The 60,948-nt window shown below is 42.9% G+C and overlaps 1 protein-coding gene and 2 pseudogenes across 1 annotated transcript; 1 reads left to right on the top strand and 2 right to left on the bottom strand.

Moving 5' to 3' along the window:
* Window positions 1-446: 446 nt before the first annotated feature.
* On the bottom strand, window positions 447-17,636 carry LOC102414041 (zinc finger protein 154). Its single transcript, XM_045163402.1, has 4 exons — window positions 17,336-17,636; window positions 15,900-16,026; window positions 11,980-14,767; window positions 447-1,210 (listed from the first exon to the last, which is right to left on the bottom strand). Exons 1-3 carry the CDS (start codon window positions 17,366-17,368, stop codon window positions 13,443-13,445), a joined length of 1,485 nt encoding a protein of 494 aa, XP_045019337.1. The 5' UTR covers window positions 17,369-17,636; the 3' UTR covers window positions 447-1,210; window positions 11,980-13,442.
* Window positions 17,637-29,019: 11,383 nt separating this feature from the next.
* On the top strand, window positions 29,020-29,595 carry LOC112580465 (annotated as a pseudogene).
* A 19,050-nt stretch (window positions 29,596-48,645) lies between these two features.
* On the bottom strand, window positions 48,646-55,222 carry LOC123465135 (annotated as a pseudogene).
* Between the last annotated feature and the right edge of the window lie 5,726 nt (window positions 55,223-60,948).

Here is a 60,948-nt window from a genome sequence, read left to right as displayed (position 1 = left end):
GCTGAGCCCGTGCACAGTCTTACCAATTATTACATAATCTAAATTACTGTGAATGTCGGAAGGTCAAGTTTCAGTGATTATGACAAAATATAAGTAGTGGACTTGACCTAGTCTGAAGGCTCAAGAAAAGATACCTTGAGAAAAACTATATATTGAGTGTTGGGCAGAGTATTCCAGTGAGAGAGAAAAGCTGGTATTGGGAAGCTGAGTGAACATTCAGGAAAGATAGAGGGGCTGGGACAGAATGAAGGATGCTTCATGTTCAGATACCGAACTAAGGAAATAGAATAATTTGTGGAAATAATAACTTAGTTGACCCATAAATTCAATGTATGTAATTTATAAATCTGAAATCATTAGAAACTAAATCTTAAGTCTTATTAAACTACAATACTGTGATTACATACTTTTAAACATGGTGATAAAATCAGCAAAAGGTAATTCCATTTGTCAAATAAAATTATTAAATCAATTTAATTTGTTCAGAAAGTCAATATAATGAGAAACTTTAAAAATACATAATTTGTAAACATCTACATACATAAACAAATGTTTAAAGACTCTTGAAAGCAAATTTTGTTGAGTTTCCTGCTTCTTCTTATCTGGTAACCTGAAAGTCAAGGCCGTTATTCAAAATCACATTCTAACAATTTTTCCTTCAAAAATATCTTTCACTAAGAATTTATGTAGCAATATAAAGAGCCTGCCCAAAAAACACTGTAAACTGTAAGTCAATAAAGGATAAATAAAAAAATAAAGAGCCTAATCTTCATAAAGCATTAGAAGATTAATGGTAAAAATAAATAAATAAAAATTTTTTTAAGATTAATGGTTATCTTTCTTTCATCCTATGTTAGGACACTCCCCCCCCCACCCCCCCACCCCAGATATCATCAACACATCCTTTTCAAAAGTTTTCTTTTCTTTTCAACTGAGTTTTTTTAACCTACAAATGTATTTCAAGTGAGGTCTAGCAGACTTTTTCAAATCATAGTTTGCATCTCTTGGGCCAGTTAAAAGATGAGAGTGACTGCATGTGCGCAGGAGAAGAACGATCTAACAGACTTCTTTTCCCACCTGGAAGCTGAGAAGTCTGACGATGCCAGAGATTTGAACGACCAGACTGAACATCCATTCTCTAAGAATGTGTCTCCTCCACAAGAAACTGCAAATTCAAGACACACTGAAGTACTTCAGCCAACTCAGAACACTGTAGAGGAAAGCAAAAGAGTGGATGAGAGGGATACAAACAGGACAAAGATAGACTCCCTAGTGAGGAAGTTTTACACTTGTAACATCGTGGTTCCCTAAGTGAGCCCTGCAATACTTTCATTTTCAGGACAAAAAAAAAATAAAAATCTGATTACCCCATGGCCCTCTCTCTACACTTTGGTATGAATAGGCTTCCAAATACCACATAGACTCTCAGGGCTTTTCTTAGGCAGATCCATCAGTGGCTAGAATGTCAAATATACTCCATGTTTCTGGGTGTGTAAAAAACAAATATAAGGAGCTTAATTCTCCCTGTAGAAAATGTGGGGATTCTCCCTGCCTTTTGTCAGAGCATTTAGCTTAGAGCTAAATCTAAGCACTTCCTCCTGTCTTTAAAAGGGATCACTTTGAAGACTAGATGGGACTTTTGTCAGTTGGGCTTTTTTGTTTTCCATTTTTATGAGTTTCTTAAGAAACTAGGAACCATTTCTTTAAAATGCAAACATCTTGAGAGCCAGTTTTTTGAAATGTAAACATCAAGGGAGCCAGCTAGCTTGCCTCTCTCCAGGTTTCTGTGGGAGGGTAAGAGACTAACTTTGGTGGGTGCCTCGCTCCAATATGAAAAAAAAAAAAAAAATCCTGTCACAGGGATAAAAGTAGTTTGTCTTTCCTCTAGATAAAGCCAATAAGCGAAGGTGGCAGGTGGTCACCCCGATCACCAGGTACAGTTAGGATAAACTGTGAGCCGCAAACAATGCTGTCAACGTAAAAACACTGAGGCAAAACTCAGACGAAGCATTTATTTGGGATCAAAGAATTGCAGTTCAAGGTACACCAGATTTGCATTGCAACCTAACTCAAATAGGTTTCATTAGAAGCAAGTGAAAGTCAGAAGTTTTTAAAGGCAAAAAGGGGGACGTCTACATAATTCAAAGTATTTTGATTGGCGTTGGCAGCAGAAAGCTAGTCTTGGCTAAACGTGTTTGGTCGCTAAATATCACTAAGCAAAAGTCTGTTCCTGGAGCAAGGTACTTTTGCAGAGCTCTTGAAACTACTTGTGGTTTGACCCTGTCCAAAAGTTCACAGTTCACGGGGTGAGGACATGCATAAGAATCAATTCTTTAATGGTCCCTAGGCTCCACTTAAAAACTCACTGACATAAGCAACTCACTTTATTTCATCTTTCATGGTGCCGTCAAGTCCTCTTACTTGTTATACCTATCTTGAAAACAAGTATATAATGGATTCTATGTGCTTGTGTACATAAGAGAGTGAGGGGATTTTTTTTTCCCCCTGTCTTTGCAATTTCTTAGAGTTTGCTTGTGATGTACATCACACTCTGGTTTAATACTGATCCAATAATATGGTATAATGAGAAATTTATTTGGTTTTTGCTAACAGATCCTGGCAGAGGTCCTAAAACCCTTGGAATTTCCTGATAGATAGGATTACCTTTTGTCACTAATATGAGGCTCCCTTAACTTAAATTGAAGAAAGTGGGGAAAACCACTAGACCATTCAGGTATGACCTAAATCAAATCCCTTATGATTATACAGTGGAAGTGAGAAATAGATTTAAGGGCCTAGATCTGATAGATAGAGGGCCTGATGAACTATGGACTGAGGTTCGTGACATTGTACAGGAGACAGGGATCAAGACCATCCCCATGGAAAAGAAATGCAAAAAAGCAAAATGGCTGTCTGGGGAGGCCTTACAAATAGCTGTGAAAAGAAGAGAAGCGAAAAGCAAAGGAGAAAAGGAAAGATATAAGCATCTGAATGCAGAGTTCCAAAAAATAGCAAGAAGAGATAAGAAAGTCTTTTTCAGTGATCAACGCAAAGAAATAGAGGGAAACAACAGAATGGGAAAGACTAGAGATCTCTTCAAGAAAATTAGAGATACTAAGGGAACATTTCATGCAAAGATGGGCTCGATAAAAGACAGAAATGGTATGGACCTAACAGAAGCAGAAGATATTAAGAAGAGATGGCAAGAATACACAGAACTGTACAAAAAAGATCTTCACAACCCAGATAATCACGATGGTGTGACCACTGACCTAGAGCCAGACATCCTGGAATGTGAAGTCAAGTGGGCCTTAGACAGCATCACTACGAACAAAGCTAGTGGAGGTGATGGAATTACAGTTGAGCTATTTCAAATCCTGAAAGATGATGCTGTGAAAGTGCTGCACTCAATATGCCAGCAAATTTGGAAAACTCAGCAGTGGCCACAGGACTGGAAAAGGTCAGTTTTCATTCCAATCCGAAAGAAAGGCAATACCAAAGAATGCTCAAACTGCTGCACAATTGCTCTCATTTCACACGCTAGTAAAGTAATGCTCAAAATTCTCCAAGCCAGGCTTCAGCAATATGTGAACCGTGAACTTCCAGATATTCAAGCTGGTTTTAGAAAAGGCAGAGGAACCAGAGACCAAATTGCCAACATCCACTGGATCATGGAAAAAGCAAGAGAGTTCCAGAAAAACATTTATTTTTGCTTTATTGACTATGCCAAAGCCTTTGACTGTGGGGATCACAATAAACTGTGGAAAATTCTGAAAGAGATGGGAATACCAGACCACCTGACCTGCCTCTTGAGAAATCTGTATGCAGGTCAGGAAGCACCAGTTCGAACTGGACATGGAACAACAGACTGGTTCCAAATAGGAAAAGGAGTACGTCAAGGTTGTATATTGTCACCCTGCTTATTTAACTTATATGCAGAGTACATCATGAGAAACGCTGGACTGGAAGAAGCACAAGCTAGAATCAAGATTGCCGGGAGAAATATCAATAACGTCAGATATGCAGATGACACCACCCTTATGGCAGAAAGTGAAGAGGAACTCAAAAGCCTCTTGATGAAAGTGAAAGTGGAGAGTGAAAAAGTTGGCTTAAAGCTCAACATTCAGAAAACGAAGATCATGGCATCTGGCCCCATCACTTCATGGGAAATATATGGGGAAACAGTGGAAAGTGTCAGACTTTATTTTGGGGGCTCCAAAATCACTGCAGATGGTGACTGCAACCATGAAATTAAAAGATGCTCACTCCTTGGAAAAACAGTTATGACCAACCTAGATAGCATATTCAAAAGCAGAGACATTACTTTGCCAACAAATGTTCATCTAGTCAAGGCTATGGTTTTTCCTGTGGTCATGTATGGATGTGAGAGTTGGACTGTGAAGAAGGCTGAGCGCCGAAGAATTGATGCTTTTGAACTGTGGTGTTGGAGAAGACTCTTGAGAGTCCCTTGGACTGCAAGGAGATCCAACCAGTCCATTCTGAAGGAGATCAGCCCTGGGATTTCTTTGGAAGGAATGATGCTAAAGCTCAAACTCCAGTACTCTGGCCACCTCATGCGAAGAGTTGACTCACTGGATAAGACTGATGCTGGGAGGGATTGGGGGCAGGAGGAGAAGGGGATGACAGAGGATGAGATGGCTGGATGACATCACTGACTCGATGGACGTGAGTCTGGGTGAACTCTGGGAGTTGGTGATGGACAGGGAGGCCTGGAGAGCTGCGATTCATGAGGTCGCAAAGAGTTGGTCATGACTGAGCGACTGAACCGAACTGAACTTTGAGCACAAGTGAATTAAAGCTTCAAGAGGTGATTTAGGGTAGGGCTCCTGCATAGCCCCACCCACTGACCTCCAGGAAGGGAGTGTGAGGAGACCCTCATCTCTGGATGAAAACTCTGTACACATGCCTGAACAAGATTTAAGGAGTTTCCAAGTCTGTAAACATGCTGGGCCCAGCGTGGACAGGAGGACTGAAGTGCCTATGCTCCAGACCCTTCTAGACTTCACCTTCATCTGCCTTTTAAAATTAAGTACATGCTTCCCTGAATTGTGAGCCCCTCTAACAAAATAACACCCCAGAAGAGGGACATGGAAAGCTCAGATTTATAACCAGTCGATGATGCTGGGAAAGACTGAAGGCAGGAGGAGAAGGGTACGTCAGAGGATGAGATGATTGGATGGCATCACAGACTCGATGGACTTGAGTTTGAGCATGCTCCGGAAGTTGGTGATGGGCAGGGAAGCCTGGCGTGCTGCAGTCCATGGGGTCGAAAAGAGTCAGACATGACTGAGTGACCGAACTGAAGTTGGGGCAGTCTCCTGGGACTGAGCCCTTAACCTGTGTGATCTAATGCTATCTCCAGGGAGATAATGTCAGAATTACTTACTTGGTGAGATTAGAAAGACACACATTGCAAATACTAACCAAAGTGTTTTCTGTCCCTAATGCCAATATGGACAGGATCTTTGGAATGGAAGATTTTGTTTTTATTTTTCCAACAGCCACCATCAAAATCTGTTTACTAGGAGGAAAGCTCAATCACTCACTGGTATCTGGAGTACAGGAAATATGAGGTAAGGAAGGGTGACCACTTAAACATCAGACATTCAATAAGTCACATCTAGCATATGATAAACAACTCAGCGACTTCAACAAAAATAAGAAAAAAAGGTAGGTGGAAGACTTATGAGACAGCTACTGAAAGACATAAGGATCCATTCTCGATCCTAACTGCAATTAATCTGATTTAGGAAAACACACACATACTTTTGAGATAACTGAGAAAACTGAGCAGCACCCCACTCCAGTACTCTTGCCTGGAAAATCCCATGGAGGAGGAGCCTGGTAGGCTGCAGTCCATGGATCGCTAAGAGTCTGACACAACTGAGTGACTTCACTTTCACGCATTGGAGAAGGAAATGGCAACCCACTCCAGTGTTCTTGCCTGGAGAATCCCAGGGATGGGGGAGCCTGGTGGGCTGCTGTCTATGGGGTCTCACCGAGTCGGACACAACTCAAGTGACTTAGCAGAGCAGCAGCAGTAATATATTTATTTTAAAATATTTTTTGTTATGGCCATTGGGTTTATAAATAGCCCTCACATTTTAAAAATGAATTCTCAAGAAGTTATGTATTAAATGGTGTAATGTCTGAGATCATATGTTAAACAATCCACCAGTGTACATGAAGATGGATGAAACAAGAATGTTCATTGAATGACAAATAACGGAAGACTGGGGAAGTGTTTGGTTTCATAATAGTCTTTTCCATTTTTGTATATATTTGAAAATAACAAAAAACAGAATGTGTCTTTGTTCTGGCTGTCATACCAAAATATCACTGACTGGCTGGTTTATAAACAACAGATAATTATTTCTCACAGCACTGGAGGCTGGAAATCAGAGATCAGGATGCTCAGCATGGTCAGGGTAGGGTTCACTTCACGGCTGTTGATTTCTTAATCTATCCCCCACAAGGTGGAAGGGGTTAGGGATCTCTCTGGAGCCTCTTATGAGGCACTAATCCATTCACAAGGGGTCCATTCTCATGATGTAAGCACCTCCAAAAAGCCCAACCTCCTAATACCATCACCTTTGTGGGTTAGGATTTCAACAAGTAAATGTGAAGGGAGCACATTCAGATTGTAGCAGTGTTGTTGTAACAGAAATTTAATATGTTCAACCACCAAAAACAGATAGGAAAAAAGGGGGGGGGGAGGGAACCTCTGGTTTCTGGTCAAGCATATAACAAGCTGGATTTCTCCACTCCATCCTAACAAGCAAGAGGCTAAATAGACTGAAAGAAAAAACAATTCTTCTCAGATTTCTAAGTGTGGTCACAGGGCAAGCCACTGTCTCCAAATTGGAGGACTGACAGGGAAACAGAATCATGACTCACTGAATCAGAAACCAACAAGCTGAAACCACCGTGTGAACCAATGCCAGGGTAGGGAAACTGGAACTGTAATTGACAAATTCCTGGAGGCTCAGAGGGGACAAGTCTGAGAAACAAAAACTCAGGGGAACCAAATCATAGGGAAAAAACCCACACTTCTATTGACATTTTTATCTCCGAGAATGATCTTGGCCAGAAGAGAGTTAAAGGAACGATATTCAACTAGTTCAAAGCATTTCATTTTTTACACAAAGTGTGCTCCAGGAGAAACTTTTAAAGCAGAGCCTTAGGTTTTATCAGAGCCTAAGTGACCTGGGAGAAGGAAAATGCCCAACTCCAGACACCTTGGTCCACGTAATGCAGAAAGGCAAATACACTGAAACCTATGTGTCAATTTAATTATTTTTTTAACTTAAAACTTTAAACCACAAACAAAACTTCCTATGTTTGGGAACTTTTAAGAAATCATTCCTAAAAAAAAAAAAAAAAAAAATAGAAATCATTCCTAAGGATTCCATAGGTTAATGAGGAAGTTATAATGCAAAAAGAAATACTGATAACTAATCATAGGACTACAGAACACTTCCCCTCTCCCCACACCTTAAAAATCACCTGTTGATTGTAGTTCCATTTACTGAGTACATGATAGCTATTAATAAAAAAGTGTAAGGCATAAGGAATTTTTTTTTTTCAAAGTTTGAAGAGAAAAAAGAAAAGTCTGAACAGAGCAAGTATCAGAATCAGACTCAAGACAAGTCAGACATGTGGAATTATGAGACCAGGAATTTAAAACAATTAATATGTTTAGCACTCTTCTGGATAAAGTAGACAAATAACTGAGATGGAAATTCTACCACAGAACCAAGAAAAAATGATAAAGATAAAAAATTCTGTAACAAAAGTAAATGCTTTCAATAAGCTTATTTGTAGACTGGACATAGTGAAGAAAAGATTCTGACTTGAGGGTATCTCAATAGAAACCACCAAAACTGGGGGTGGGACAAAACAGAATACTCAACTGTAGGACAACTACAAAAGCTGTAAATTATGGGTAATAGGAATAGGAAAAGATAAAGCAACAGAGAAAACTGAATTAGTAATTAATAACTTTCCTAAAACAGAATACAACATACTAAAATGGGTTCACTGGTGTATTCCTGCAAATGTTTAAGGAAGAAATTATACAAATTCTCTACAATCTCTTTCAGAGGACAGAAACAGAAGGGATAATTCCTAACTCATTCTCAGAGACTAGTATTACCATAATACCCAAACAAAAGATACCAGAAGAGAATTTCAGACCAATATCATTCATGAGCATTGATGCAAAAATTCTTCACAATGAGTACCATTACACATCTATTAAAATCCAAACTCTACAGACACTGAAACACCAAATGCTGGTGAGGATGTGGAACAACAGGAACTCATTCATTCACTGCTGGTAAGAACAGTATGGCCACCTTGGAAGACACATTGGCAGTTTCTTAGAAAACAAACATACTCTTACCAGCAATAGGGCTCCTCGGTATCTACCCGAAGGAGTCTAAAACTTATGTTCACACAAAAACCTGTACACAATTGTTTACATTAGCTTTATTCATAATTGCCAAAACCTGGACGCAACCAAGATGTCTCCTTCAATAGTGTTTGGATAAATGGTGGTATATCCAGACAATGGAACATCATTCAGTTTTAAAAAGAAACACACTATCAAGCCATGATGGAGGAATCTTTTTCATTTGTTTTACGGAGGAAACTTAAAATGCACATTAGTAAGTGAAAACAGTCATCTGAAAAAGCCGTATACTGTGTGATTCCAACTATACGGCATTCTGGGAAAGGCTAAACTATGCAGATGTAAAATAAGATCACTGGTTCCCAGGCAATGTGGGGAGGGATGAATACACAGAATAGAGGAATTTTAGGGCAGTGAAACCACTCTATGTGATCCTATAGTGATGCACTGGTTGTTGTTTAGAAACTAAGTTGTGTCCAATCCTTTGCAACCCCACACCCTGCCAAGCGCCTCTGTTCATGGGATTTCCCAGGCGAGAATACTGACTAGAGTGGCTTGCCATTTCCTCCTCTAGGGGATCTTCCCAACCCATGGAATGAATCCACGTCTCCTGTATTGGCAGGCAGATTCTTTACTACTGAGCCACCAATTATAAATTTATTCAAACTCAAATTATAAATTTGTTCAAATATATTCAAACTCAGAATATACATCACACACAGTAAACCCTCATGTGAACTATACAAACACTGGGTGACAAAAATGAATCAGTGTAGGTTCATCAGTTGTAACAGAAGGGCCACTGGTGGGAACGTTGATAATGGAGGTGATGCATGCGCAGCGGCAGGACACTGTCCTCTTAATTTTGTTACGAACCTAAAACTGCTCTAAAAAATAAAAACTTCAAATAAAAGTTAAAACTGTGATATGAAAAAACACAAAACATTGGACCAAGGGGTTACTAAGCCTGGGTTTAATTCCAAGTCTGCTACTAACTAGCTCTCCAAGTCACGCACTTCCCCTTTCTGGGCCCTAATTTACTTATCTGCTGAAGAAGGAAAGTGGGAATCGTGATATCTAAGGCTTTTTCCTGTTCTAATTTTCTATGTTAATGTTATTTTTTCTATTTTAAAGTTACAAATGACCTCGAAATCTATGTAGGATTTTGTGTATCAGTTCAGTTGCTCAGTCGTGTCCGACTCTTTGCGACCCCATGAATCGCAGCACACCAGGCTTCCCTGTCCATCACCAACTCCCGGAGTTCACTCAGACTCACGTCCATCGAGTCAGTGATGCCATCCAGGCATCTCATCCTCTGTCGTCCCCTTCTCCTCCTGCCCCCAATCCCTCCCAGCATCAGGGTCTTTTCCAATGAGGCAACTCTTCCCATCAGGTGGCCAAAGTACTGGAGTTTCAGCTTTAGCATCATTCCTTCCAAAGAACACCAGATAAAATAAAACGGAATAATATGGCCACATAAACACGAAAAATGACAGCTATGAAAATAAAAACAAGATTAGGAAGTGACGGGTTTGCTTATGTTTAAAATATCCATTTTGACATTTACATTCATAGTTTCAAAACTCAGTTTCCTCCTGGCCTTTTACATTTATCCTCACCACACAAAATTAACAGCACATACTCTACCCTTTGTAATGGCTGCTTTCAAATATATCCAAAAATAGAAGACTACTGGGAAGTAATGTCTGTCATTATTTATCCTACACTACACAGCTTGCAGGATCGTAGTTCCCCAACCAGGGATCAAACCCAAGCCCTATGCAGTGGAAGCGTGGAGTCCTAACCAATGGATTGCCAGGGGATTCCCTATTTATCCTTTTATGGTTCTTATTTTATCTATCCCCATGCAGTTAGTGGTTTATTTATAATCACAGACACCATGTCATTTCACACATAACCTCTTTAGGAGGTGTTTCTAAAACGTAAAGATCCTTATATAATTCCATTAATTTTGTTGCATAAAATCAAAATATTTAAAATTATAAGTGCTAAATTGTGTAATTACCATACTGCAATCATTACTTAATGTAGACTGCAGTCTGGATACAAAATTTATCTTAGGCAACAAGTAGGTGTGTCTTGCAAGTTTTTTAACCTCTATGTACCACTCACCTTTAAAAAAAAAAATGCTGAGAACTTTGGCTGTAAACTGTTGTATTCAGGGTAAACTGATTAGTTCAGTTACTCTTAGTGGGCAGTGGGTAGGGTAAGTTCTCCTAGAGTAGAAGTATCTACTGGAATTTCCTTGGAGGCTTTCTTTTGGCCAGGCCATGCAGCTTGCGGGAATCTTAGTTCCCCAAACAGGATTGAACACATACCCCCAGCAGTGGAAGTGCCGAGTCTTAGCCACTGGATGGCCAGGGAAATCCCCCACTTACCATTTTCTTTTAATCATATTATTCACTTGCCATTTGTTTGTTAGAATTTGCCATGATCCAGATTTGGCTTATTGAGTCTTTTGAACTGTTTAACATGTTGACCCTTCTTCTGTATCTCCTATACACCAACTATGCTCAACATCATGAAATATAAGGGAAATGAAACTAAAACCAAAGTGCTCTAATGCTATATACATTTACTCAAAGAGTCAAATTTTTAAAAGCAAATCATATTCACTTTAGCAAGGATATGAGAGAATTGGAACTCACACAGCAGGTAGGAATACAAAAGGCAGCAATCATTTTAAAAGACAGTTTGGTGTTTCTGGAAAAGTTATATATTCACCTACACTCTGATTCAGGTATTGCATTTTGAGGTATCAGCATGAGAAAAAGGAAATGATTCAATATGAAGAACTGTATCCAACTTCTATATGGCTTTTATTTGTAACAGCCAAAACTTGAAATAATTAAAATATCCATAAACAGATGAATAAATAAATTGTGGCATAGTGATAGAACATAATTCTCAATAATATAAAAAGAACTACTCATATAAGCACCACTGATGAACTGCAAAAATAAACATGTCATATAAAGGTATCCAAAGGGGGGAAAAAAAAGACTAAACACTTTATGACTTCAATCATATAAAATTCTAGAAAATGCAAACTAATCTCTTATAATGAAAAACAAATTAATGGCTGCTTGGAGGACAAAGAGATTCAAGGTAAGTATGGGGTGACAGAACTATCATGATTGTTTGATGGTTTCATGGATTTACATAAATGTAAAAAATCATCAAATTGTATAGTTTAAATAGGAACAGGATTTCCTCATTTAGAACATCAGGTTTGGCAACCATACTGACTCAATGGACAGGTTCAGTACTTGCCTCAGTGGCAGCAAAAACAGGTGAGCAATTTTTGAGGTGGAAACTTCACTCAACATGGATACTGGATGGGTCACAAATCTCACAGAGCTGACTAAGGAGCTCTCTCCTCTCTATCCTTGTTCTGTCTGCACAACAATGGCCTTAGATGAACAGCCCAGAAAGGCCAGAGGAATCCACAAAACCTTTTTTTTCCTTGACAAGGCCCTAAGTTATACAGATAAAAAGTTTCAAAAGTTCTGAGAATTCCATACCTGCTTATCCTCCAAAGCCATAGTGATTAAACATTTTGAGTGACCTTTTGAAAGGGGCACATTCTAATCAGTATGCTGCAGTCTCCTCCACTATTAATCCAGTGTTTATATAATCTTAAAATCACTGCTGTTACTCTACAGAATTCAGGACATCAAGGCACAGGGCTCCACTGCAGGACCTGGGGAACAGATTTCCCTCAACAGTGCTGAGCAAGATGCAACATCACCTGTGAACAAGAGAACACGTTTATGTTGCTCTCAGAAGCACTGAGAGTAGTCACAGCAACCAGAAACTGCCCCCTCCTCAGTTTGAACTCTGAACCTGAAAAATATCATGGCATACAATTTATAAATTAGGACCACAAAGGTGGTCCTTGAAGGTGGTCCTTTTCCTTGAAGGCTTTGAGCAGCAATGCAACCTAGGCCACAATTGGAGAGGCATATTCTGCCATCATACTGTCTCCACTGAGGCACACAATTTGGGATCCTCACCAGAGTATTTCATCTCTTCAGGCTAGCAAACCCAATTAACAACAAACCACCCCATACAGTGAAGGAACTCCTAAGATAAATGATGGCTTAAACAGTAAGACCTTTACTATTCTACAAACAAGAGCAAGGGGAAACTGACTGTTTCCTGGGTTGATGTCTTAGAAGCTAGAAAATCCCATCACTGGAGTCTCATGAGACCAGTAATATCCCTGAAAAGTGTAGTCCATCTTTTCAAATCACCAGCAGAGTCCTTTAGGCCAAAAGTGGGTAAGGTCCATGCTTTAATTCATGAAGGAGGGCAAAAAACTGGGGAAGACTTAAGTGCTCAAGCTGCTCATGAATCATCCCATAAATGGGTCAGAACTGGGGTTTCCTTCCCTGAACACACTAGGCTGGGTGAATGTGGCACACGATAGAAATCCGCCTGGCAGTTAGGGGTGATATGATTTCTGCTACAGAACTGCAGTGACATCAATCTGGCAAGGGTTCTGGAGAGGTTAAAAAGTGCAACACAGTTCCCACATACCTGAAGTTAAGTGGATGTTTGGATGAATGAGGTTTAAACAGGCAAATGGCATCTTCATAAGGGATTTCCTCCAGTGTTGTCGCACTCAACAAAGAAATCATATATACCTGCACACTGAAGATAGTGCTCCCATTTGAAATTGTGGTATTCAGTGAAATACGTTCTTCAGCTGAAGGCTTTCTCACATTCGCTGAACTTGTAAGGCCGTTCTCCACTGAATTCTCTGGAGTATACTGAAGCTAGACTTCAGCTACACGATTTTCCATGTCTGCCATACTCAAAAGGCGTTCATCCAATGTGACATTATGCTGTTTTAGGAGCCTAAAGATTAATTTCCCACATACAAATACACACAAAGCATGTCTCTGATGTAAACATTCCAGTGGTCGCTGAAGCTGGCCCTATGGGTAAACGATTTCCCAAATTCACTGCACTTGTCAGGCCTTTAACAAGTGTGAACTCTTCGGTGTTTAATAAGGCTAGAGCTATGGCTAAAAGATTTCCCACATTCACTACACTCATAAGGCCTTTCTCCAGTATGAATTCTCCTGTGTTTAATGAGGCTGGAGTTTTGAGTAAAAGATTTCCCACACTCGCTACACTCATAAGGCCTTGATCCCGTGTGAACTCTCTGGTGTTTTAAGAGACTGGAGCTGTAAGTAAAGAATTTCCCACATTCATTGCACTCATAAGGCCTTTCTCCAGTGTGAACTCTCCGATGCTGCAGAAGTGCAGAGCTTTGGCTAAAAGATTTCCCACATTCACTGCACTTGTAAGGCCTTTCTCCACTATGAACTCTACGGTGTTCAATGAGGCTGGAGTTTTGGGTAAAGGACTTTCCACATTCATTGCACTCATAGGGCCTTGATCCAGAGTGAACTCTCTGGTGTTTTATGAGACTGGAGTGGTATGTAAAGAATTTTCCACATTCACTGCACTCATAAGGCCTTTCTCCAGTGTGAACACTCCGGTGTTGAAGGAGTGCAGAGCTTTCGCTAAAGGATTTCCCACATTCACTACACTCATACGGCCTTTCTCCAGTATGAATTCTCCGATGTTTAATAAGGTTGGATTTGTTGCTAAATAATTTTCCGCATTCATCACACTCATGAGGTCTTGCTCCAGTGTGAACTCTCCGATGCTGAATGAGGCTAGAGCTCTGTCTAAAGGATTTCCCACATTCCCCACACTCATAAGGCTTTTCTCCTGTGTGAACTCTCCAATGGTCATTGAGGCTGTAGCTTTTGCTAAAAGATTTCCCACATTCATTACATGTGTAGCATTTTTCTCTAGTGAGGACTCTCTGATGCTGAGAAAGTATATGTCTGCAATTGAAGTCTTCAGTGCATTCTCCAGGGCTGTAATGAGTTTTCCCCCTGTGAAAGGCCGCTCCACACTCAGTTCTCCTGTTTGACTTATCCCTGGTCTGTGTGGACTCTCCACAAGAAAGTGACTTCCCCAACACAAAAAGTCTGTAGTTGGTCATAAATGAGGCTTTGCCCATCTTGCTTCTGAGGTATTTCTCTCCAATGTGCTGCTTGCGGTGCTGATATTTTACACTGAAATACAAGGGTTTCTCCCATGCCCCAATGTCATACAGTTTCTGCCTCTGATGCTCAGTCAAGTGCAAAATGTCTCCCAAGTCCAGGTCACAAAAATGGGCCTTCTGGGAGAACATGCCTGCCTTGGGAATCCTGACCTGTGACATTCCATGTACAGAAATGTTCTGTTCAGAAGGTGCCTCTTCATCCTCTGCTCCATGCCAACAACCTGAAAGCAAGTAATGCTGGTGAAGTGCACACTGACTTAGGTGGGAGGGGGTAGCCGCTACACAAGTTCAGTGTAATAAACCCAAGAACCTGTCCATGCGATTGTTTGCAGGAACAAAGAGTTGGTTCTGGTTGAGGATGGGGCTGCTTAGAACTACTGGGCTATCAAGATCAGAGAATGGGAGAGGCCTTATGAGGTGAAGGGCACAACCATGTGGTGGACACAAAGCAGAGACACAGGGTCTGCAATTCATTCCTCAACAACAAACTTTCAAAAGGAACTTGTCTGCTGGTGACACATGAACACTGTATAAAAAGGCTGTGTCACACACACATTCAAAAGAATAAAAATTAAATAATTGTAAAAAAGCTGTGTCAAGACCCAAGAAAATACAACTGTATCAGTACACCTGGTGTTGCAGGACTGTTTAAGAATGTGTGCACACCTCATGAAACAATACACAGAGGCCAATGTGGAAAGCAATGCAGATGCAGTGGTGAGAAAAACAGGTGAGAGAGGAGTCCAGAAATGTGAGGTTAACCACAGGTTGGCAGTAAGAGTATAAGAGACAAAACAAATGATGAATCAGCAAAGTGTCAAGAAAGGGGAAGAAGGAAAGACACAAATGAAGTGCGGCCACTGGAATCAAAATTGTAGTCAAACACAATGGGTTTCTGCTGCAGTTTGAATACAGCACTGTCATCATGTCCCTTATGTGCTACGATGCAGGGCCAGGCTCCATCTGAGCCATCCTGCTTGATTCATATACACCCTGCGAAATTCTGTGGGCTCTCCAACCTGATTGCACTCTCTCAGCAATCAAATACATGGCAGTCTGATGACACAATAACCAAAGAAATTCAAAATCTATGATAAACCATAATGGAAAAGAATAATGAAAATAATTAAAATAATAATAATAATAAGAGTGCAAGTCGACAGGAAGGCTAGTGTTGGGTATGCTAAAGGAAGGAGAGCATAGTGTGCAAATCTCAGCCCAACCAACCTTAGCACCAACTCAGGGAACTGGGGAAAGGAGCAGTGTCCATCATAAACACGTCAGGATAGAATGCTCCTGGAAGAAAAAGGGCAGAGGCAGTTCAAGGAACAGAGATGAGTTTGACAGTCATACCCAAGGAGATTATAAGTGCCAAGTTCTCCAGCATCACATTGTGGTACAGGCATCTCTGAGCATCATCAAGGAGACTCCATTCCTCCCAGGAGAAGTACACAGCCACATCCTCAAAGGTCACACTGCCCTGGCAAGATGGGGACAGATGAAATCATAAATAGCCCCCTTCTCAACGACAACTATCCACTCCCCCCCCCACACACACATCCACCCACCCCATGCCCATCTTCTTCCCAAACTCTCCAACTCAGAGAAGAAACCAGGCCCTGGCACTACTAATGCCACTGTCTTCAAATGGTCCCACTTATCACTGGAACCAGTCATCTATAGGAAGATGTGGGTAGGTGGGTATCAAAGTTGTGGACCTGGCATAGAGGGATCCACACACTTGTGCCAGGATATTCCACTTATGTGGCCAAGGTCACATAAGTCTCAATTCCAGGACCCTGGTGTCATCAAGGATATTCCCTTTTCAGGTATGCATTATCTGTGAGACTGGATCAAACAGCGACATGCCTACAATCACCACCTCCTCAATGTCCCACACTCCAGACTTCTAGACTTGTGTATTTAGCTGCTCAATTAATGCCACCACCTAATGCTCTCAGAAACATCTCAGAAGTTTCTAATATCTCTGGAGAATATTATTATTGCCAACCTCCTCATCTGGGGAAGTCAATGGGAGTTAATAGAGCTCCCAATTCCACACCTGCTCAAAACAAAACAACGAGAGGAATATACCTGAATCCTGTTTTACTCCCTCATGGTTCACATCAGAAAATATAACGTGGGACTTCCCTGGTGGTCCAGAGGCTAAGACTCCAAGCTCCCAAAGCAGTGGACCTGGGGTAAGAGTTTGCATGCTGCGACTAAAGATTCCTCATGCCACAACTAAAATCCTGCACACACAATGAAGACTGAAGACCTTTCACACCTGTTTATGATGGCTGTCAAAAACAAAAATGCCTTCATATAACCCTGGCCGTGGGGTTTCTCCAGGGCTTCCAGATCCCAAACTGGGAACAAGGCAGCGATAGATCTCAAGAAACCACAATCCAGAGAACATGTGGCCGGTGGTCAGGGCCAGTGAAGAAATGGGACACCCTCCCAACAGCACTTCGCGTGCTGGCTCCAAAAAGTGCCTCTGTAGCCGCAGGAAATGTGGAAAACGCCAACTCTTGAGGGATGTGTCTATGGCGGGGTTCGATGGGCTCAAGCCTCCCGATACCCGTGCCTGGCCCTGAAGGCTGGGACGCTGGTACCCATTCAATCTCGGTGCCGCAGCGCTCGGTTCGGCCCTTTAACAGGTGCCTGTCACCCTCTCCCACGCGCCATCACGCTATCAGAAACAGGGTCCCACCCACGACCGCCTCACAGTCCTAAACCCTGGGTTTTTAATGTCTGGTGGGGTCAGGGCTCGGAGAACCAGCGTTTACCTTAAGTGGGTTCTTCGGGGCTGCCGCTGCCATCGGACTCTGGGGGCGGAGCGGGGCCAGGAGAGGAGAGAGCACACGGGCGAGGCGGTCCCGATCCGAGGCCTGGGATGGGGCACCCCGGGCGGCGGCGTCGAGCCTGAGACTTGCCTCTGTGCAGCGGGGACAGAAGCTCTTTCTCGGACTTCCTAAATTCCGTCACCTCAGGATTGGCCCAGAATTCCCGAACCTTTCACACCGGGTAAACAAAACAGCGAACAGCTAACATGGCCCCGAGCGGAGGAAGCAGGAAGTTCCTCCCTCACGTTACGCGGCCTCCTCGTTCTAAGCTCTCATTGGGTAACACAGTTGCCGCTCGACTCTGAACATTCTGGGTAATGTAGTCCCCACGGATCCACAGAGAACTGGGTCTGGGCTGCTTGCGAGGTTGGCCAGGAGGGGAGTTTGGAAAGTGGCACATCCAGGTGAGCTTCGCCCCCTGTTTAAAGGGATCATGACCGCATTTCTGCCAAGTGTTCTCTGCAGCTGGTCACCCCAGTGTTTGGAGACGTGTTTCAGACTCGGTGAAGCTCAGCATGCTCCCAGAGGCCAAATACTATTTTTGATCTCAACCACCACCCCCTCCCCTCCGTCATAGATGGAGAAACAATGGAAACAGTGCCTGACTTTATTTTTCTGGGCTCAAAATCACTGCAGATGGTGATTGCAGCCATGAAATTAAAAGACGCTTACTCCGTGGAAGGAAAGTTATGACCAACCTAGACAGCATATTAAAAAGCAGAGATATTACTTTGCCAACAAGGTCCGTCTAGTCAAGGCTATGGTTTTTCCAGTGGTCACGTATGGATGTGAGAGTTGGACTATAAAGAAAGCTGAGCACCAAAGAATGGATGTTTTTGAACTGTGGGGTTGGAGAAGACTCTTGAGAGTCCCTTGGACTGCAAGGAGATCTAACCAGTCCATCCGAAAGGAGATCAGTCCTGGGTGTTCATTGGAAGGACTGATGTTGAAGCTGAAACTGCAATACTTTGGCCACCTGATGCGAGGAGCTGACTCATTTGAAAAGACCTTGATGCTGGGAAAGATTGAGGGCAGGAGGAGTAGGGGATGACAGAGGTTGAGATGGCTGGATGGCATCATCGACTACATGGACATGGGTTTGGGTGGACTCTGGGAGTTGGTGATGGACAGGGAGGCCTGGCGTGCTGCGATTCATGGGCTTGCAAAGAGTTGGACATGACTGAGCAACTGTACTGAACTGAACCCCCATCAAGGCTACAGATAAAAATAAAAAGATTATTTGTAGAGTCTTTCAGACATAAAACATGTCCACTGTTCAGTTCAGTTCAGTTCAGTTCAGTCACCCAGGCCTGTCCGACTCTTTGCAACCCCATGAATCGCAGCACGCCTGGCCTCCCTGTCCATCACCAACTCCCGGAGTTCACTCAAACGCATGTCCATCGAGTCGGTGATGCCATCCAGCCATCTCATCCTCTGTCGTCCCCTTCTCCTCCTGCCCCCAATCCCTCCCAGCATCAGTCTTTTCCAATGAGTCAACTCTTTGCATGAGGTGGCCAAAGTACTGGAGTTTCAGCTTTAGCATCATTCCTTCCAAAGAAATCCCAGGCTGATCTCCTTCAGAATGGACTGGTTGGATCTCCTTGCAGTCCAAGGGACTCTCAAGAGTCTTCTCCAACACCACAGTTCAAAAGCATCAATTCTTCGGTGCTCAGCTTTCTTCACAGTCCAATTCTTACATCCATACATGACCACTGGAAAAACCATAGCCTTGACTAGACGGACCTTGTTGGCAAAGTAATATCTCTGCTTTTTAATATGCTGTCTAGGTTGGTCATAACTTTCCTTCCACGGAGTAAGCGTCTTTTAATTTCATGGCTGCAATCACCATCTGCAGTTAGCAGGAGCTAATAACCTTTATCTTATTTCAATTCAAATACATTGACCCCAAAGCATAAAGTCAGTTTTCAGTTTTCCAGTCTATGTACATTTGGTGAGGGACAAAATACTGCAGACTACCTTCTGTTCTGTCATGGGAAGAGAAGTGGGCGACAGAGGATGAGATGATTGGATGGCATCACCGACTCATGAGTTTGAGCAAACGCTGGGAAATAGTGAAGGAAAAGGAAGCCTGGCGTGCTGCAGTTCATGGGGTCGCGAAGAGTCAGGCAGGACTTAGTGACTGAAAAACAACAGCAACAAAGTTCAGATTACAGAGGTAAAACTATTAGGGGGTCAGACAGGGGATGGTGGAAACTGTGCACTAGGGTTTTTGTATGAGTGCCTGGTTTTGGGCTTTACAAACACACTGAGGCAGGTAAGTGGCCTCGAAAGGAATGTGTTGCGGGCAGGATAGTGTGGCAGGTGGCCAAGCTTCCAAGGGGAGAATAGGCATTAGATGGATGTGTGAATGCAGAACCAAAAGGTTATTGAAGCAAGATATCACGCAGAATGGGGCTGGTGCTTGTTCACCATTTCAAGCACTTACCAGGATTCTGTGAGGACTTGGGATCTGGGGTGCTTTTTTCAGCCTGGAGACTAAAGTCTAGGGCAAACCTGGTTATTTATGAGAGTCATGAGACCTGGAGTGTTCCATTAAATGGGATTGACTTTTCAATGTGGGTAGGGTGAACAGAAGAAAGTTGTGATGGCTGGGAGTGCAGCCCAAGAGTGGAGAGGGCCACGTGTGTCTGAGACCAGATGTGTTCTGAATGGCCAAGTCTGAGGCAAGGAACTGCCCCGCGTAGTGAGGACTCCATAGAAAGACTTGGGGCTGCTGCAGCTCAGGGAGTCATGAGAAGTCCCTGGAACCACTCAATCATGTCTGAATTGGCAAAGCGTACTCAGGATGTTTTTGCCAGGTTGTGATATAAGGCCTAAAATTAAGGCTGGTATTACAGTGCTGTGTGGTGAAACCATGAGGACCTCAACGGCCTGAGTGCTGGTTCTCCTCACTCTGCTCTTGCACACAAGGTCTCCTAACTCAACAGTCTTCTTTCTCACAGGGATTAAGTGGAGTTCCTGCTCATCCCCTCTCAGGCAGTTTCAATTCCCTGCCTGCCCTGGAGATATTCAGGTAAGCCAACAGCACCCTCCCATGGAATCAGGAGATATCCCTTCCTACCAACATTAAAGAAGCTGATCTCACAAACACTACTTGTTCACTCTTCTGAGAGCGCAACTCTGATGTGGCCCTGTGTGTGTGTGTGTGTGTGTGGTTTCCTCCACACTTGTTCATCACCAGAGAGTTCTCGCCAGAGAAAGATATCACATGTGCAGTGAATGTGGGAGATCATTTAGCCAAAGCTCAAGCCTCATTAGACACTGGTGAAAAAGTGTTAAGGGTACAACTAACGTGGATGACCTTTTAGCCAAAGCTACAGCCTCAGTAACCACTGGAAAGTTCACACTGGAGAAAGACCTTATGAGTGTGGGGAATATGAGAAATTGTTTATAAAGATCCAACCTCATGAAACACCAGAGTTCACACTGGAGAAAAAGCCTTTTAAGTGCAGTGAATGTGGGAAATCTTTTAGCCAAAACAGCAGCCTTGTTCTATATCTGAAAACTATACCGGAAAAAGGCCTTACATATGAGGGAATTGTTTAGTCAAAGATCTAACCTCCTGAAACACCAGAGGATTTACACTGGAGAAAGGCATTATGAATGCAGTGAATGTGGAAAATCCTTTAGGGGAAGCATCAATGACTGTAAGAGTTCACACTGGAGAAAGACTTAAGTGTGACCAGTGTGAGAAATCCTTCAGCCAAAGCTCTAACCTCACTTGACACCAGAGAGTTCACATTGGATTGGACCTTATGAGTGTGTTAAATGTGAGGAAGCCATAAGCCAAAGGACTTACCTGCTTGCTTACAAAACTCACACAGGAGAATCAACTCAGATGTGCAGAAAATGTCGTATTTCCTCCTTCAGTAAAACAACACTCAAGGACATGCCTCTTGAAGGCATCATCTGCCTGAACCGAACCTCCTACATCAACATAAAATTCAGGGATGTGGGAGGTGCATAGCACACCTTAACCAACCCAGCCCTTTTTTTTTTTTTTTTTTTTGGCCACACCATGAGGCCAGTGGGATCTCAGTTCCCCAACCAGGGATCGAATACCTTCCCCCTGCTGTGGAAGTGTGGGGTCTAACTGCTGGACCCCCAGGGAAGTCCCAGTTAACCTACCCAGTGCCCTTGCCAGGTTTCTGTGGTATCAGCTCTGTAGAGATACAGAAGCCACTGTATCTCTACCACCTAGCAGGTGCCCAGACTGTGCATCATTCACCCACCCCAGTGTGTTGGGAACAGGAAATCACAGTGTTCCCCCATTCCCTTGGGGACTTCCTGAGAGGCTGGAATACCCTCTTTTCTGATTAGTTTGGACAGGGACTTGACACAGCTGTGATCCAAAGGACTCCATCTGAGTTCTGCTGGTGACCTGAAAAGATGGAGTACCTTTGGGGGGTGAGGGTGGGGGGGCAGATATTGTTGGTTTCACATGACTTTCATGTTGGAATATCCAGCCTCCAAAGCACTGACCCAGGAGCAGCCTGCCTCCAAAGTTCTGGTTTTCTGTTATAACAAAGGCCTTATGGTTTCAGTCACCTTTAATCTTGAGTGTTCTATTCACTTTATGGGCTAGTTTGAAAACAAGTAGATTCTGCCCAAATACAAGAAGTAGATTCCATGGGATGCTGACCCTTGTGTACCTCATGGGGGTGGTGGGAGGTGGAATGGTAGCAGTTCTCATGGCAGTTTGGGCCTGCTTTGCCTTGCTTTGAGCCAGAATGCTAGAATTTTTTGTGACAGAGTATATCCTAAGGAGGGAGAGTGTGACAACCTCAAGTACTTCTGGAAAAAGCATGAATTCTCTCTTCTTCACAGGAGATACTGCTCAGCAGTGGTGAGGGAAGTCTGTTCCCTGGGTCCTAGAGGGGAGCCATGTGCCCTGATGGCCACAATTCTGTATATCTGGGAGTGTGTGTCGCTGGTTGAAAGACTACAGGGGGAATGATAGTCGTTCCAGGAGCAGAGAGCATGGGAGACTACAGCAGATTGGTTGGAATGCTCGTCTTTTAAAGGGGCATCCACAGTGCTCCAGGGGCCATGGCTGTGAAGGATGAGCAGCTGTACAAATTCTCAGGACCTTCAGAACTGTGTGTCTTGTGTAGCTGAGGGCCTCATCAGAAAATATCTAATGGTCTTAGGGATTCCTGTAGCTTCTCTGGGCTGTACACCCTAAGGCCATTGCTGCTCAGACAGGAAAACAAGAAGTTGATGGAAGATCTCTTAGTCCAATGATGTGGGTTTTGTGACCCAGCCTGCATTCCTTCCTACTGACTCAATTGTAAATAGTCTTCACTGATCACCAATGTTTGCTACTATTGAGGCAAGGTGCTGATCTCAGGGCACTACAAGGGATATGGTGGTGTCAACAGAGGTTTGCTAGCTTTATTTTTCCAAAACGGTAAGAATTCTTGTTTGTTAAAGCTTTTTAGGTATAGTTAATAAACAATTGTGTCCATATTTGAACTGTACCATTTGATAAATTTTGACATTCATATAAACCTATGAAACCATCAAACAATCATGATAATTAACTTATGAATTACACAATATTTACCTCATGTCTTTTAATAATCTCTGTCTGCCCTCCCCGGCCTTCCAGGCAAACATTGATTTACTTTATAATAAAATATTCTGCATTTTCTATAACTTCTTATGAATGGAATTATATAAAATGGTTACTCTTTTTTCCCCTTGGTGTCCTCCTCATGCAGTGTGTTTATTTTGAGATTCATCAATGGTTCTGATGTGGGTAGTTCATTTTTTATGTTGTTGAGGAGTATGATGTTCTTTGCATATACCACTATTTGTTTATTCTTTCATTTGTTTTCTGGATATATGAATAGTTTCTGGTTTTTGGCTCTATCAAACAAAATTGCTATGGACATCTCAGTACAATTCTTCAATATGGATATATTTCATTTCTCTTGTCTAATACCTTAGAGTGTGATGCCTGAGTTATAGGATAATAAATATATAACTTTTCAAGAAACACCAAACTGTGAACTAAAACTTGTTTCCTTTTGTATTTCTGTCAGCAGTGACAGACTGGTTCTTCCATATCTTTGCCAACAGTTGGGTATGGCTGGACTTTTTAAATTTTGGCCCTTTTAATAAATGTGTATAACAATATCTCACTGTAGTTTTAGTCCCACTTCCCTGATGTTTCCTGATGTTAAGCATTTTTCTTTTGCTCATTTGCCACCTTTATGTCTATTAAAATGTTCATATACTTTGCCTGTTTTTCAAAAATGAGTTTTGGCTATTTTTGTTTTCATTAGCCAGTAAGAAGATAGTGAAACAATAAAGACTTATGTTGGAACTTTGTTCATTCTTCTTTACTAAGGAGTAATTGTTTTTACTATTCTGGAATATTGGAAGATATCTCCCCAAACTTTTTTTTTTTTTTTTTGGTACAATTACCTCATATAACTTACAATTAATTTTAACTTTTGTCTGAATTTTTAATATAGTCTCCATTACTTTAAGTCAAAATATTCAATAATAAAATAAACAAAGGGAAGTTCCCTGGTGGTCCAGTGGTTAGGACTCTGGGCTTTCTCTATTGTGGCCCAGGTTCAATCCCTGGTCAGGGAATTGAGATCCTGCAAGCTGCCCAGAAAAACAACAACAAAACAGAACAGAACCCAAAACAAAACAAAAAATAATCCCAAAACAGTAAGTCAAGCCATGATTTGTAGTGTTGCCAGTTTCTCTAGTATCCCTATGAAAAGAAGCGTGGGGGCAGTTATGGACTGAAGTGTATGCCCCAAAATTCATATGTTGAAGTCTTAACATCCAGTACCTCAGAATGTCTTTGTACGTGGAAGTAGTCTTTAAAAAAGCTTAAATAAAGCCACAAGGGTGGATCCTAATCCAATGTGACTGGGGTCCTTAAAAAAGAAAGAAGGTAGGAAAATGAGGAAGGTAGGACAGACGCAGAGAGGGAAGACCATGTGAAGACAGAGAGAGAAGACAGCCATCTACAAGCCAAGGAGTGCCATCCCAGAGGAATCGATGCTGTTAACTCCTTGATCTCAGACTTCTAGCCTCCATATCTGTGAGAAAATAAATTCCTGTTTAAGCTTCCCAGTTTCAGGCACCTTGTTATGGCAACTTTTGCAAACTATTAGAGGGGCCATCAGCATCCAGGAAGGAGAGGGTCTGAGGCACCCCAGGGAGTAGGGAGGCTAAGGACACTCAGAGGAGCCAGAGGGAACTGGGAGGGGCTCCCCTGGGGTGGAAACAGGCCCGGAGGGAAGGCGGGAACCCTGGGTTAGACTCCCTGAGATGCTGGGTTGTGGGCTTGATTCTGGGATCCCCACCCATCAAGGGAGGGGTCACAACAAAAGATGCTCCCTTTAAGTCCCTGCCCCAGTATGAAGTGGGGAGAGGGAGCAGACTTGCCTTGGGGGTTGCTGGACGATGTTTAAAAGCTCCTGGGGGTGGGTAGTGGGGGGGGGGGGTGGAGGCAAGTGGAACAGTGAAACTCCAAGGAGTTACTCAGTGGGGTCACTGTTCACAACTAAAGAAAAGACGCAGAGTTTCACACAATCGAAAGGCTACTCAAATAGGGGACCTCAAACAGGATTCGCAGAGAGCCTCCAAATGTGGGTTTCCCACGGAGGCACAATCTTGTTCCTTACACATATCCTGCTCTCTCTGGGAAACATGAACCACATTCCAGATGGTGGCATGAGACCTGGAGTCTCTGCCTGAACCAGGAATTTACCACGTACTGTATCACTTACCATCATCTATATGAGTGCATTATAAGGGCTTCCCTCGTGGCTCAGTGGTTAAGAATCCACCTGCCAGAGCGAGAGACACCGGTTCCATCCCTGATCCAGGAAGATCCCATATGCCGTGGAGCAACTGAGCCCCTGAGCCACAACTATTGAGCCTGTGCTCTAGAGCCCGGGAGCACCAACAAGAGAAGCCAGGTTAACGAGAAGCCTGTGCACCACAACGAGAGAGTAGCCCCTGCTCACTGCAAACAGAGAATGAAGAGCCGTCACAGTGATAAATAATGAGGGAAAACCGAAAACATTATAAAATTAAAAAAAAGAAAAAAGTGCACTATACAAATGTCCCTAGCTCTGCAATGTGAAGAGACGACATGCTGTTTCCAGAGGGCACCTGGCAGAGCAGAGAGAAGACAGGAACATAGTCTGAAATCACACTACAAAGATCCAGTTTCATAACTATATCAAAAGTCGAACAACTTTAATCTTGAGGAGTCCACTAAATAATCAAAGAAACAGATATGGTATGACTGACATCCAGGATTTTGTCCTGAACTCAGTGAGAAACATTTCCTCATCATTTGCCAGGAATAAATTCACAGGAAGATTCTGAATATTGGAACACACTCCAGATGGCACATCATTCTCCTACGTTCATTTTTGTGGAAGTTCAACACAAGGTTAGTACACACATTTAAAAAATTACCTGTGACCCGACTATGGATCAGGGAGCTAGTGAGTAAATACACAGTGCAAAGCATGAGAGAGTGACCAAATGGACACATTAGAATGGAAGAAGAGAGAGAATTGTTTTTGAAACCACAAATAATGAAGATGAGAAGGAAGTGGCATAATTCTCCCAGTGTTACAGATGTGACTTTTGAGTATGGAAAGCTTACAAGAAGCTTACAAAATAATTTATTCAAGCTATAGAAAATTCATCGGAAAGAATGGAGGAGAGGGCGGAGCTATGAAGAGAAAGGAAAATCTAAATTCAAGAAAATTCGAATTCAGAGACAGATGAGACAGTAGGAAACATCTTTAACAATGACAATTAAGGCTGACATAACCACAGGTTGGGAATTGAATGGAAGTTCATTTTCTAAGAAAACTGTAATGAGATAGATTTCAAAAGAGAGGAATCATAATAAAATTCCAATGAAGGTTTGTTTTTCTAAGCTAGTAAGCTTAGTCTGTCAGCCCTGACATCAAGAGAGTGGATAGGAGCAGTGTGTGAGAGCAGTGGATTCACGAAGAAAATATTTTCAGAGAGTAGTGGCAGAAACTACAGCCTGGTACTGCCGTGTTCCATGCTGGTGTTACTCTCTAAATCTCAGTCCATTTGGGCTATAAGCCTGGCACCACCAACCTCATCAGGACATCTGAAGTTCGATTCCTGTATAGAAGAGATGGCAGAGCTACATGCTAGGGATCTGAATATATGTGACTAGAACCCTCCTGCACCTTCCTTCTACAATCATGAGCTTATGTCCTAAAACTCTTCTTAGAGTCAAAGGACATGAATGATAATTAGTTAACAATCAGTTTTCTCCATTTAGATTTCAATCTTGATTATTTTAATGGTTCTGCCTACTGTGAAGAGTTAGGAATAAGCAGTGAGATTTCCCCCCCCCTCACCCCAACACCCCAGAATCTAAAGGAGGAGAATGTAGACTGTGAGTGACTCACATACGACATTGGGTGTTCCCATCACACGTCTGTCCAACAATCTATGACTGCAGTAAAGTAAGCACCTCCACTCATCTCACAGGACCCTGGCATGCTTTACTTGCACCAGAGTGTGTGGTCTGTGTTTGCCACACATCTTCTCTATTGTGGATGTGGTATGCACAGGTCTGGTTCCAGGCAGTGAGAACCATCAGTATTCCATACCTGAATAGGCTGGTGTCTCCAGAGTGTTTATGGAACACCCTTAAGTTGTGCTGAGGTGTGTATCACACATCCAACCCACTGTGTTCCACAGAAGTGTGCTGCAGATTTCTGAGCTGTGATGCAGTGTCCCCAGCTATTGTACCATGTGGCATTCGAGGTGGAAGCAGAAGACACATTGCATTTACTGGCTTGTCATCAGCACAAAACTGTCCCTCTGGAAAAGACCTCAGGCAATATCTACTGTACTAATGGGGAAATATGGGGGAAGGGCAAACAGATTAAACAGAACAGAAAGTTGAGATGTAATTGACATACTTTATATTACTTCAGGTGTACAATGTGATGATTAAATATTTGTATATGACAGTCATTTTGTGAATTTAGTGAAATCCCACATTTTGTTGACTGGGATTCCTGTAGCAACTGGCCTAACTCTGGTGCATGTATTCATTGGGGAAGCTGAGTTAGTAGAAATTTCAAAAGCCTGTATCCCTGAACATTTAGAATATTTTAAGCATGCAGAGAACATCATGAGAAACACTGGGCTGGAAGAAGCACAAGCTGGAATCAAGATTGCTGGGAGAAATACCAGTAACGTCAGATATGCAGATGACACCACCCTTATGGCAGAAAGTGAAGAGGAACTAAAAAGCCTCTTGATGAAAGTGAAAGTGGAGAGTGAAAAGGTTGGCTTAAAGCTCAACATTCAGAAAATTAAGATCATGGCATCCAGTCCCATCACTTCATGGGAAATAGATGGGGAAACAGTGGAAACAGTGTCAGACTTTATTTTTGGGGGCTCCAAAATCACTGCAGATGGTGACTGCAGCCATGAAATTAAAAGACGCTTACTCCTTGGAAGGAAAGTTATGACCAACCTAGATAGCATATTGAAAAGCAGAGACATTACTTTGCCAACAAAGGTCCGTCTAGTCAAGGCTATGGTTTTTCCTGTGGTCATGTATGGATGTGAGAGTTGGACTGTGAAGAAGGCTGAGCACCGAAGAATTGATGCTTTTGAACTGTGGTGTTGGAGAAGACTCTTGAGAGTCCCTTGGACTGCAAGGAGATCCAACCAGTCCATTCTGAAAGAGATCAGCCGTGGGTGTTCTTTGGAAGGAATGATGCTAAAGCTGAAATTCCAGTCCTTTGGCCACCTCATGCGAAGAGTTGACTCATTGGAAAAGACTCTGATACCAGGAGGGATTGGGGGCAGGAGGAGAAGGGGACGACAGAGGATGAGATGGCTGGATGGCATCACCGACTCAATGGATGTGAGTTTGAGTGAACTCTGGGAGATGGTGATGGACAGGGAGGCCTGGCGTGCTGCGATTCATGGGGTCACAAAGAGTCGGACACGACTGAGCGACTGAACTGAACTGAAGCATCCTGTATTAAGAGGGATTGCCCAGACCATCTTTGATGATCCTGAAAAGAATTATGAGAAAATGATTGCTAGCCTTCAAACTGAAGCTGAAAAGGCTGATTTACAGTTAAAAGAGCTAAAAGTATGAAGACTGTGTGCCAAACTATTAAAGTTATGAATTCTTATATTTTTAGAAATGCATGCTGAAGAGGTTATACACTGATATATCTGGGATTATAAAGTAAACGTAACCCGTTAATCTGCTGCTGCTGCTAAGTCGCTTCAGTCATGTCTGACTTCGTGCGACCCCATAGACGGCAGCCCACCAGGCTCTCCCGTCCCTGGGATTCTCCAGGCAAGAACACTGGAGTGGGTTGCCATTTCCTTCTCCGATGCAGGAAAGTGAAAAGTGAAAGTGAAGTGGCTCAGTCGTGTCCAACTCCTAGCGACCCCATGGACTGCAGCCTACCAGGCTCCTCCATCCATGGAATTTTCCAGACAAGAGTACTGGAGTGGGGTGCCATTGTCTTCTCCAATGGAGATAAAGAACACCATGAAAATGATACATCATGCTTTTTTTCTAGTAAGCGGCCTGAGGTGACCCCTAAAAATGGTGCACTATTCACTTGACCCAGAAAACCCCACAAAATCATGCAAACCAAGAGGTTCAAATCTTCGTGTTCACTTTAAGAACAGTCGTAAAACTGCCCAGGCCATAAAGGGCATGCATATCCAAAAAGCCACCAAGTATCTGCAGGATGTCATTTTAAAGAAGCAGTGTGTGCCATTCTGTCGTTACAGTGGTGGAATTGGTAGGTGTGCAAAGGCCAAACAGTGGGACTGGATGCAGGGTCGGTGGCCCAAAAGAGTGCTGAATTTTTACTACACATGCTCAGAAATGTCGAGAGTAATGCTGAACTTAAGGGCTTAGATGTAGATTCTCTGGTCATTGAGCACATCCAAGTGAACAAAGCCCCCAAGATGTGGCGCAGGACTTACAGAGCTCATGATCAGATCAACCCCTACATGAGCTCACTCTGCCACATTGAGATGATCCTTACTGAAAAAGAACAGATTGTTCCTAAGCCAGAAGAGGAGGTTGCACAGAAGAAAAAGATATCCCAGAAGAAACTGAAGAAACAAAAACTTATGGCTCGGGAATAAATGCCACAAAAAATAAATGCAAATAAAAGAAAAAAAAAAAAGAAAATGATACATCATGATGAAGACTGGGAAAGTGTTCATGGGGTTTCATAGCAAAGTATTTATGGATATATGTGAAAAGAGCCATTATAAAAGGTAGAATATGTGTGTATAATTTTATGCACATATAAAGATAAAGGGAAAGATAAACGGAAATAGGCAGGAGAAAATCTGGTGTAAGGGATGCAAGCATGTATGAAAATACCAAAATATTTTTTATTTTTTCAAATTTATTTATTTAAATTGGATAATTACTTATCAATATTGTAATGGGTTTTTGCCGGGGACCAGCCCCGGCTGATCCAGGGTATTCGAAGGAGAGACGGCTAGGCGAGGGTCAGGGAATAACTGCTTAATTACACTTTAATTAAGGATACAAAGAGTAATAGAATAAGGATAGCTCAGTGAGGAAATTCAGTGGAGAAAAGCGGCTGAAATAAGGATAGCTCAGTAGGAAAATTCAGTGGAGAAAAGAAGCTGAGTGGCTTGGTTTACGCGGAAAATCAATATAACCCGTGACACCAGGTTAGCTCTGACCACGGAGGCCGCAGGCGCCCTCTCGAATAGCGGAAGGTGCCCCACCTTAGACACCTTCTCGAGTGGGTCTTAGAAGCCCAGGCAAATAAATGGTCGCAGAGGACATCCACGCTCCAGATGGACGCTCAGCCGGAAGTTAAAGGGAAGAATGACATGGGGAGACCAAGTTTCAGTGAACAAGGCCCGCACTTTATTTTCCAAAGTAGTTTTTATACCTTAAGTTATGCATAGAGGATAATGGGGGAAGGGGTAGAGTCATGCAGCAAGCCAGGCTTTTTTCCTGTAAACTTATCATATGCAAAAGTTCAGGTGATAGACATCATCTTCTGGCCCGGAGGCCTGTTAACATTTTAAGAAACTTATCTTTCTCTAAAGGTGATTATTCCAAAGTCAGGCGCCAGCCTTCCAAAAAGCATTGAACAAAGCTGCATTTTACATTTCTATACACCCATTACATCAATCAATACACTGCCAAGGACACAGTAGGAGTATGGAGACTTAGCAGCAAACATTGGCCCAACAAGTGAAAAACCCTTCACCAATACATTTTCTAATCAATCTTTTAACTACTCAAAGGAATCTGTGTTTAGGCAGTTTAGAACATCTCCTGCCTCTCACAGTTGGGAGGCTCTGAACAATCACATGTGGCCGGAAAAACCCATTCAGGCAGGCTAGAGGATTTCCAAAGGAGTTTGTAGGTTAAACACTGTCACACCCAGGAATTATTAACTGGAGCTGTGAGCTAACTCTTTTTCAGAGAGAGGTAGTGGGGGACAGCCCCCCGTAAAGTCAGAGGTGTAGGTGAAAGCACAAAGCAGAAAGTAGGCAGACTCTGGTTTTGGGGGTAGATGCTCGAGAATTTCCAGGGGGACTCCTGAGGCTCGATCCCGCCTTTGCGTATGCCGAGCCTCCTTCCTCATGACCTTTGTCATGGGCGGAGTGCCTCACGGTGGCTCCCGGAAGTGATAGAATTCCAGTTGAGCTATTCCAGATCCTCACTCAATATGCAATGTGCCGGCTCCCAGCATCTCCCCCTTTTTTATTTCTTAAAACAGCCAGATGCAGCTCAGTCGCGAGCTTCTGAATGTTCTGCCGAAGAATCCTGACAATACAAGGAAGAATGAATATGAGAAGCAAAACTAAAGCACCAGCAGCGATGTATCCAAGGATATTAGACAGAATGTTTTTTCCTGAAATGAAGTCAGAGAAAGTGTGAAAAAAGTCATTAGCTGCCCCAGCGGCAGTAAAATCCAGTCGAGAGTGTTCCAGGGTCTGTATTTGATTATGAAGTTTCCCTAAGTCCAGGCCAATGTCAGAGCTGTTCCAAACACCTGAGATATGATTTTTTATTTTTTCCCATTCATAATCTGTCTCATTTACCTTTAAAGATGTCACGCATATCCACCGGTAATCAGCGTGGCAAGACAGAGCCATTTTCACTTTTAACGCCTGTAACTCAGTCCCAATATGCATTATTGCCTCTTCTAAGGCATCTACTCTCATCTCCAATTTTCTATCTATAACTTCCTGTGTTGCTAGAGTTAAAGAGACATTTTTAGACATGGTATCAACATATTGGGCAGTATGCACTTGTTGACTCAATGATATTGCTGCCGCAGTAACAGAAGTAATTGCTGCTATCAAAGCCGATATTCCTAAAATAAGTAAGCCCACAAATCGCCGTTGTCGCATTAAATCTCGTAGTTGTTGTAACACGGCGAGGCCGTAATTGTCATACCAGTGGCTAGTCACTGTCACAGGTATCATGAGATAGGGTGGGCGTTGTAACACCACAAAAGAGCAAACATTATATTGAGGGGTCAAACAAGATGAAAGCATACATTGTTCACAAGTTACTATATTAGGTCCACCTGAATAATTCATGCGTACATTAAGCTTCTTGGAGTCATTAGTAAAAAGAAAAACATAAGGGGAGGGTAGACAAGCTAAAACAGAATAAGTAGAATTGCTATCTGGGCGGTACAAGGAGACAGGAGCAGTAGCAGCAAGGGCTCTCCAAATATCAGGTTGCCAATAGGTCTGTTTCTTCGTTGTATAAGACAGCATGGGAGGAACAAATTGATTACGATGCCTTCTAGTGGCATGTGTTGGCCAAGGAAGAGGAATCCTATCCCAATTCTCGAATCTGCCCTCAAATGTATCATTGGCCAATGGATCCTCACCTGGATTCGGGTTGCTCCAGTCCTGAATAGTATAATCTCCACCTCCTGGTATCCTATAATCAATCCTTGAATCATAAGTACAAGATGTCCAAGTCGGATACCCTGTACGACTGTCTATGGTGTTCCATACTTTCTCTGAAGGAGCAACCTTATAACAATTCGGATATTTTGGTGGAGATTTGGAATGCAGGGTTACATAGGGGTCAAGGATCCCGGGCATACGAGCCAATAATACCCAAGCTGATCGATGACGTAAAGACCAGGAATCTGTTATAATTATTTTTTTAGAGGCCCCAACACATCCTTCTTTGGTGGGGGTAATAAAGCTTCTAAGGTCATTGGGGAAGTTAAAGCAAACAGGGAAATCACCTGTTAATCCCCTGAAGGTATAGTTGAAGTTAATAGGATATTTATCTCTAGTGTAAGAAGTATAGGATCCTCCCAAGAGCTGGGGTTGGTCTGTGTTGACCCGTATAGGCTCATTATCCCAAGTAACAACTTGGAAAGTTGGAGGATCTGGGAGATACGCCCAATATTTGGTTGGAATAGGGGAGGCGCTTACCTGACAGGAAAGCAAAGCAAGCATGGCAATAAACAGTTTCTCAGGAGAAGCTGGAGATCCCTGTAAGGAAGCTATTCCCCGTGCCTGGTGGCAGAGTGTTTTTATTTGTCCCCAAGTAGGTATGGAGGCATTCCGGGTCGCCTGAGTCAGGCGGCCTGACACCCTTTTGTGAGGCAAAGGATCGGGAGGAGCAATATCCTGTATATGAAGTTGAGACATCTGCTTGGTGGGTGGATCCGTTCCTTGCTCATCCGGGATCTCCGATGTCAGTTGTCCCGACGCCGGCGGCGTTTCCCGTGCTGGCGGGGGGAATGAAGGCAGAGGAGGTCCCTTCCTTTTTCGGGGTCGCGGCAGCTGGGGAATCCGGTATCCGAGGGGCTGAGACATGGCGAATCAATCTGTCTGGAACCCAAATTGGAGAATCTGCGTCCTGTGGAAAAATGCAAGCATATCCTCGACCACTGGTTAACAATGGGTCGGGACCTTTCCATTGTCCGGAAAGGAGGTCCTTCCATTTAACTAATGGTTTTGCATTCAGCTGCTCAGGGCACCAATGGCGAAGCATTGCAGTAATTCCGGCCGAATCGGCATTTAAAATATTTATTACGAAAAGAGCATGTTGCAAGATTTGATGGGGAGAGCTATACTTAAACTCCCCTTCTTTTAATTTTTGAATTTGGATTTTTAATGTTTGGTGTGCTCTTTCCACAATGGCTTGTCCCTGGGGATTATAAGGAATGCCTGTATTATGTTTAATTTGAAACTTTAGACAAAATTCCTGAAAAGACTTAGATGTGTAAGCAGGAGCATTATCAGTTTTCAAGGCTTTTGGCAGACCCATATATGAGAAACAAGTAAAGAGATGTTGTATTACATCTTTAACTGCTTCCCCTGTGCGAGCAGTTGCAATAATAACATGAGAAAAAGTATCTACAGTTACATGAACAAAAGACAATTTTCCAAATGAAGAGACATGAGTTACATCCATCTGCCAGAGTGCATTAGGTTTAAGACCGCGAGGATTAACTCCCATAGGTAAACTATTTACAGTAGTGGGACAATGAGAACAGGAACGAACAATCTCCCGAGCAGATTCTCGAGGAATCTGAAATTGATATCTTAGCGCAGTAGCATTTTGATGGTGGAGTGAATGAGAGGCTCTGGCCTCCTCAATCACAGTAGCCACTGTACTTCTAGTTAACAAGTCAGCCAAATCATTAAAGGCATTTAAAGGGCCGGGCAATCCGGAATGAGCCCGAATGTGTCCAATAAAATATGCTCGGCTTCGTTTCCAAATTTGCTGCTGCAGTTTAGTTAACAAGTGAAATATTGCAGTTTTGTTCTCGGGCAGGACCGCAGTCTCAATATGTGGAAACAGCCTGACCACATACTGAGAATCAGAGTAAAGATTAAATTCCTCCTCTGCAAACGTAACAAAGGCCTCTATAACAGCTGTGAGTTCAGCTCTCTGGGCCGAAGTCTCCTGCGTGTGTAAAACTTTACGCTGATCTTTTGTAACTATAGAAGCTCTGCCATTAGCAGATCCGTCAGTAAAAACCATTTGAGCATCTGAGATGGGAGAGTATTTACATCTAACAGGAAAAATAACCGGGTGTTTAGACATAAAATTTAGCAAAACATGTGAAGGTAAATGATGCAGAATTTGGCCAAAATAATTTCCTATAGCAATCTGCCAATTCTCATCAAACATTAGAAGAGCATCAAGTTGTTCTTTATTATATGGAATCACAATTTCTGCTGGTTCTTTACCAAATAATTCAATGCTACGTTTTCTCCCTTTCAATATCAACGTAGCTATCAGTCCTGGATAAGAGGCCACTACTTTTTTAGCCTGGGCGGGGAGATGGACCCATTCTAGGGGGCCATTTTGCCATAAAACTCCTGTAGGTGCTGTTGGAGTAGCTAGGCAGAGGAATTGTCAATTTGTTTGTAAATTAACTCTTTTTACATAGCTATCGGATAAAGCTGCTTCCACTTTTTCTAAGGCCTCCTGAGCCTCAGCAGTTAATTGTCTCTTAGAAGTTGGATCAGGATCCCCGCGTAAAATGTTAAAAAGAGGTTTTAATTCAGCAGTGGTTAATTTTAAATAAGGTCTGATCCAATTAATGTCGCCTAAAAGTTTTTGATAATCATTTAAAGTAATAAGATGATCTTTTCTCAATTTTAATGGGGCATGAGTCACAGTTTCTGAATTGATAACCCGTCCTAAGTAAGTTATGGGCGGATTGACTTGAATTTTCTCTGGGGCAATTTTTAAGCCTCTGTCTGTTAATGCCTGGGTCAAATCCTGGAGGACAGTTTGTAAATGAGCTCTATCAGGATGAGCTATTAAAATATCATCCATATAGTGAATCATATAGACCTGTTCATATTTAGCTCTAACATCTTCTAAAGCAGCATTAACAAATTTTTGACATAGAGTAGGGCTATTTTTCATTCCCTGGGGCAACACTTTCAATTGAAACCTTAAATGAGGCTGTTTAAAATTTTCTGCTGGTAAACTAAAGGCAAATCGCTTTTTATCCTCAGCATTTAAGGGGATGGTGAAAAAACAGTCTTGCAAATCAATTACAATAATATTATATCCTTCTGGGATGGCTACTGGGGAAGGAAGCCCAGGTTGTAAGGCCCCCATATCTTCCATAGTGGCATTAATAGCTCTTAAATCTTGTAAAAGTCGCCACTTGCCAGATTTTTTCTTAATAACAAAAATAGGAGTATTCCAGGGGCTATTGGAGGGCTCAATATGTCCCAATCCTAGTTGTTAAGAAATTAACGCTTTGGCTGCCAGTAGTTTTTCTTTAGTCAGAGGCCATTGTTCTACCCACACCGGGTCTTGAGATTTCCACGTAATGGGGTCGGCAGCAAAAACAATGGCCTCCATCAAAAATTTGGATACCCTAATCCAGTACGGAACTTTCGAGGAGCCGGGCAAATTGGCTCAATTATTCCTGTCTGCTGTTTACCTAACCCTTTTGAGGGGTCATAGCCCATTTGTAGCATTTGAAAAGTTACTTTATCATCAGGGCTAAAAAGTAACATGCCCATTTGAGACAGCACATCTCTCCCCCACAGGGAAAAGGGGAGTGAAGGAATTACATACGGTTGGAATGTTCGGGCGCCACCTGCCGGGGACCAGCCCCGGCTGATCCAGGGTATTCGAAGGAGAGACGGCTAGGCGAGGGTCAGGGAATAACTGCTTAATTACACTTTAATTAAGGATACAAAGAGTAATAGAATAAGGATAGCTCAGTGAGGAAATTCAGTGGAGAAAAGCGGCTGAAATAAGGATAGCTCAGTAGGAAAATTCAGTGGAGAAAAGAAGCTGAGTGGCTTGGTTTACGCGGAAAATCAATATAACCCGTGACACCAGGTTAGCTCTGACCACGGAGGCCGCAGGCGCCCTCTCGAATAGCGGAAGGTGCCCCACCTTAGACACCTTCTCGAGTGGGTCTTAGAAGCCCAGGCAAATAAATGGTCGCAGAGGACATCCACGCTCCAGATGGACGCTCAGCCGGAAGTTAAAGGGAAGAATGACATGGGGAGACCAAGTTTCAGTGAACAAGGCCCGCACTTTATTTTCCAAAGTAGTTTTTATACCTTAAGTTATGCATAGAGGATAATGGGGGAAGGGGTAGAGTCATGCAGCAAGCCAGGCTTTTTTCCTGTAAACTTATCATATGCAAAAGTTCAGGTGATAGACATCATCTTCTGGCCCGGAGGCCTGTTAACATTTTAAGAAACTTATCTTTCTCTAAAGGTGATTATTCCAAAGTCAGGCGCCAGCCTTCCAAAAAGCATTGAACAAAGCTGCATTTTACATTTCTATACACCCATTACATCAATCAATACACTGCCAAGGACACAGTAGGAGTATGGAGACTTAGCAGCAAACATTGGCCCAACAAGTGAAAAACCCTTCACCAATACATTTTCTAATCAATCTTTTAACTACTCAAAGGAATCTGTGTTTAGGCAGTTTAGAACATCTCCTGCCTCTCACAGTTGGGAGGCTCTGAACAATCACATGTGGCCGGAAAAACCCATTCAGGCAGGCTAGAGGATTTCCAAAGGAGTTTGTAGGTTAAACACTGTCACACCCAGGAATTATTAACTGGAGCTGTGAGCTAACTCTTTTTTCAGAGAGAGGTAGTGGGGGACAGCCCCCCGTAAAGTCAGAGGTGTAGGTGAAAGCACAAAGCAGAAAGTAGGCAGACTCTGGTTTTGGGGGTAGATGCTCGAGAATTTCCAGGGGGACTCCTGAGGCTCGATCCCGCCTTTGCGTATGCCGAGCCTCCTTCCTCATGACCTTTGTCATGGGCGGAGTGCCTCACGGTGGCTCCCGGAAGTGATAGAATTCCAGTTGAGCTATTCCAGATCCTCACTCAATATGCAATGTGCCGGCTCCCAGCAGGTTTTGCCATACATCAGTACAAAATGTACATTTTAAATATGTACAGTTCAAGCTAATCATATATATATATATATATAGCTGTTAAGTCACTAAGTCATATCCAACTCTTTGTGACTCCATGGACAGCAGCATGCCAGGGTCCTCTGTCCTCTACCATCTTCTGGAGTTTGCTCAAACATACACACACACACATGCCTATTTTGCCATGCTTTGCAGCTTGCAGGATCTTAATTCCCTGAGCAAACACTGACTCCAGGCCTACAGCAATGAAATTGCCAAGTCCTAATCACTGCACTGCCAGAAAATTGCCAAAGTTAATTTAAATCAAACTATTTTTAAAAAGCAAGTATTTAAAACATGACACTTTCTAATCACTTGACTCTTTTGTTATCTGTTTTTTTGAGGTTATTTGTGGCTATTGTATCAGCATGCTGGAAATAACTAATAATGTGCTACTGAAATAGCTTACCAACTTCATGTTCAGTGACACCATTTTGGCAGTTTGAAATTGACCATGACAATATATATATATATGCCATGACAGGAATATTTACACCAGAGAAATTAACACAAAGACTACAAACCTGGGGCTTATTTAATGTATTACTGAATACTTAGTCTTAAGAATATAGTGGAGAATGTGTTAATGCAGATTAAATATAAAAGTATATGGTGCATGTGGGCTTCAGGTTGTGCACAGGGCAAAAAATTGAGACAAATAGTTTCCTTCCAGTATTCAAAAACAACTGTACCATAAGATAAAGAAGTCACATTGCTGAAGGAAGAGTGGAATTCCAACATGTGTCTTTGTTTCTACACTGTCTTATTTGTTAAAATAATAAGTAAATACATAAAAAGAAAGTAGTCAAAAGTTATAAGTAGTCTTTTTGCCAAAGAAAATAAACAGAGGGCAAATAAATGCATGGAAAAATGCCCAACATCATGAATTCTTAGGAAAATGGAAATAAAATCAAAGAGCTACAACCACACACTCATTTTAAGACCTAAAATTTTAAAAGATCAACTATATCAAGCATTGGCTATGTTGTACAGAAACTGCAATTCTCATACACAGTTGGCAGAAAGACAAAAAGGAACGAACGCTTTAGATCAGAGATGGGCAGATGTTAAAATGTTAAACATCTACCTACACAAGTAGCAGTCTGGGAAATATGACATATTCATACAAAGAACGAATTCAAGTATTTAAAGCAGTTTTATTTGTAATACTCCAAACCTGGAAATAACCCAATGTCCATACACAGATGAATGGATAAATAAGGTGGTTATCCAAAGAATAGAAGACTACTCAGCAATTAAAAAAAAATTAACTACTCATATAAGCATCATTGTTGAATCACAAAATAATCATGCAGCTTGAAGTAAATCAGTTTTTTAAAAAAGGATATACATCTTATGTGCCTATTTGAAATTACAGAAATAACAAACTAACCTCTTATAAAGGAAAACAAGTAAATGAATCAATGATTATCTGTAGGGCTGAGGAGAGTAGGGAATGAAGTTCCAAAAGGGCATGAGGTAAATATGTGAGAGTTAAATTAACTTTAATGATTGTGATGATGGTTTCACAGCTTTACACAAATGTCAAAGTTTATCAAGTCTTACCCATTAGGTAAGTGCGCTTTGTAGTATGTCAGTTATACAATCCGTGTTGTTCAGGGGTTACCTTACCGTTTGCTAAATCTTAATAAAGCCTTAAAAAGTGGTTCCAAATAAAAGCCTAGATGTCCCACTTCTCCTGGTTAATTAGGTTGGGAACCCCGTATGATCTCTACCATCTCTCTCCTTATGCCCTGGGAAGCAGTCTTGCCTCAGTGGCAGCAAATATTGGCAAGCAATATTGCCACTTGAATCAACAGAACTGCTGGCTGGGTCACAAAAGACATATCCTTGGACTACAGGGTTGCCCTTCTATCTTTGTTTTCCTACCAGGAGAGCAGTGGCCTTGAGGGAACAGCACAGAAGTGCTATAGGAGCCCACAAATCTCACCTATAGGAAATACAGTTACAGAGGTCCCAAGAATTTCTTACACATTGATCCCACAGTATATGGTCACTGGGACATTTGTGGATGAACTTTCAGAAGAGGCATATTCTGTCTAATTTACTGCAGTCTTCTCAACCCCCGAATAAGTCAGTGTTTCTGCACCAATGAAACCAACCCCCTTTAAAACTGAGTTCCCCTGCCAAATTTATGGTTAACATCTCTACTCAAAATTGTATTCCTTTTCTTGTCCTGTCCCTGTTCCACCCAGGATTGAGGACTATCAAATAAAAGCAGGACCCCATGGGTCCTCCTGGGCACAAAAGTTCCTCCATGTCCCTTGTTTGTTAGTATTGCTAGAAAAAGGCTTTAGTTTCCAAGGCTTTCTCTGAGTTCCAAAGAACAGATTCAAGCAGCTCCTAATTAAGGAAGTGGGGGAATACAGAAACAAAGGAAAAACAGTCAGGAAAGAAAAGTAATGACAGCTTAAACAATGCTGCCATGCTGCTGTTTAGTCTCTAAGGCCTGTCTAACTCTTTTGCGACCCCATGGACTGTAGCCCACCAGGCTCCACTGCCGGGGTCCAGCCCCAGCTGATCCAGGGTACTTGAAGGGGAGACGGCGTAGGCGACCTATTTATTTATTCAGAGATATAAAGAGTAATAGAATGAGGATAGCTCAGTAGGAAAATTCAGTGGAGAAAAGAAGCTGAGTAGCTTGGTTTACGCGGAAAATCAATATAACCCGTGACACCAGGTTAGCTCTGACCACGGAGGCCACAGGCGCCCTCCCGAATAGCGGAAGGTGCCCCACCTTAGACACCTTCTCGAGTGGGTCTTAGAAGCCCAGGCAAATAAGTGGTCGCAGAGGATATCCTTGCTCCAGATGGACACTCAGCTGGAGGTTGAGGGGAAGAATGACATGGGGAGACCAAGCGTTGGTGAGCAAGGCCCATAGCTTTATTTTTAACAGGGGCTTATATACCCTAAGTTACACATAGAGGATAATAGGGGATGCAAAGTCAGCAGTCTTTGATCCTTATCAAAAACCAGGGTTTCTTTCCTGCAAATTTATCGTATACAAATGGTTTAGGTGATTTACATCATCTTCTGGCCAGAAGGCCTATTAACATTTTATGACTCTTGACAAAGACTTATCAACAAAGACTTATTTTCTCTAAGAGTAATTATTTTAAGGTTTGGCGCCATCTTTCGAAGATAAAATTGCATTCCTATAGGGCGGATGTGTAATGGGTTTACAAAGGAAAGAATTTATTACCTTAAGGGTCTAAAGTTACTAACACCAAGGCCACTACTTATTTTTTCTACATACCAACTATATTAATTAATACACATTCAAGGATACAATTCAGGGGATGTGGAAACTTGGCAACAAGCATTGGCTCATTAATGAAATCTTTTACTAGTTTTATTCTGACAGTTTCTAACTCTCTGAGAGGCTCTAAGCTATTTGAATATCAGGCTTTCCGTGCCTCTCGAGGCTGGGAGACTGTAAACAATCGTATGCATAGCTGTAGGAGTCCGGGTAAACTTGTCAGGCGAGTTAGAGAGCCATCTGAGGGGGTTGGATTTAAACACTCCTAATTGCCCAGGAACTTTATTAATTGGAGCTGTAAGTTAACTCTTTGACAGACAGTGAGATGGTGGTGGGGGACAGCCCCCAGTAAAGTCAGAGGTGAGAGCACAAAGCAATAAAGTAGGCAGACTCTGGTTTTTTTGGGGTAGATGCTCGAGAATATCCGGGGGCACTCCCGAGGCTCGATCCCGCCTTTGCGTATGCTGAGCCTCCTTCCTCATGACCTTTGTCACGAGTGGAATGTCTCTCGCCGGCTCCCGGCACTCCACTGTCCATGAAATTCTCCAATCAGGAATACTGGAGTGGGTTGCCATTTCCTTCTCCAGGGGATCTTCCCGACCCAGGGACCAAACTCATGTCTCCTGCTTGGCAGGTGGATTCTTTACCACTGAGCCCCCTGGGAAGCCCATCATAAACAACAGCCCAGCAATAAAACAGTCCTAGTTCCTCCTCAAGGGATACATAGAACTATCTGACACATACCTTTGAGCTGTTCTGTAGAAACCAAGATCTCCACCCAGGTGGAAGATAGTGACTACATGCTGACCATAAGCACACAGACTCCAGGCTGGTTGAACCTAGAAGGTTGATGATTAAGAAAACCAAAACATCACCGTGTTAACTCAATACAAGCAATCAGAAGAAAGTCCATGAGAAGCAACACTCAAACCAGATGTTTCCTTTAAAAACTCTTCCCTGAAATCCACTGGGGAGTTCAGGTATTTTGAACATTAGCTGCCCATTCTCCTTGCTTCTGTATGTGCGTGCTCAGTCCCTTCAGTCATGTCTACCTCTTTGCAACTCTATGGACTGTATCCCACCAGGCTCCTCTGTCCATGGTATTCTCTGGGCAAGAGAATTTCCTCCTCCAGGGATCGAATCTGCATCTTCTGCACTGCAGGTGGATTCTTAACCACTGAGCCACCTGGGATGCCCTCTCCTTGCTTAGTGCCCTGCAATAAATGCTATGCTTCACTTCACCACAACCTGGAGTCAGTAGACTGGCTGTGCTACACCTGGGCAAGTGGACTTGAGTTTGGCTGAGTAACACCAATAATGATTCTACCTGATCCTTATAGTCTAACAATAAATGACACTAGCCTATTAAACGGAGAAGGCAATGGCAACCCACTCCAGTACTCTTGCCTGGAAAATCCCATGGACGGAGGGGCCTGGTGGGCTGCAGAGTCGAATACGACTGAAGCGACTTAGCAGCAGCAGCAGCAGCCTATTAAAATTTGCACATCATGGCACAAAACCTGGGGAAAAGCCCCCCTCAGTGGGGCTAGGAAGTATGTAAACAAGAAAATAAAATTTTCATGTTGCTCACAGAAGCACTGGGGGTCCTCAAAACAAAGGCCTCCTCTTTAGGGTGACTTCTGGCCTCTCCAAAAATCCTGGCAGCATCCACCAATTAGGACCACAAGGCCCTGCAGTCTTTCTTGCAAGGCCTTGGGGAGCAATGCAAATTAGACCACAGCTGGACAAAGAGCTATTTATTTCCTGCCATAATAAGGTCCTAGAAAGCACAGCAAGTTTGGGATTCTCACAAAATCTGTTCTCTCCTACCTGCTCATCGATCATAATTCTGCTTCCAAACCCCTGTGGATGAGAGAATAGACCTGCCAAAATTAAAGTTGCAAAAGCGGGCCTTTACAAAAGATCACAATCCAGAGCAATGTGCAGCAAGCAGTTCCCGGGTTAGTAAATTAGAACCTGGAAAAATTCATTACAAGTATGACATAAGAACAATAATGTCCCTTGCCAGGAGCCAGCACGGGAGATCCCACCCATGACAAGGTCATGCAGAGGAGACCTGACAGGCAAGGCGGATCAGGACTCGAGGGACTCCTTGGACCTGCTTGAGCATCTACCCCGAAATCAAAGTCTGTCTGTCTACTGTTTACTATTTATGCCTTTCACCAACTCCTCTGACATTAACAGGGGGCTATCCCCGACCACCTTTCTCTGAAAAAGATCAACTTAAGGCTCTAGTTAATAAGTCTTCTGGGCATGAAAGGAGTATTTCAATTCAAATTTCTGTTGGCATTCTAGCTTGCCTGGCAGGTTTGTCCATACCCTTTGTTGGGAAGCATAGTGCAAAATAGCCATAAAAGGAGAAAGTCCTTGGGAAAATGGTGAAGGGCCAGAAATACCTGGCTTTGCATTGCGGACAGAAAAACATCTCCTGCCTTTGGTTATGCTTGGCGCCAAGAGTTAATAGGGATGTTACTTGTGAAAGCGGGTTGTGGGATAAGCCCATGAGTCATTTAGAGCGCGCTGTCCCTGAAATGTTTTTACTGATTATGTGTTAACTCCGTATGCACTCTGGTGACTGTATACTTTAAGCTCTTTGTTCCTGCTTCTATAAAAAAGCTTGACTGCAGAAATAAACTTGTCAGTCCTTGCAAGAGACTGTCCAAGTGTCCTTCTTTCAGGTTCGTCGCTTCCAAGTCCCAGGGAGAAAATCCCCAACAAGTGGTGCCACGAACAGGGGCTTGAAAGGAAGGCTGAACAAAGTGGCAAGCCCCTGCAGAAAGAGGTGAACAGGATGGGACAACATAGCTGTAAAATTCCTTTCATTTCTATAATGCATCATTTCTTGAAACAAAATGGTGTTAATGTTTCAAGAGATCAGTTGAACGACTGCTATCATATTTTACTGGAACAATTCATGGTTCCCAGAAGAGGGGACACTTAATCTAGACATATAGAAAAGGGTTAAAAATAATATTTTGAGAGCATATCGGCAAGGAGTACATGGTCACTCATACGGGCTATCAGAACAAATTGAAGGGCATAACGTTGATTTGGAAGTAAAAACTATTCGATCTTTACATGAATATGAGCTTAAGGAACAAGATATGCAAGGTGCTTTGAAATATAAGAATGTTATGCTCAATCAGACACAATCCTTAGAAAAACAACTTAAGACATATATATACAGGATATGTCAAAACTGAAGCCACTTAGAACGGAAATCATTTCATTCAACGGACAGCCCAAATCTGAGGTTTTTCCCTCTGCTCCGCCTGTAACAGCAATTCCTAACTTTGCTCATACTAATCATTTCACTCCTCCTCGGGAGATGCCTGCTTGCACTTTCGCTTTCCCGATGCAATTTAATCAACCTGCCCAAGACCAAAATACTTGGGCTAATCTAGATTTTGGCATGTTGTCTAGCTTTAAGAAAGCATGCACTCTGTATGGACCTACTTCTCCTTACTGTATAGAATTTCTTGGAGGATGGGCTGGCCATTGGATGCCATATGATTTTTTTTCAAATAGCAAAGATGATTTTAAATCCTCAACAATTACTGCAATGGCAAATATGGATTAATGATGAGGCCTGACAGCTGATGATTAACCAGCAATCTCGTGGTAACCCTGCCAATGTAACCTATGATATACTCACTGGAACAAGAGCCATGGCTGATATGATTGCACAATTAGCTAATATTACCCCTCAGATGTTACATTGCATTAAAGAAACTGCCTGCAGGGCATAAGCAAAGGTTGATAGCACTAACTCTGATGGTTCACTTGTTAAGATTATTCAAGGACATGAAGAGGAATATTCTCAATTTATAGGAAAATTAAAGGATGCAATTGAGAAATCTATTAAGGATGTGACTTTACAAAATATTATTTTAAAACAACTTGCTTTTGAAAATGCTAATGAGGAATGTCAATCCATGCTCAGACCAATTCGAGAGACTGGCTCTCTTACGGAATATTTGGAAGCATGTAGGGACATCGGATCTATGTCCCATAGAGCAAAATTGGCAGCATTGGAAACCTTTAATGTACAGAAAATTGCTAACGCCGAATGTTTTAACTGTGGGAAGCCCGGCCATATGAAAAAACAATGTCGCATGCCAACACAGGCTAGAAAAAATAATATTACTTCTAATAAGAAGAGACCCCCAGGAGTATGTCCAAGATGTAAAAGGGGGTTCCATTGGCTGAATGAATGTCATTCTAAATTTTATAAGGATGGAAACACCTTGAACCCCGGTGCACAACAAAAACAACAGGGAAACTGATAAAGGGGCCGTCCTCTAGCCCCGCTACAAAAGGAGGACCTAGCGTTACGACGCTACAAGCAGCTACATCTAAGAGTGCTCGCACTGATATACCTAGTCCTTATGATAGGGAGCTAATAGAATTATACGACCCCCACAAAATGCCCACTGGATATTATGGCCCGATTCCACCCGGGACAGTGGGACTGATGTTGGGACGTAGTAGCTGCACAATGAGAGGTTTAGTGGTATTGACTGGTGTTGTGGATGAAGATTATGAAGGGGAAATACATGTTATGGTAAATGTTCTGAAAAAGGGGAAATGCATACTTACAAATAGGGGAACATTTTGCACAATTATTACTTTTGCCATATGTCAAACCAATGAAGGCATCTGATAAAGTTTGGCAGGGAAGCTTTGGCAGTAACAACCTTACTGCTACACTATCCACCTTATTAAAGGAACATCAGAAACCCATGCTTACTTTACACATACGGGGAAAGAATTTCACAGGCATGTTAGATACCGGAGCTAATATTTCAATCATTAGGGCTGCAGAATGGCCCCTCGATTGGGGTAAGGTTTTGGCTCCTTCTAGACTATTAGGAGTGGGTGAAGCTGATGCCACACAAACTTTTGTCAGTGCATCCTGTTTACAAGTGTATGGCCCTGATCAAATTGTAGCTTATCTTAAACCATATATTACTAATATCCCTATCAATTTATGGGGAAGGGATTTTCTTGAACAAACGAAAGCCACAATTTCTTTAAATGAACCTTTTTAATGGGGGCCATTGAGTTAACACCGCTGCCTCTCAATTGGGAATCTGATACCCCAATATGGACACCTCAATGGCCTCTAACTAAAGAAAAACTGGCAACTCTTACACAATTAGTAAATGAACAATTACAAAAAGCTCATATAGAGCCTTCATTTTCCCCGTGGAATTCCCCTGTTTTTGTAATAAAAAAGAAATCAGGAAAATAGTTAATGTTGATAGATTTAAGAAATGTTAATAATACCATGTCACCTATGGGGCCCTTACAACCCAGATTGCCCTCTCCTTCTATGGTACCAAAAGGATGGTCTGTAGTTATTATTGACTTACAAGACTGCTTTTTTACTATACCTTTGCACCCTAAAGATAGAAAACGTTTTGCCTTTTCAGTTCCTTCTATAAATCACATGGCTCCTGTTAAAAGATTCCAATGGAAGGTGCTACCTCAGGGAATGATGAACTCCCCTACCATTTGCCAATGTCTCATATCTGTTTTATTACAACCCATTAGAGACAAGTATCCTACTGTGTTTGTAATTCATTATAGGATGATATACTTCTCTCTATGGAATCTGAACTCTGTTTACAACAGTTATATAATGAAGTTACTATTATTTTTCAAAATCATGGCCTGCTTGTAGCACCAGATAAAATTCAATGGAAAGCATCCTTTAATTATTTAGGACATGTTATGGAAGAATCTAAAATCAAACCTCAAAAAACTCAAATTTCTGTGCAATCTCTACGCATGCTGAATGATTTTCAAAAATTGCTAGGAGATATTAATTGGCTACGGCCATCTGTTGGCATCCCCACCTATGCCTTACAAAATCTATTTAAAATTTTAGAGGGATCCCCTGACCCTAATAGCTCTAGGCAACTAACAAAAGAGGCCAAAAAAGAACTGGCCTTAATGGAGAAACACATTCAACAATCTTTTTCAACTAGGCTAGATTATGATCAACCAGTTTCTTTATATATATTCCCTACTGAACATTCGCCCACTGCAATTATAGCTCAGCATAGCCCAATAGAATGGGTATATTTACACACTAAACAGTCTAAAAAAATTGTGTCATATATTGAGAAAATAGGGCACTTAATTGTGTCAGGAAGAAGCCATGTACAAACTTTGACTGGATTTGATCCATATGCAATACACGTTCCCTTGACAAAAAAGGAATTGCAAATTGCCTTACAGTATAACCTGACCATGCAAATGGCATTAAGTGATTTTCAAAATGTTATCTCATTTCATTTGCCAAAAAGAAAATTATGGGACTTTCTACAATGTACTAAATTCATTATAACTAATATAATTGCATCCCAGCCTATTTCCAATGCACCCACCTATTTCATTGATGGCAACAAGAAAGGCATAGCAGGGATTGTCGGCCCTGATATCAAAGAGAAATTACCCACTACCTATTCTTCAATACAAAGAGTTGGATTGTATGCTTTATATGCTCTTTTGTCGCTTCAACCATTATCATTCAACGTATATACTGATTCCAAATACCTTGCTTCCCTTTTTCCTGATTTTGCTACCGCCTTTTTATATAACCTAGATGAAGGATTATATACTCTTTTCACAGACTCAAACTTTAATTTGTTCACGTACGGAACCTTTCATTATTGCACATATACATGCTCATTCAGGTTTACCTGGCCCTCTGGTCACAAAAAATGATGCTGTTGACAGGCTCATAGCTCCCATTTTTACATCTGCCAATGACAAACATGCTAGTCTTCATACCAATGCTAACAGATTGCACTCTAAATACCATATTCCTCTCACTGAAACACGACATATTATTAAAACCTGTGATGTCTGCGCCCCTCTGCGCTTACGAACTACGATTTCAGGAGTTAATCCCCGGGGGCAACAACCTAATTCCCTTTAGCAATCTGATTTCACTCACTGCTCCTTAAGAAAGTTTTCTTTGCTTTTTGTCTCACTTGATACATTTTCAGGCTTTATCTGGGCAGTACCTGTCTCTTCAGAATCCAACAAACACACCATTTCCGCACTCTTACTCACCTTCCCCGTTATGGGGATTCCTTCTGTCTTCAAAACAGACAATGGACCTGCATTCACCTCACATTCATTTCGTTCATTTTTATCAGAATGGAACATAACACACATTACAGGAATACCTGTATAATCCTCAGGGTCAAGCCATTATTGAAAGAGCCCATCACACCCTAAAACTCATTTATTAAAACAGAAAGGGGGAATATGGAAGAGGAGATACACTTCTTATCCCATGAACCCTCAATTACTATTATCTTTAACTAAACTTAACAAAAAAATAATTCTGACACTCGTGCAGATAGACATTTTACAGAAGACAAAAACAGCAAATTAGAAATCAATACACCAATATGGTATAAGCAATTTAATCAGTGGCTGCCAGGAATCTTACGACTCCTAGGCAGGGGTTATGGTCTTGTCATTGCAGATGGAGAGGAAATCTGGGTTCCCTTTCGCCATGTCTGCTACCAAGAAGGACCCCAAGACCGGACTCCCTCAGGAAGTGACGAAGTTGACGCGAAGGGTCTCATCAATGACCCTGGAGGAGCCAATGAGGAAATGCCATCGTCTGAATCCTTACCCGACATGGGCTCAAGTGAAAAAACATGACTCGTCAGGCTGAGCAGACACTGAAGAGCAAGAGGAACATCATAACTGCTCCTGGTTTAATAGATCAAACATTGGAGGCTTTCATAAATCTAAGACAAGTTTCTGGACTGATAAGGACATATTGCTGAATTGGTATAACAGGGGCTTATTACCCCCACGACCCAGGATTGTCGTCCCCATTGTGGGGCCAAAGCAATGGCACACTTGGAAAAATTCCAGCAGCTTTAGAGCACTTTGCTAATGTTTATGGGACTATGGGTGTGTTTCGTCCTTCTAATTATACCTTCCTATATAATAGTACTGGCTATACTCAATCGTGTGTTCGCCTTCCGTACTTGTTTATTGTAGGGCATTTTGATATTGACTTATCAGCCAAGATTGCCAATTGTACTGCATGTGCATTGTATACCTGCCTTAATCACACCATTTCATATCACAATGCTAGCATTGCGCTGAACAAAGATCTGAGTTATGGCTTCCCGTAAACTTAATTGAGCCTTGGACGGATTCTGTATTTCTTCCTGTATTGTTGAAAACTAGGCTTAGGCGATCTAAGCGCATCATTGGGTGGATTATTGCAGGCATCTTAAGCCTTATCTCCATTGTGACTGTAGGAACTTTGTCCGGTATGGCTTTACATAATTCTATACAAAATCATGATTTTATCACTGCTTGGCACAAAGACTCGCATGATCTTTGGACTCGACAAGCTCAAATAGATCAGCAATTACAAACACGAATTAATGAGTTATAAACTGTAGTTATCCACTTAGGAGATCAAGTGCAGCAACTGGCTTTCCAAACACATATACGCTGTCACTGGAATTTTACTACTTTTTGTCTGACTAACATGCCCTATAATAGCACTGAACATCCTTGGAATAAGGTTAAGGCGCATTTGCAGGATCTCACAAATAACTCAAGTTTAGACATCAATTTGTTGAAACAACAAGTTGCTAATTTTCAAGTTGGGGTACCTAGAGAATTGTATAGCACTCAATTCTATGACACTTTAACCAAAACCCTATCGTCTCTAGACCCTAGAGCTTGGCTTTCAGGAAGCAATATTTTCATATATGTATTAATCACCCTGCTCTTTTTGTCCTTGATTATGGGATACAGAAGTCTCTACTCAAGACTCCATGCCTCCCACAATGGAGTCCAACTAGCAGCCGCCGTGCTTAATTTAAAAACAAAAGGAGGATATGTTGGGAAGCGTAGTGCAAAATAGCCATAAAAGGAGAAAGTCCTTGGAAAAATGGTGAAGGGCCAGAAATACCTGGCTTTGCACTGCAGACAGAAAAACATCTCCTGCCTTTGGTTATGCTTGGCGCCAAGAGTTGATAGGGATGTTACTTGTGAAAGCGGGTTGTGGGATAAGCCCATGAGTCATTTAGAGTGCGCTGTCCTTGAAATGTTTTTACTGATTATGTGTTAACTTCGTATGCGCTCTGCTGACCGTATACTTTAAGCTCTTTGTTCCTGCTTCTATAAAAAAGCTTGACTGCAGAAATAAACTTGTCAGTCCTTGCAAGAGACTGTCCAAGTGTCCTTCTTTCAGGTTCGTCACTTCCAAGTCCCAGGGAGAAAATCCCCAACACCCTTGCAACTAATGCACATGATTGTTCACAACTTCCCAAACATGAAACACATGGGAAGCCTAAGGCATTCTAAAAGTCCTAATGGGCATAGAGCCCTTTGAGGGGTGAAAAATTATTAGATAATACTGGTGAACGGCTTCATTGTTGAGCCAAAGTTTGCTGCCAAGTCTCCATATCCCTTACCCATTGTGTGCCTGGAAGTGCATTAGTTAATATAGTTAGAATGTAGAAAAACAAGTAGTAGTCTTGACAATAGCAACATAAGACCTTTGAGTTAATAAGTTCTTTCTTTGTTGTAACCCACTGCACCTTTGCTCCATAAGAATGTAACTTTATTTAGTACTTTGTGAGGGTGACACTGATTGGAAAAATAAAGAAAAAACACTTTAAAGGAAAAACAAGTTTTCTGGTTGACCAACCTTTATCAGAAAAGGGTCATAAAATGTTAACAGGTCTCTGAGCCAGAAGATAATGAAAAAACCTTTGTAAGTGGAAAGGTATGCAGAAAACATCCTGGTTTCGATAAGGGTTAAACAGATGTATTGTTGAGCTGACTCTGCATGACTCTACATCTTTCACTTCTGGAAATGTGTAACTCAAGGTATAAAAGCTCTTTTTGAAAATAAAGCTGCAGACCCTGTTCCACCTAAGCTTGGTCTCTCTGTGTCATTTTTCCTTTCTTTCTTTCTCTCTCTTCTTTTTTCAGGCTGATCCCCTGGAGTGCAGAGGCTCTCTGAGTTCACTTTTCTGCCCGGGCTTCTAAGACCCAATCGAGAAAGTGCTTTGCATTTTCACTCCATCGAGGGGGCGCCTGTGGCCTCTGTGAACAGAGCAAGTCCCATGTCAAGGGCTTTATTGGCTTTCTGTGTAAACCAAGGAATATCAGCCTCTTTCTTTATTCTCTCTCTCGCTGACGCCGTTCATCCTGAGGGTATCCCTGGATCCTGCTGGGGCTGGACCCTGGTGGTCCCTGAAAAAAGTAGTTCTTCTTAGAAAGCTGAGTATAGGTTCTTTGGGCTAAAACTGGGTCAGGTCCATTCCCTGAAAAATCAGAAAGGAATGGTGATCTGGCTAAGGACCTGGGCTATTTATAACTTCCTCAAGCAAATGCGAGAACACAGAGGTCAGTTTTCCTGAGACTATTGGAGTGGTGACTGATCTAGAGAGGTGAAATGGCTTCAGTCAGAAACTGAGTGTGACATAAATCTAACAGCTCTGGGCAGGTTAGAAAGTACAATGCATTTCCTTAAAGTTGCAGATGTAACCAAAACTTATGAGGAATCTTGAATGATATATGCTTGAATTAGAGAGGTTTAAATTCAGGTAAATGGCTCTCACACAGGCTCCTCCAGTGTTGTTATCCTGAATGAGGAAATAAAACATTCCCTGAACATTTAAGACTTTTCTCCAGTGTGAACTCTCTGGTGTCTAAGGAGGCTAGATTTCCAGCTAAAGGATTTCTCACAGTCACTGCATTCATAAGGCCTCTCACCAGTGTGACCTCTCTGATGTTGAATGAGGCTATCACTTCGGCTAAAGGATTTTCCACATTCGTTACACTCATATGGCTTTCCTCCAGTGTGGACTCTCTGATGTTGAATAAGGCTAGCATTTTGGCTAAAGGATTTTCCACATTCATTACACTCATTTGGCTTTTCTCCAGAATGAATTCTCTGGTGGTGAATAAGGCCAGAGTGTTGTCTAAAAGATTTCCTACATTCACTGCACTCATAAGGTCTTGTGCCAGAATGAATTCTCTGATGTTGAATGAGCTCAGATTTTTGGGTAAAGGATTTTCCACATTCAGTGCACTCAAAAGGTCTTTCTCCAGTGTGAACTCTCTGATGTTCAATGAAGACAAATTTGTGACTAAAGGATTTTTCACAAACACTGCACTCATATGGTCTTTCACCAGTATGAACACTCCAGTGTTAAATGAGGTTAGACAACTTTCTAAAGGACTTTCCACATTCACTGCACACATAAGGCCTTTCTCCACTGTGAATTCTCTGGTGTTGAATGAGATCATATTTGTAGCTAAAAGATTTCCCACATTCACTGCATTCATAAGGCCTTTCCCCAGTGTGAACTCTGGTGCCAGAAAAGGCTAGAGCTGTGTCTAAAAGTCTTGCCACATTTGGTGCATTCATGAGGTCTTTCTTTAGTGTGAACTCTCTGGAGTTCAATGAGCTTGGATTTGTAGCAAAATAATTTCCTACATTCACCACACTTAGAATGAATTCCTCCAGTAAGTTGTCTCTGTTGGTGAATGAGTTTGGATTTGTGACTGAAGACTTTTCTGCATTCACAAGTCCTTTCTCCAGTGTGAATTCTCTGGTGTTTTGTAAGACTAAAGTTGTGGGTAAATAATTTTCCACATTCTTTGCATCCAGAAGGCTCTGTACCACTGTGAATTCTCTGGTGTTTAACAAGGCCAGAGATTTGGCTAAAGAATTTCCCACATTCACCACACTCATATGGCCTTTGTCCAGTGTGAATTTGCTGGTGCTGAACAAGTCTGTAGTTGCAGTTGAAGCCTTTACTACATTTGTTACACTGATAAAGTCCTTCTTTAGAGCAGACACTTTGATCTTGAACAAGATTGTGGTTGTGGCTGTCAACTTTTTCACATTCACCACACTTGTAATGACTTTTTTCACTGTGAAAGGCCTGCCCACTCTTCCGGCCACTCTGCGATTCCTCATTGTTGATTGTGGCCTGGTGCTGGAGAAGGCCCAAGGTGGCTGGGCAGTCCTCCCCATCTTCCCTGTCGGTGAAAGGCTTCCCTGACCCAAAGAGGTGGCAGCTCGTCACAAATCTCCTCTCCACATCTCTTTCCCAGGGCTTCTCTCCACTGTTATCCCTCTGCTGTCAGTGAAAGTCTGAACTGGAATGGAAGTGTCTCAAACATGTACTACCCCAGTCTGGTTTCTGAAAAGAGTATACTGTTCAGTGCTCAGCTTGGTGCAAAGTATCTTTTAAAATGGGGACACACATCTCACAGGGGTGGATCTTCTGGGTGGATGGACCTGCCTTAGAAACCCCGACCTGTGACTCTGATTCTACAGATAAACTCTGCTCAGAAGGGGCCTCTTCATCTTCTGTTCCATGGCAACAACCTGAAAGCAGAGAAACGCTGAGGAAATGCATGTTGACTTTGGTGGGAGAGGAAAGACCCATTACAAAGGTGTGTCAGACACAACTGAGAATGAGTCATGGGTTTTTTCTAAAAACAGGGAGCTGGGGGCAAAATGAGGAAGTGGTTGCTTGGCAGCCAGTGGGAAGGCCTGTGAAGATCATAGAATAGGGGAGACCTAACCAGACAAAGGACACAAGGATGGGGTGCACCACATGGCACGGAGGCAAGGTCTCCAACTCTTTTCTCTGCCAAAAACCTTCTGCTGTGGGGAAAGCTGGTTGTGTCCTGCCCTGGTAAAATTCAACTGGAACTGAGTGACCAGGACTCCAGGGCTATTTAAGGATATGTGCACACCTCATGATACACATGCAGGTCAATGTGGGAGAACACTGCAGAGGGAGCAGTGCAGAGGAACAGGTGATCCATGGAAACTACAAAGGTGAAAGTGGTCAGGAACCGGAAGTCACAGATGAAATGACAAGACAGCAAAGTGTCAGGTATGGGGAAAAGGCAGAAATGAGGTATGGCCAAAGGCACTACTGGACACAGGGCAGGTTCCTGATTTGATGTGAAAACAAAGCCTCCCCCAGCTGCCACGCCCCAGGCCCAGGAGGCTCTCTGCTGAGACCATCTCACCATGTCTAGTCTGAAAGAACGAGGATTCTCTCTGTACCCTCCACTGTGTAACTACTCAGAACCTTAATACTTCGAGTCTTATAAAAGATTGTAGCATAAGTGAGTGGCTAGCACTGGCTTTGAGCAACTAGGCATTGACAGTATTCAGTAAAGAAAACATTACAAATAACAACTGAAGAGAGTTTTCCAAGAACAGCCCATGGTTCATGTAAGTAATGACCATGACCTGGCACAAGCAGTCACAAAGAACTCTTAGCTAGGAGAAGGGGGAAGAACTGGAGGCCAGGTGTCGGGAGCCGCATTAGGCATTACTGACAAAATGGAGGCATGGCCCCAACCCCCTCTCGTCATCCTGCAGGTCTTGTGATTCTGACTTGTTTTTTCCTTTCTTCGGTTGAGTTGGCTGGAAAGAATGTTAAGGTGCTTATTGTTCTTGAGAGAAGCATGAGAAAGCACAAAGCCTTCTGCAGTTGTGCCCAGAAAATAATCCATAAAGTAAGCATTGACATTTGTTCAAGGATCTTTACAAAGAATGTTCCAGGATGAGCATGTAGGCCTCAGGTTGAGGCCATGGGAAGGATTGTTATCTGAGACCTGTTTGTGGGGGGAATGTTTATGACAAAGGAAGTTTGCTGAGCTTAGGGTTTAGGAATAATTAAGAATAGCTAGAAGCTTTTTTAGGAGATAGTGAGCTTAGGATACTAGGGGCAAGCAGGATTTAGAAAGATAAGAAATAAACTGAGAGATGTGGTATGCAGCCCAGATATAAGCATGAGTTACAATGTAATTCTGGTTGAAGGGCAACAATGATTTATGAAGATAATAAATCTGGGTCAGGGGGAGCTGAAAATGTCAAACCTCTGACCTAATGCTCTTGTCAAAGTATAAAAGAAAACCTGATGCTTGAAATAAACATGCAGTCCCACACCTTGAGTCAGAGGCTGCATCATTCTCCGCCGACACTGCTCATCTCTTCAGGCTGATTCCCTGGCTGCTGGAGCTGGACTCCGGCAGCCGAGGATCTGGATATAGTCACTCCACCAGGGACACAGCAAGCAGGATGGGATTCATTAGGTGGCCTGCTAGACTCCTGACTCCCAGACCCCTCTCTGCACTTCTGGAGGCAACAGGTGTTAAGGCTGCTTGGGGAGTCCATTGCTCAGAGCACTACACGCAGCTCAGTGCTGGCATCCACAGCACATCTGACAAGAAAGCAGAGGAAGTCAGCAGAGCCTGTGGTCCAGCTGTGGGAAAGACAATGCTAATTCAGGGGAAAAGGGGAAAACAGGACATCATCTCAGAACACGAGGAAGGGTGTGAAGGTCTTACCCAGGGATGCTACAAGTGCAAAGTTTTCCAGCATCACACTGTAGTACAGGAGTATCTGAGCCTCATCCAGGAGCCCCCACTCCTCCTGGGAGAAGTCAATGGCCACATCCTCAAATCTCATACCCTGTCATAATGGAGATAGTTCATTCCACCATCAGCTTCTCTCCTAGGATTCCAAGTTCACTGTGCCACATTCCCCCTGCCCTGTCCCCTCCCTGCCCCCCTCCCCAATTTATCCTCTGCTCACTTTACTTCCCAAGAATTCAGAGGAGATATCCTTGATGCCATTAGAGTCACTCTCCTTATAGTCCCACTGATACTGTATTTTCCCACATCAACAGGCAGATGAGCAGAGAGGTGACATCTGACCCCTGGGTCTGGGATGTAGGGCACATGACCTTGTCAATAAGGTAGGTGTAACGAACATAGGTTAGGGAGATAGGCTAGCCACAGGGAGGGTGTAATGATCTGACACTGGTCCTTCCTTCACCCTTATATCCCCACAACAGGGTCCTGGGGCCGTTAGTTCACACTACCTCCTCATATGCACATCATTCTTTGTTTTGTTTTGTTTTAAGCAGTGTAGGAAATTTTATTATTCAAGATTCCAGGCTCCTGGCCCACCTTGCAAGCAGGATATTTGTTTCCTTTCTTAAAAAAAAACAACTGTTTTAGTTAATTTATTTATTTTAATTGGAGGCTAATTACTTTGCAATATTGTAGTGGTTTTTGCCATACATTGACATGAATCAGTCATGAGTGTACATGTGTTCCCCATCCTGAACCCCCTTCCCACCTCCCTCCCCAGCACATCATTCTTTGAACCACACTTTGCTCCCACAGCTGTATGCTGCAACTTCAAAGGTCACACAGCCTTGCCATGATGGGGATAGTTAATTTCATGACCAGCTTTCTCCCTCGGATTCTAATTTCACTACCTTCCCAGTCCATCACCTGCTTAGCCTGTCCCTTCCCCATGATGGTGAAGATTTCCAAGCTGAGGTGGCACTGATACCCACTGTCTCATCATGGTCCTACTGATCACTGTGTCAACCCTCAACAACAGGCAGATGAGCAGATAGATGTCACCTAAGCTCTGGATTTGGCACATGAAGCCTCACTCTTTTCAGGCAATTCCCCGTGTGTTTCCCAGATTTTCTCCCAGACACCACCAAAAATGGGCTCTCACCCTTCACTCTTAGGCCAATACCAAGGCCCTGAAGCCGCGAGATCAAGTTCGCTCTCCATGTGTACAGCACTCTCCCCACCACAACTCTCTCACAACTGCACTCCCATAGCCGCAGGCCCCTCCTGCTTTATGCCATAATCATCTCCTTGGCATCTCCTTTCGTAACTCAGCATATGTGATCTATACAATGTTTGCCAAGCTCAAACATGATCAAGTTCTACCTGAGACAGTAAAGGTCCCCACTGACAAAGGCAGCCTAGAGTCCTACCATGAAAGCCTCCTTCCTTGACTGCCCCTTGCTTCAACCTCATCTACTGAGAACCACATCAGCTCTCAGATACCCATGGCCGCCTCCACTTGTGCTGAATTTGAAGAACCCTCACCAGTCACAGCTTTCCTCTCACCACCTAACCCTCATTCAAGGCCCAGCACCTGCCCTTTGCACCATCTGTGAGTTTTCCAGATGACTATTTGTGTCTCAGATCTGATCTGGTAGCCAGACTAGAACACCCCAAGCCCACCAAGGGTTACCACAAAATCCTGGTGAGTTGGTACAGCACCAGCTTCTTTGAAATACTCCTGATGATGCCTCTGCATCCAACTCACATCCACTGATCCCTCAGAGACCTTGGTTGCATGCCAAACCATTTGCCCTCACAACCCTCTGTGACCACCTCCCTCACCTGTGCAGTGACACGCACCTCCCATAACCAGGGGTTCAAGCAAGAAATCCAGTCCTCAGACCTTCCCTCTTCTTCCTGGGCTATCATTACCATTATCATCCTGACCAGGATTTCCTATCATCTACAACTCCTCCCTTGTCTACACACTCTCTACTACCTTTTGGATAAGCCTGCATCCCAAACTCCTCCTCAGAGTTCCATATGCGCACAAACTGTCCTCTGAAACATCTCATACCCTTAAGGGCCAAGAATAAAACTTCTGATATCTCCAATGAAAATTACCATGTCTATGGACTTCCCCATCTCAGTTGGTGGAGGCTTCAGATGCAAAAACCAAACTTTCACTTGACCCATGACTCCTACCTCTCCTTTCAACTTCAAAATAAGAAAATCCAAGTTGCCATACCTAAAACCCCAATCCAGAATCCAGCCACTTCTCCCACGGCCACCACCCTAGTCCAGCAACCAGTAGCCTCACCCAGACTATAGCAGTATTCTTCTTGCCCTTCTGATCACCACCCTGAGGCCAGTACTGTTCTCAATGCTGCAGCAACACAGAGCGTGTTGCGACCTGGGGCAGATCACCTGTCTCCACTGCTCCAAATCTCTCAATGTTCCCAACACCTTCAGAAAGTATCAGTCGCTCAGTCGTGTCCCACTCTTTGCAACCCCATGGACTATAGCCCATCAGGCTCCTCTGTCCATGGAATTCTCCCGGCAAGAATACTGGAGTGGGTTGCCATTCCCTACTCAAAGGGATCTTCTCAACCCAGGGATCTTCCCGACCCAGGGTTCCAATCCCCGGTCTTCTGCATTGCAGGCCAGATTTCTTTACTGTCTGAGCCACCACCTCCAGAGGAGACATCCAATTCTCACAAGGCAGTTCCAGAACTACCTCCTGCTCTGCTGCTCCAAGTCCGACGAGAAAGAAAAGATACCTGCAGGTCCCTGAACCGTCTCTACGCCTCTTCCAGGACTTTGTACTTTCTGGTACTTATGCCTAAGCTGGTACTTTCCTTATCTCATTCGACTGGTCGCCAACAATGGAAACCACTCTATATAACTCTAGGCCTGGAATGTGTTCATGGTCCCCAAGCCCAAGGCCCGGAAGAGCGGCAAATCAATACCAGGATGCTAACAGCGTCCAGAGACCATAAGAGTGGGGTAAGGACTAAGGAGAGCCTGAAATAAACTGCAGGAAGAACTATCACTAAGTGATTCCATGGTACAGAAATCTGTGGGAAAATGGAGGTCATTTGAGAATTTGAGACAACCACGGCCAGCATCCTTAGCTCAGGACGCTTAGTACCCTTGGCGAGCCCAGGACACAGATGAGCTTGAAGTGTCTGAGCCCCCACACTGTCTGTCAGACACAAGGCTCCAGCCACGACGGCCCTACCATCCTGGACCCTGGAGTCTGGGCTGCAGGCACTTGGGGATTTAGTGTCTGGTGTGGCAAGGGTGGTGGGAGGATGAACGTTTGGTTTACCTGTGGTGGGTCCCTTAGCATCGCCACCACTGCCATCGGACTCTGTATGGAGCAGAGTCTATAAGGCGCAGAGATCTGGATCTCTGCCTGTTTTGGGTCGCCCCGAGGTACGCCGCCTGGTGGCTCAGCTGGCAAAGAATCCGGCCTGCAACGTGGGAACTTAAGAGACAGAATCCAACACCGCAAAAAAGAGTTAACAAAATCTTTCCACTCCTCAAAGCCTGTTCCAACTGGCCCTCCCTTGGTTGCTCCCTTTCTTGAGACCATTCACTTCAGTTCAGTCGCTCAGTCGTGTCCCACTCTTTGTGACCCCATGAACTGCAGCATGCCAGGCCTCCCTGTGCATCACCAACTCCCGGAGTTCACTCAGACTCACGTCCATTGAGTCAGTGATGCCATCCAGCCACCTGATCCTCTGTCATCTCTTTCTTCTCCTGCCCCCAATCCCTCCCAGCATCAGAGTCTTTTCCAATAAGTCAATTCTTCACATGAGGTGACCAAGGTACTGGAGTTTCAGCTTTAGCATCATTCCTTCCAAAGAAATCCCAGGGCTGATCTCCTTCAGAATGGACTGGTTGGATCTCCTTGCAGTCCAAGGGACTCTCAAGAGTCTTCTCCAACACCACAGTTCAAAAGCATCAAGTCTTCGGCGCTCAGCTTTCTTCACAGTCCAACTCTCACATCCATACATGACCACTGGAAAAACCATATCCTTGACTAGACGGACCTTTGTTGGCAAAGTAATATCTCTGCTTTTCAATGTGCTATCTAGGTTGGTCATAACTTTTCTTCCAAGGAGTAAGCGTCTTTTAATTTCATGGCTGCAGTCACCATCTGCAGTGATTTTGGAGCCCCAAAAAATTAAGTCTGACACTGTTCCCACTGTTTCCCCATATATTTCTCATGAAGTGATGGGACCAGATGCCATGATCTTCATTTTCTGAATGTCGAGTTTTAAGCCAACTTTTTCACTCTCCTCTTTCACTTTCATCAAGAGGCTCTTCACTTTCTGCCATAAGGGTGGTGTCATCTGCATATCTGAGGTTATTGATATTTCTCCCGGCAATCTTGATTCCAGCTTGTGCTTCTTCCAGCCCAGCGTTTCTCATGATGTACTCTGCATATAAGTTAAATAAGCAGGGTGACAATATGCAGCCTTGACGTACTCCTTTCCCTATTTGGAACCAGTCTGTTGTTCCATGTTCAGTTCTAACTGTTGCTTCCTGACCTGCAAACAAATTTCTCAAGAGGCAGGTCAGGTGGTCTGGTATTCCCATCTCTTTCAGAATTTTCCACAGTTTATTGTGATCCCCACAGTCAAAGGCTTTGGCATAGTCAATGAAGCAGAAATAGATGTTTTTCTGGAACTCTCTTGCTTTTTTGATGATCCAGCAGATGCTGGCAATTTGGTCTCTGGTTCCTCTGCCTTTTCTAAAACCAGCTTGAACATCTGGAAGTTCACGGTTCACGTATTGCTGAAGCCTGGCTTGGAGAAGTTTGAGCATTACTTTACTAGCGTGTGAGATGACTGCAATTGTTCGGTAGTTTGAGCATTCTTTGGTATTGCCTTTCTTTGGGATTGGAATGAAAATTAACCTTTTCCAGTCCTGTGGCCACTGCTGAGTTTTCCAAATTTGCTGGCATATTGAGTGCAGCACTTTCACAGCATCATCTTTCAGGATTTGAAATAGCTCAACTGGAATTCCATCACCTCCACTAGCTTTGTTCGTAGTGATGCTTTCTAAGGCTCACTTGACTTCACATTCCAGGATGTCTGGCTCTAGGTCAGTGATCACACTATCGTGATTATCTGGGTCATGAAGATATTTTTTTGTACAGTTCTCTGTGTATTCTTGGCACCTTTTCTTAATACCTTCTGCTTCTGTTAGGTCCATACCATTTCTGTCCTTTATCGAGCCCATCTTTGCATGAAATGTTCCCTTGGTATCTCTAATTTTCTTGAAGAGATCTCTAGTCTTTCCCATTCTGTTGTTTTCCTCTATTTCTTTGCATTGATCGCTGAGGAAGGCTTTCTTATCTCTTGTTGGGACCATTAGTACTTATTATCTTACTCCTCTTATTTGGACCCTGTTTCTTCAATCTCTTTCAAAGGTTTCTCCAAGATCGTATTTGGGCCATCTCTCGAGACCAGGTCAAGACCATTCTTGAGAGCCTCACCTCGACACCAGAAAAAGGGGACCCTGGGCCCTAGTACAATCCTCTGTTTCAGACCCAGAGCTGTGGCCCCGACCCATCACGAAGTAGCCAAAGAGATATGGTGCCCTTTTCCCCCATCCTTTTATGACTTCAGGGTCTGGAGTGAAGGAGTCCTCGGGCCTAGAAAAGAACATAACGATCTCAAGGGCCCTTGCTGAACTACCTGACTTCGGGGATGACAAAACTGAACTTTAAGTCCCACCCAGATACTCCGGGCAGATTGCATTAGCCTGGGAGCCTCCACCCCCTGGACCCCCCCACCCCCCGCC

This window comes from Bubalus bubalis, chromosome 18 (genome assembly GCF_019923935.1).
Source record: "Bubalus bubalis isolate 160015118507 breed Murrah chromosome 18, NDDB_SH_1, whole genome shotgun sequence".
NCBI classification, from domain to species: Eukaryota; Metazoa; Chordata; class Mammalia; order Artiodactyla; family Bovidae; genus Bubalus; species Bubalus bubalis.
The sequence above is the reverse complement of the archived record's forward strand: the minus strand, read 5'-3'. Positions and strand labels throughout refer to the sequence as shown.

Coding starts and splice junctions, on each gene's coding strand:
- LOC102414041 (XM_045163402.1), bottom strand. CDS start 17,368: ATGGCAGCGGCAGCCCCGAAGAACCCACTTAAG. Junction 16,027..17,335: donor CCCCGAAGAACCCACTTAAG/GTAAACGCTGGT, acceptor CCATCTTGCCAG/GGCAGTGTGACCTTTGAGGA. Junction 14,768..15,899: donor GGCACTTATAATCTCCTTGG/GTATGACTGTCA, acceptor ACTTGCTTTCAG/GTTGTTGGCATGGAGCAGAG.